The sequence below is a fragment of the Erpetoichthys calabaricus genome, chromosome 14 (genome assembly GCF_900747795.2).
Source record: "Erpetoichthys calabaricus chromosome 14, fErpCal1.3, whole genome shotgun sequence".
Lineage (NCBI taxonomy): Eukaryota > Metazoa > Chordata > Cladistia > Polypteriformes > Polypteridae > Erpetoichthys > Erpetoichthys calabaricus.
Genome location: NC_041407.2, coordinates 39,100,753 through 39,172,841, shown reverse-complemented (window position 1 = coordinate 39,172,841; position 72,089 = coordinate 39,100,753). Strand labels below are relative to the sequence as shown.

Below are 72,089 nucleotides of genomic sequence, written 5' to 3'. Positions count from 1 at the left end.
TAACTAGAGCTTATGTAAACAGAGCTTTGAGTTTATCAAACATATTTTAAGCTTCTGAACAGCAACACAACTTACAATTTGATTTATTCATTACAAAGGTAATTGGAGCTGTAACTGTACTAAAAGTCTTAATGAATTATCTGTTCAATAGCAAACTGTTTATCTGTATTAAGATCCTTTCAATTTATACCTGCATGAACCTTAATAGAATCTATACTTAATGCAGTGTGAAAGATTTGATAACCCCAAAAAATATCGAGGTTTATGAAGCTTGCAACTGCTGAGTTTTGCAAATAGATAGTGCAAAAACAAGATAAAACCTTTTTTACTTAATTGATGTGCTCATCCAAATTAAAAAAGAACCCTATATCATCAGTGAAGACCAGTGCATACTTTCTTAATTCATCCCTAAAAATATTATTAACATTTAACTAAAAAACAGCCAATGCATTAGCTAAACCGTATGGCATAACTGAATACTAATAATGTCCAGTAATTGTACTCTATTTGTCATCCTCTTTGATTCTTGTTAAGAGGTAGGGACTACTAAGATCTAATTTCATGAAGGCTGATCCAGGAATTTAATTCAACAAAGTTAAAATAAGTAGAAAAGGACAGCTGTTTTTAATGCAATGTTATTAAATTCATGGTAATCTAGATAGATAGATAGATAGATAGATAGATAGATAGATAGATAGATAGATAGATAGATAGATAGATAGAACAACAACATTTCATTTATTTATTTAGCACGTTTTCATACAAATTATGTGGGTTCAAAGTGCTTTACAAGATGAAGAAAGAAAAAAGAAAAATATAAAAATAAAATTAGGCAATACTAAGTAACAAAGAATAAAGTAAGTTCTAATGGCCAGGAGGACAGAAAAAAAAAACTCCAGATGGCTGGAGGTAAAAAAACAAAATTTGCAGGGGTTCCCAGGCCACGAAACCGCTCAGCCCCCACTGTGCAATCTACCTAACATAAATGATCTCAATCAGTCCTCATGGTTTTCATGCTTCATGTGAAAAAATTAAATAATGATGGTCAACTGGACATTTGGCCTTTGATCCATCAATGTAAGGACTGCATGGTGCCTTGATCAGGTGGTGGTGGTGCAGATCTCCACCAGACAGATAGATAGATAGATAGATAGATAGATAGATAGATAGATAGATAGATAGATAGATAGATAGATAGATAGATAGATAGATAGAACTTAATTTGTCCCCATCTTTAATGTTTTAAACAAAAAAAAGCCCACAAGGATACCAGAAGAGCAAGTACAAGCATTTTCAAGATTTTCTTTAATATATTAATCCATCTTGTTTGAGTCTAGTCAATAATAAATTATAATAAATTAGCTTCATTATCTCGCTGTTTTAAAGTTTATGTCTAAGAGTTTTTCTTTTTGTCTTATCATGGGTTTTGCTTTTTCCTTTTTATTCAGCTAGTACTAAATAATATTCAGAAGACAACAAAAAGGTCAAATGAAATAAAAACATAATTGTTTATCTTATACAAATAGTTCACAAAACAAAATGAGTTCCAATATTCAGTTTTCTAGTTCCAGTCAATGTGTGGGATGTGCTTTTTAATTGTTTTAATTGTTCAATCTATCACAAAAAAAAATTTCTTTATTGTGTAAATGTAATGATTCTGATATTTTCAACCTGCAAATTTGATAATATACATATATTACTAATAACGTTTCAATCTTGAGCGTTCAATATTTTTTAACTTTATTTTTATTTCAATATGCCTGTATTACCAAGGGGAAAACTGGCAAGGCAAGTGGACTATTCAAAGGAGCCAGGAGCAAAAACGGTAAGGGAAAACTTTCAAAGCCATGAGACCAAACTATAATAGGTCACAATCAGGAACCAAAATGTAAAAAGAGAGTATTAGGGATTAATAGAAGTTAGTCTGAGGTAATCAAAAGAAGCACAGAAGAGCAGAGTTTGCTTAGGATATCCACAATCTTTAACAGTTAAACATGCAGCACCAACTTCTAAAGTGTCTCACAGTGTGACTTTACCATGTGCAACTTCTGGAGCCATGCTGCTACCAATGAAATGTAGCCCCTTGACAATAAAACTACAAAATGGTGTCCACTGTGATAAACAGAATGATATCTTGTAAATTTTCAAAACAAAAAAGTTCTAATAAAAAATATAACAAAAGCAAAATTAAATTTAAAATTCTGTCTTCAACATTATATGGTGCAATTATATGTGGATACAAAAAAAACTTTTACTGAGTCTTGAACACATTTATTAAGATTAACTGTACTGTAACAATGCTACCATTTTGGCTCTCACAGGCACAGCCATTTACTGCATTTTTGGTTGTTAGCAACAAAGTCATTGCTAACACAAGGTAGCCGTTTGTATTGGTTTATTCAATTGTTTCTGTCAGTTTGTTTTTCTTTCACTGAACTGTGAATTATTCATTGTGTTAAAGCAAGCCATTGACCCATTGCAACCACTGAAAGTGAATGTGGGAAGACACATAATTGAAAGTTGCTGACTCTTTCAGGTGGGACTTCCATCCATCCATTTTCCAACCCGCTGAATCTGAACACAGGGTCACGGGGGTCTGCTGGAGCCAATCCCAACCAACACAGGGCACAAGGCAGGGAACCAATCCTGGGCAGGGTGCCAACCCACCGCAGGACACACACAAACACACCCACACACCAAGCACACACTAGGGCCAATTTAGAATCGCCAATCCACCTAACCTGCATGTCTTTGGACTGTGGGAGGAAACCGGAGCGCCCGGAGGAAACCCACGCAGACACGGGGAGAACATGCAAACTCCACGCAGGCAGGACCCGGGAAGCGAACCCGGGTCCCCAGGTCTCCCAACTGCGAGGCAGCAGCGCTACCCACTGCGCCACCGTGCCGCCCACGGGACTTCCTGTTTCTGGTAAAAAATATTTCCAGGTTACTTCTAGAAATAGAGGGCTTTTCACCACAGTTGGATCTCCATCTTAACTGCAGATGCTAAAACTGTTTTTGATGACTGCTACCAAGGCTGAGGAACTTACACTTACACGTTCTACTTCTCCAAAATTGGACAGAGGGTCTTTTTCTCTGGTTTTTAACTGGAAAATAATTAACATCCTCTGGGACTCATTTTTGGTAAGACTGTTCTGTTTATTTATCATATTTTTCTTTACTTTGGGGTACCACATTTATTATTATCAATTATTTTGCATCCATTTTACTACAAGAATATAGGCCGGCTTCACCATTCTCTGTCATGTTCTCAGTCGCTGTTACAATCTGGACTGTGTGTGTGTCTTTGTTTTATGGTAGTTGTCATATATATTATATGTAATCTTTATTTGGGTGGAATATTTTCTTTATGGATTATATGTAATGTTTATTATATTAGGGAATAAGGGAGGGCATTTTTTTCACGTACAGAATAATGTGGTTGTTTTATTTATATATTAACTCACTGTATATTTTGGGGTACTTACTATTATCTATGGATATACTGTATATTGAGCTTTCTTTTCAATTTGTCACCTTTCACATTTTTTTTTTGCTTTGTGATTTACTGTTTTTACACCATTCATTGGGAGAAAGGGAAGTGAGAAACTTGTAAGCAAAGAACCTGGTTGACTTGGCCTAGTCCAAGCTTTTTGTAGGCCTTGGCCCTGGAACTGTAGCCGCCAACCAAGGTATTTTAAGCTGGTTATTATAAAGTTGAATTGCTTGATGTCAGCAGGTCACTAGTATTGCATACTGTCTACATTGTCCAAGATTTTGTCAGTCAGTCAGTCATTTCCAACCCGCTATATCCTAACACGGGGTCACTGGAGCCAATCCCAGCCAACACAGGGCGCAAGACAGGGACAAATCCCGGGCAGGGCGCCAGCCCACCGCAGGACACACACACACACACCCACACACCAAGCACACACTAGGGGCAATTTAGGATCGCCAATGCACCTAACCTGCATGTCTTTGGAATGTGGGAGGAAACTGGAGCACCCGGTGGAAACCCATGCAGACACGGGGAGAACATGCAAACTCCACGCAGGGAGGACCTGAGAAGCGAACCCAGATCTCCTTACTGCGAGGCAGCAGCGCTCCCACTGTGCCACAGTACTGCCCCAAGATTTTGTATTATAAACAAAACTTCCATGGTATTGAAGAGGGTTTTAGGATTATAACCTTCTTTTGGCAAGAACATCTGACTTTGGTTAACTTACTATACTTTGGTACTTTGTTTCATTTGTCCTGGCTAACTTTCAGGCACTGACTGTGTAAAAATTTGTGAGTTTGTCTTTTCATCTCTTGATTCTTTTACTGTAAAAGTTCTTCCTTTTTCTTTCCAAGGCAGTATAGTAAATAATAGTAAACAACCAAATATTTTTACCTATACCACTCCCAATAGGACCTCCTTAAATAGCATAAATCTTGACTTTATATTTGAAAACAATTCTATGACAATTAAGCATTTTTCATTAGACCAGACAAGATAAAAGGTGAAAAATGGAATTGGTCTTAATTGGGACCTACTAACACTTAAGGGTTTATGATTGACAGCAAAAGCTTACTTTTATTTTTGTTTTGAGAAAGACTGTACACAATGATCCTGAGCCAGGACAATAAAAACACAGCCATTTCTCCAGATCAGTAGAACTTAAATCTACCTTTTAGGAGCTTTTCAATTTAGAGCTATATTTTTATCCATTTTTTTTCCCTAACGCTAGGGCAACATTCCACTCATAAATATTAAATGCAACCTGTTGGTCTATTCTGCTTGTATTTCTTCAATCACAGCTTCCATTTTAGGATCATAAAAGAAATGGTCTACTCCTTTCTAACGGATTGTGAAATGGAACTGAACAAAAGGAAAAAAACAAAAGAATAGTCACAAAATAGGGAAAGGTCAAAACTAGAAGGACCAAAAATTTGGTGTATAGTCAAAAAAACAAGAGCTAAATTTTCTGGTAGCATAAAGATCTTTTCATCATTTAAATAATGAACCACACAAATACCTTGTTTTAGAAAATATCCATAAGTTTGGACGTCAGGATTTTAAATACGAATTATATTACGTGGCATGATGCCAGCAGTCTCACAGCAGAAGCTGACTACATTGACAAACACAACATGGCTGTGGACACGAAAATCATGTGTGAAATCGTGTTGTTCATAATTATTCACAGCCCAAAATGACAATGCAGTGATGTCACCATCACAACAATAAAATAAATAAAGCATATGCAAAAGGTAACAATTTAAATGATTCAAAATGACAGAATGGATTAAAAAATACTAATAGAAAAATTATTACAATTACTGCTTTCAAGTGCTGTGGTCATCAGGGTTGCTGGCCTGGCTTGCATATGTTGCTATGTTCTTAATATCCCTTTGTACTATTATCTTCTTGGTTTTGAATATTACTTTTCTATTGGTTTCGCCACCATATAACAGATTTTCCCACCTGTGGTTTGACCTGGCTTCCCAATTTTCTGTTTCATATAGGTCAAATAGTATGCTCACAGGGTACTCTGTCCCTACTCTCTGTAACATTCAGATTTATATTTCATCATTATTATTAGAGCAGACACCTTTAAAACTAGATGCCCTTGTTAATATGTTGAGTACAGATTGAGGTAAAGGCGCAATGACAGCAAAGGTGAGAGGTATGTGAAAGAAATTCTTGGACTTGTCCACATTCTGACTTCTAAAGAAGGCCTCTCTGGCGTTGAATTGCAAAAGATTCCGAAAGTTGTGTGAGAAGTATTATGCTGTATGGAAGCAAGATGTGACTGATGAATGACAGAACATGCAGCAAAGATAAATACTGAGTTATGAGAATGGATATGGAGGTGGTAAGCATTGTGCTGAGGTGTATTAGACTAAGGTGGTTAGGCAGGACAAGTCCAGTAAAAAGGAGAGCAATGCTGAAGCTTTACATTGTATTTAATCTTCCGAAAAAGTAAAAATTGAGTATTCTTGTTTAAGTTTAGGTTTAGAGAGTGATTTAGTCAATTTCTACTTAAAATGTTGGGTTTAGCTTTTAAACATCACTGACCCTTTCTAGTTCCACTTTGGCACTTTTCTTTTTTTTGTTTGTTTCAAGGTTTAGCTTTGCCCCTCAGTTCTTCATTTCAGAAGAATATTTATTGCATTCACTTTGTCTTTGTTCTTATACTTTTATCTCTTAAGATTTAAGATTTTAAGGTTTTAGATTGCCACTGGCTCCTTTGTCTTTATTAGTTTGCCTCTGTAGCTGATTATGAAATAACCATTTTCAATATACTAAACAATCAATTATGTTAGGTCATTTTGTAATTTGATATTTAACTTGGATAATGTTTTTATAATTGTGCAGCTAGTATATCTATTCAAGGTTTGTCCTTAATTAAGCCATACCTTATCACGTATTTCAGGATTCCAAAATGGCAACACCTTTCTAGTTGTCATTTCATTCTTGATACCCCAATGTGTGACCTTTAAGTGGCAGTCATAAGCATACGTTGCATGCATACCTTTACATGCTGATCTCCCATGCCATTTATATTAGAACATTAGAACAACTGAAATACAGGCCATTCTGCCTATCAAGCTTGTCCACCTTATTCACCTAGATTGCCTAAACAATATCAAGTCAGGATAGGAAGGTCCCTGAAGTCTTCATTTCACTGCTTGATAATTTATTCCATGTGTCTAGGGTTGCATGAAGCAAAACTTTCTAACATTTTCATGATCTCCGCCCTTACTATTGTCATCAAGAGTACCCCTATGCTCTTGTTGTAGAATAAATTTTGAATAGGTTCAAGTCCTTCAATCTCTCCCCATAGCTCATACCCCTTAGTTCTGGAATCAGCCTAGTTGTTCTACTCTGGACTTTTTTTAGTGCTGTTATGTTGTTTTGTAATATAAAGACCAAAACTGAACACAGTACTACTGGTGAAAAATCACTAGTGCATTATATAACTGTTACTCTACACATTGTGAAATATAACATGACATTCAATTATCTTTTTTGATCGCTTCTGAGTACTGTTTTGATGTACTGTAGATAGTGATGAGTCCACTCTGACTCCTAGATCTGTTTCACTTTCAAACACTTTCAAGTTTAACATCTCTCATTGTGTATTCAAATCTAACACTGTCATTTCCTACATGTTATACTTTACATTTACCTACATTATATTTCATATACCACAACTCTTCCCAAGCCTGTACGCTGTCCAAGTCCCTCTGTAATAATTTAGCTGATTCTACATTATCTGCCCTTTCACCTAGTGTGGTTCATTACTGCTTTTATTGTTTCTTAGGGCAACAATTTATTTTTTGTTACATATTGAAAGAGATAGTTTAAGGCAGCGTTTCTCAACCTTTAAGTATTTGCGACCCGAGTTTTCATAACAGTTTTAATCGCGCCCCCCTAACGTTTTTTTGAAACCCTAATAAAATTTATTCCTATATCTTTTGCTGCCGATACACCGCTACAAGTTTAAAATTTCCCTACGAATAGCGAAATTACACCACATATGGCAACATTTGCGCCCCCTTTTTTGTTACGGGGGTGTGCCCCACAGTTTGAGAACCTCTGGTTTAAGGTGTCTGTCGGCATAACTGTAATTATTATACCCTTTTAAAGGAGCATCTTTAATGGAGCGGTCTTTAATACCGTAGGCACAGTAGGTCTAGGGCTGTGGTTGGAGTTGAAATGCAAACTGTGCAGTTCTGGATAATGGATGACAATTACTAATAATTTTAATTTGTGGATCGATTGAAAATGGTTTCATGCTCAGCTGTGATAGGGTTTCTCAATGAAAATATTAGGACAAAATTAAAAGGGATTGAAATTAAAAGGACAAACCTTTGGGAATGGTTACTTGACCTGCTCCACTCCTTGTCTAATCATTCTTGACTCAAATTCTTGAAACTATTAATGAGTTCTAGTTTACTTTCTTTTTCTCCCTCTGCTCTGGCCAATTCATTTCAATTCAATTTTGGAATTTTGGTTTATCGGCAGGTTTTACAGAGAGACCATAAAGTAACATTAAAAACACATCAACAAAGAACACAGCTATCAAACATAAACTTAGCACAAGTGACTGAATGTAGCAGTGAGCAAAATATGGATCTCATAACATTAGATCATACATACAGTAGGTTATTACATATAAAATATTAACCAACAATAAGACTTCACTAATGATTGATGCAAATGATAACTCTTCATCCCATAATGAAGTCTGTGGATGTAAAGTTCATCTTATTCAGGAAATTAATACCAGTTAGTATGAAGGAGTATTTGTACCAGTTGCTTTTTATCCTTAGGATCTTGAGCCTATGACCTGATGGCAACAAATGAAGCTAAAAAACCAGCATACCTAAAAAAAAAAAAAACTCGGGCTGACAAGGACAGAAGGTGCAGAGTTCACAAAGATGTTCACCAGGTGGAAATGAGCCTTGATCTTTGGAGTGTAAGGCTTCAGAGGTAACTGCTGCACCACCGTGAGATATGCTAGCTAGTATACCGTAGAAAAAATCACAAGTCAGCAAAGTTTAAAATGTCAGTAGATTGAGGAGATATTGCAAAGTCTAACAGGCACTGAATATGAGAACAGAATACACTATATTAGACTTAGCACCAGAGTAGCCATATCCATCCAGGAACATGACGTAAAATAAAACAATGATTATATTTCAGAAGTGCATCATAGCAAAGTGAATTTCTTTGAAAAAATATAAATAATAAATTAGAGCTGAAACAGAAAAGCATATGCATGACTGGTGGAGGAGACTTTTAAGTTTACTCTGTTAGAATTCAAGTTTTTATTGTATAAATATCACACATTTCTATTTTCTCTTTAAATCTTACCCTTATGGTTTCTGATGCATCCAGGGATGCACTTGGGCATTTTAGACACCCTGATCAGCTCCTAGCTTGTGTACATGGCTCACTCTTCTTGATCCACAGCTACCTCGATGCCTTCTCTGCTGCTGTTTGGTGTCCCTGATGGTTTTCCTCTTCTGCACACCTATTATATCTAGATATCTAGAGGACTGTAGGTCATGCACATGGATTGAGCCGCGAGGCCTCTGCAGCCCATCTCTACTGGGTCAGGACATGCTCTGCTCCACGTCAAGTCTCCATACTTGAATCATTACCTTTCATTTGCCTCTTCCTTCCTCTCCTCAAATAGAAATGTTAGCTTTAGCATGACTACCTGATTTGTTAATTCTGAAAAAAGCACTGCTTCTGTCCTATGGTAGTCTCTAAGAAGTTTTCTGGGAAGCAAAGCACCTTCCTCAAGTCCACCCATCTGTCAGTCATGTGCTGACCCAGGAATTTCTACTGTAGCTTTCAGCTGAGGTGCTGGCTTCTCCCATGTCCAGGCAGATGAGATGAATCATGTTGATGATTGAAGGTGTTTTGACTTATCTTTGGCATTCCTGATTGTTTCTGCCAGGGGAGGATATACCATCAGGGCCTGACTGTTTAAACAATAGAGGATCTGCACCCCTGAAATGATCAAAAGTGACCCCCCAACTCCTGCTTGATAAAACAATTGAGTATCTACAAGTCGCAATGATCAAGGGGGACCAAAGTCAAAAGCAAGAAATACTTTGCAGCATTAAATGACCCAATGTCCATGTGTAGCATTGATAAATGTATCACTATGATTCGGATGTCTGCAACACTGGAACACCACAAGGAACGGACCTGTCTCCTTTTCTCTTAACTCTGTACATCTCAGACTATAAATATAAAACCAGATCATGTCACTTGCAGAGGTTCTAAGTCGATTCTGCACTTATGATATTTATTGATAAAGTGGATGAGATAGAGGAGAGGAGTTGTCTGCATTTTAACATCAGCAAAACCATGGAACTAGTTATTGGCTTTCTCTGTACCAAAGAGCCTCTATGTCTGGTCACTAATCAGAGAGTGGATGTAGAGGTGGTGCACTGATACAAATACTTAAGTGGTCCACATTAATGAAAGGTTGGAATGGTTTCAGAACATAAAGGAACTATATAAGAAAGAGCAAAGTAAGCTCTTTTTCCCTAGAAGACTGTGTTCCTTTAATGTGAGAAGTGGCATCATTCACATCTACAACTCTCTGATGGCCAAATCGATTTTCTACACTGTAGAATCACTGTACATTGCTGGGCTGGTAACATCACTTCAGGAGAAGCCCACCAATTCAACAAGCTAACTAAAAGGGCAGGCTCGGTTATAGGATGCACTCCGGATCCCTTGGAGATTGTAGTGAAGGAGAGAATTAAAACAAAACTGAGTGTCGTTATGAGCAATGCTGCACATCCTCTCTCAGACACATTAACACTGAGGACTTTCAGGCAATGAAGTATTTAGCAGAAGTGTGTCAGGGTGCTTTTATACCAACAGCAATATGTTTCTATAATGCCTTACTGGGACTCTGACAACCATGTCAGAACTTTCTTTTGAATTTTCTTTCTTTACAGTCATTCACGTTTGTGTTCAAACCAAATTGTGTGCATTTTATTTATTTAAAGAGATTCTTTAAGAAGCCATATTTCTCCCTGGGGTCAAATAAATTTCTCTCTGTGTCACCCTGGGGCCTGTGGGGATCTTTATCTGGCATTGGTTTCTGTAGTGTTTTATGGCAACAACTTAGCATGCACTCTTAAGTTCCTCTTCTGAGGCACAAGAGACATGCTGGTGTTAACCTTGCCCCAATCAAAAGAGGTTAGTTGGACTTGGGAGCATGCCATACAATCTAATATGGAAATGCTGAACCTGCCACCTTTCAGACCAAGAGATCTTTCAGCCTAGTGCACGCTCCACCTCCTGACTAGTGCTTTTCAATCACCTTTTCACAGAATTGCTTGGAGTATTCTTTGTCTGCACTGTGTAGGTTAGGCCACCATACTGACTCATCACAAGTTGGACCTTCTGCACAATGGTGCATCTATAACACAATCAATTGAAATTCTTTGACTGCATACAAATGATCTCTATTGAACTAATTACAGTTTATGAGTTCTTAAAATATTTGGCTACACCAGTGATGAATTAGGCAATTTCAACCCCAAAAAGGGGTGAATATTTATTTCAATTATTTTGGTTTTATATTTGTAAATAATTTAAACCACTTTGCAGACATCTCTTTTCACTTTGATATTAAAGAGTGTTTTTCTGTTAATCAGTGACGGAAATGCTAAATTAAATTCACTGAGATTCAATGTTGCATAATAATAAAACATAAAAACTTCCAATGCCTTTTATAGGCCCTGTACTTTTTAAAGTCTATCGAAGCGTCTGATCCAACTGCCTGACTTGGGTTTGTTCAAGACTATCTACTATTTGTGTGAAGAAGTACTTTCTGACTTCAGTCTTAAATACACTTCTATTAATTTCCATTGGTGTTCATGAGTATATGACTTGGTGTTTAATTGAAAGAATTCTACTCGAACCTTTAAGAAATTTGAAGACCCTGATTAGGTTCCAATGATGCCTTCTGTGCGCAAGTTTAAGAAGGTTTGATTCACTTAGCTGGTCTGAGGATGCATTTGTGTTTATAATAAATTCATATTAATCAGACACTGGAGCTGTTCTATTATTTTAATAATAATATAAAGTTATATAAACTCCAAATCTGTCCTATAATTTGAAAAATAGACTAAAGATTTGTGGACTCTGACTTTGTCCAGTTATTAATTTAAAATAACATTATGTTAGTTGGCCTGTAACTCTGTAATAAAAAAACATTTATTGGACTTCAACTCTGTCATAGAATTATCTTTAAAATAAAATCAAATTAATTGAACTCTGATCCTGGCATTATTGTTTTAATAATACAGTCATGTTCATTGGCCTCTTACTCAGTCTTATTTTTGTTGAGAAAATGTTACCTACATCAGATTCTGATTGGTTTATTGTTTTTATTTTATTACTTAATTTTTGATCTCATGTGTCCAATCTGAGGTAAACCTGAGGTAGATCTAAAAGTCAAATGTGCAAATTAGTCCTGACTACCTCACTTGTTTAAAATTCAGCAGTAGTGCTCTACACAAAGAACAAGAGGGTGAATATTCTCATTATTTTCATTTATTTTTATTATAACATGAAACCTGTCAAAAAAAGCAATGCCATGCCGACAAGAAAATAGTCCATTCCGCGTTTTACAACCTTTTTTTTTGCGTGCTAGTAACTTTAAAGATTCCTAAAAGAAAGGAGAGCCTGGGGCCAAAAGGGACTGGAAGGTGAGGTAAGAGGAACAAGCGGCGCATTCATGGGAAGGTGATTCAAAGCGCTGACACTCATTCTTACGGCTTCACATGCCTCATTCACACCATTAAAGGGACGCGTTACGGAGCCAAAGTCATAAACTCTCAGCCTTGTCGTGACAAAAAGAAAACGGGCTAGCATTAGTCACTGAAACAGTGTGATCAAAATGAAAGTCGCACAGAGAGTGGACGTGCGTGGGCAGGTGTACGCGACCTGGGTGAACAGGGCTTGTCCGCTATAGCCCATGACCAGAGGGAGCGCCGCTACAATAACTGTATGCGAGCGTTGACATTTTACTTGCGGTTTATAGAAATTTCATCTGGTCCCAGGGCAATTAAAGAAAGGAAGTGCTGTTTCACAACTGAATCCCCTGAACCTTTGCCAGCATTTTATAGCTGCCTTCTTATGGACTTTTCCTTTAATTTATTTTGAGTGTGTAATGCTGAGACAGTTCACTTATTCCTTGGTTTGTAAAATTATATTTTTACAAAAGAAAAAAGAAATATTGACTACACTTCAATGTGCTTAGTTAAAATGTGTTTGTAATAAGCTCTTAAATTAGCAAATATGCACTGAACAAGTGCTACAACTAAAATTTAATATTACTACTACTACTACTAATAATAAAATCTTTTTATTGTAATCTTAACATTGCAGTAATGCAATATTTTTTTCTAAATAATAATGCAACCCTTATTTCATTCTGTATTATTAAACGGAAATTATATATTTTAAACAATTTTACAGGGCGATTTCGTTACTTAGGATGTCGCTTATAAGGTTATCATTCATTATGTTAATATCCGACATTGTTTTTTTAACTTTTCTTTGAACTATCTCCGTAGCAAAACTATTTGTCATTTTAGGAAAAAGACAAGGTTAAGAGGAAGCATGGTTAATGCTTTGTTTGTGCTGGTTCGTAAGTTGTTTGTTTCCTACATAATTATTAATGTGGCAATATTCTTTGTGAAAAGACAACTGAACACACTGTACTGTACGTGTATGCGTAAGCCCAACTCCATGCAGCCAGTAAAACTCCAATTCCCGTGAAGCCTCACGCCCACGTGTCAGGTGAGCCCCCGCTGCGCTCTAGTGCTGTATTTAAACTGAGAATGGCACGCTCTTCAGTAGTGCGCAGTCTTGCGGTGAATATGGAGAGGCGAGGGAGTTTCGTCGTAGAAGCGGGACAAATTGCAATTTCTGAGCTGTATCTTGTGGATATCCTTTATAGTTTTGGGCGCAGTCTTCGTTTTCTTCTCTTTGCGGATGTTTATTTTTTTTTAAAGAAGCCTTACTTTTGGATCAAATATCTTTGTTTTTCTTCACTTTTAAGGATGCAACTCTTCATTGATTTACTCCATCACTGGTATTTATGTCACTACCACAGTTACCAGCTCGGCATCCACGGGGTTTATAAACAGTATGTGATTTGTTGTGGATCTAACCAAACATGGATGATTGTATGTGCTCTTCGCAATTTTTCAGCCCTTCAGCGGTATATAGCATTGACCGGGCGGCGTTCTATTCTGAATTCTTCCACCAACTGGTTGTTGATAGTTGCTTGGAGGTGTGCTTCTCAGGGATACTGTATATACCCTCTGAATGGCCGGGTTTCGTTGGAATGCCTGGAATTCTCCTCTCTCCACCTGCCCTTCTTTATGGAATATGCACGGGCTTTGCTTTCACAATTACGGTCTGTGTTCTTTCTGTTTACATCCACTGGAGTAACACCTTTTTGGGATTTAATTATTTGATTCGGAGCGCTGCAGGATCATTCAAAGTGAGTATTGTGAGCCAGACGTTTAAACGTCAGTTTGATGACTGTCATGTTTGTGTGCTTATTACAGTATTAAGATCACAATCTAAAATAATATACAATTCCTGACTACTGGTGTTGCCAGTGTAGTGCAGGCGTGTACGCTGGAGAAATAATAGTTGTTCAGAATACTGGTTCTAATTAAAACAAATAAAGTGAATGATTTAAGATATTGGAACAGTGAACTCCAAAAGTGCCTAAATTCTCAATAGTACAACGTAAATCAAGTCAGTTCTTTTGCGCTTTATGATTGAACTTCATCTAATCATTTAGATGAGTTCAGAACCCGTCCTTCCACCCTATCCCAAAATTGGATTCCTTGTTTGTTTTTAAGCAATTGTAGTACATATGCTGGCAATGAATTGCCCTGGGCATATTTCTTGATCCGTTTTTCTTTTTTATTAATATTTTGTTATAAAAAAGACACGGTGACATAATAAAGAGGTAATCATTTTGAGAATACTGTTCTTCTAGCTGTTGACATGTATAACCCTTTCCTTTTTATGTATATTTTTTTCAGGTAATACAGATGTATAGTTTAAACAGGAGTTGATATTTTCTTTGAGAAATGCACTTGTTTCACTGACTTGGTTTCTGAAGCAAATCCGTTACTTTTTACAGGGGTATAGTTGTGAAACAGCGCCTACTTGTAGCGCTGGGAAACTTTGAAAGTACATTTAGTTTTTTATGTCTCTGATTTTTAGGCAGAGATCGGCTTCATTATTTTAAGACTGACCAGGGATGTACTACTAATCTCTGTATTTACAAAGTCGTGTAGGTACAAATCACATTTGTTAGTTATGTGGAATTAAACTACACACTCGACAAAGCCTGCACCATAAGGTAACTTTATTTTCCTTCAATTAGGAACTCTCATATGAAACTTTCTCAGTGATTAGTTTGTTTTACTAGGTTGGCAAATGCTGTGTTTAACTGTTTTGAAATGCGGTGAAATGTTATGGAGGGTTGAAGGTTTGTGTTACTTATGAATTAATTTGCTTTGATACATACCAACACTGGTGTTAAATGTGCTTTAAGTATTGGTGGGTGGTTTATAGGCCTGTTTTAGTTTTACTGTTTATCAAAACTGTCCTCCCCTGCAGATGGTAGCATACCAGTTTTAGAACTATAGTTGACCTAGCTGAAGGAGAGCATCCTATCTGGAAAATCTAGTCTGCAGATTTAATGCAAGTTTCATTAGAGATGGATGAGATCTTGTGATTATCATGAATACACTGTTTACAGTAATGAGCATTGCCTCTTTACTGTTTTAACCAATGCAATCAACTGACAAATTTTAAGTTGGTACAATCTGCACTTTATGTTATGATTATTCATAAATTCACTTGCTACTCTTTACAGTCCAGTCTTAAGCGAATATATTGTATACTTGTATAATTTCTTATTACAATAAGTAAAATACATGGCCCTGAATGTACATGTATGTGTGTTTGTTTTTACAATGGTCTTCAGTTTTACATTTAATAGCTCATGTTGCCACATTCTTTCAAAAACATCTCAGAAATTGACATTTAAGAACATTATACATTGTAGCTGCTTCTACGTTTTTTAATAATTCAGAGTTTGACTTAGTTTGAAGATTGTAGCAAATGTCATATAAGACCATTTTGCCTTTCCCTGGTAGTCTTTATTTCAAAGCACAAGCTTATTGTGCACATTTCACTGCTGGCAGGCATATGTCAGCATACAGCAGCTTGAATGATTTGAAAGCATCTGCCCTGCTGCAGGGAAATTAAAGGTGTGTGTACAGGGAAAATAACTGGTCTGAAATGAAATTGCTAATGGGATGCATGGTGCAGAACATTTTAAGAAGACATCACCCTTAAAATCAGTGTTTTGTTACATTTTATTATGTTAAGAAATATTTATTGTGGAGAGATTTTCTTATGGGATACTGACAGTGTCATAAAGAACGAAGTGCATTTTACACTTTTTAAAAACCCAGAATATTTTTCATTTTTATTTAGATGGAAACTATATACTATAAAGTTTAAAATATTAAAGAATATGTCATATGTTATCTGCTACCTTGTGGGTAATGTGTAATGAATATACCCAATGTACCCAAAATCTATATGTCTGCCAGTGTATTTCTTGTAACACTGTAGAACAGAGGCTTTATCTAATGCATCTACTAGTACATTACTACTATGTAACACAAAAAAATCTTTGTTAAGGTTTAATTACAGTGACCAATAGATACCCTTTAGGTAAGCCCTATTTTAAATTGTTGTCATTGATGATGTACAAGTCTTATTAATCCCAAACATAGCATTTGTTAAGGTCTTGTTATACAGCAGTAAAATGAGTAATTGAAGCATCTTTATACAAAGCATTTCCCAATGCCATTGAACCTTTTTCCTTTGTTAGTTTTTTCAAATGCTTAGATGCTTCCAAGGTTTGTTACCTGTCCCAAATTAAATGTTATTCAGGTGCGCTTAGTTCATCAGCAAGTCCATCAGTATAGACTTACTTTACAGTCAAGGCTGCAGAATATTGGCCAGCTCTTCTTGCTTTTTAAGAGAATCAAAGAAACATAATATAACCCCATTTTAAATACACTAATGTGCAACATTATTCAAGTATCTAAAATGAGCATGCAATTTTTTTCATTTTTGTAACTTCTTCAACACTTTTTTTAATAGTAATGGATGGGTCAATGATCACACTTCATAGGAGTTAATGAAGTATAAAAATAAACCTATATTAACATATGTGCAATGTGTCTTTACAATACTCTAGGGAAGATCTACCTTTTGCATGTCAATAATGAACCTATGTGAACAAGGTGACCAACATATGAAAAATGCTTGTGCTTTTGAGAACAAAATCTGGTATAAGATATCATCTGTAACATTGTGAATTTCTGTTATAATAACTACATAATACTGTACTATACTTTCAAAACTTTTAATATTTGAATGATATGTAACCATTATATTTAAGAACACTGAATTATTTTTTTATGATTTGATCAGTCTTCTTTGTCTTACAAGGGGCATATACTGTATCTACTGTATACCTCATTCATGTACAGTAGTTACCAGACCTGTCCCACCTGTGGCTGCATTTTACCCCTTTGTTCATAAGATAAGTCATACTTTGAGGAAAGGACATTCTGATAAGCCAAAGGGCTATGTGGGCCTTGGTGGGTGGCTGACAGCAATGATTATAGGTCAGTGTGATTTGGTAAGTTTTACAGCTACTGGATGACTAGCTTTTGCCAAATAGCAGACACCAAGTTAACATCAGTGAATTGAGATCTCCAAATAAGTATAAAGGATAAAACATAATTAAGTGACAAATAGTAGGTCAAAAACTGTAGAAACTGCAGGATTCAAGGTACAATATTAGATGTAAGGTTGTTGAATTTTTAAACTTATGCCCTTACCCCACCATCACGTTACAAATCATTGGAGACATGAAGGACAGAGCTGGACTTTGACTGTATAGACAGTGTCTACCCTTTGTGTAACTAAAAGAGAAGCAGTGTGCTGTAAAGATCAAAAACTAACAGGTGGAGACAGTGTTTGCTAGACACTTGGATGTGCTGCATAACTCCCCAAATCGCTATAGAAACATACTATATGGCTGTGATGGGTAAATCTTGGGGGTCAAAGTAGGCGAGAGCAGTGACCTGTGTCGAGTTTAATTTAGGAATCTTACCACCCGAGTAGAGGGCATGTACTTTTACACAATGACGCTTTGAGTCTGGCTCAGCCATCCTCATAGAAAGGAGTCTCTGTAGTGGCCTTGCGGGGGGATCAAATCTGTAACAGCCTTCTCTTAGAGTTTATATGGGAGCCAGCTGTGAATAGAAAACAAGAACATGATCACATGGTGTCTTCCTAATAACACTTTTGCACCGTCTGTGAGAAATCCGGTGTGAAGCAATATGGGCTGCCAAAATCACAGAATCCCAGATCGTGAAGTAGCCGAAGGAAACAGGTGTCCTGGCTGGCACTGCTTTCCTGCTACTCAAGAAAAATATGCCTTTTCATATTTTTTTTAACAAAGGTATCTCTAATTTCATTTGTTAATAAAACAGACTATGAATCACAGAGATTGTTTTCCTTATTTCATGGTAACTTAGTATTGAGGTGCTGGGTTTTATTGTACAGATAAGGGCAATGTTCTACCTGAATCATTAATAAGTATGTCTAAAGAGAAGGTGAAATCTTTATCCCTGTACAGCTCTCTCAGATGGGGATTTGATGTACTGTATGTTGCAGTACAGTTCTGTCCAGAGTAAAGCAGCTATAGAACTATTTGGTTTGATTTGAAGTGCCCCTTTCTGTTTCTGTCTTGTCTCTCAAAAGAAGATTTATTTTCTGCAGCAAGCTTATTGAGTATTTCATCTTGGGGAGTTATTACCTGTGTCTGCAGTATTAGACACAAGGCAGAAACCTGCACTGAATGTGACTTCAGTTCCATTGTGGAACACATTTGCATATATCATGGTGTTTAGTTTTCATAGTTCATAATCAAGCTAACATTAATGTCTTTGCAATATGTTACTGTAAGATACTAGAGATTACTGAGTAATGCTAAGTGAATATGTGACACTGACAAAAATTGTGATCAGGCTTTAAAATTAAAACCAGTCAATTTAGCTCTGAGTCAGCAGCAATAACCACTGACCAACATAATACTGTCCACAAAATTCTATTTTAGTTATTAGACCTGGAATAAAGGATGGTAGTGTTGCAGTCCTTGCTCTTCCTTTTTTCTCATCTTTTGTCAAGAAAAATAATTAATTGCACTACAAAGAAAGAATTGAGCCTTTTTCTCTAATGCATCAAATAAAAAAAAACAGAGCCAGCATCTTCTTTTGTTCAGCATTAAGGTGGCTCTTTTAGCAGTATCCTTTTAAGAATGTTTGCCTTCTGCATCAGAGAATGCTACAAGTCTGTCCCTACAAATAGACCTGGAAGAACATCACTCTGGTTCATTCCGGGATCTTATCCACATTATATATTAGTATTGTATATAGTGTTTCAAAGTGTTGGTAAAAGTTGTCAACTAACTGCCTGCCAAAACTTACTTAATTTATTTTAAAATGCAAGAAATGTACATTTTATGTATTTTTGCTTGTCGTATTTTAAAGGTACTGTATTGACTATAGCAACTGACTGATAATGATATACCTGTATAGTGCCAATCCTCATTATACCCAATCATAAAACACATGCTTATTAAAATGTTTTGAAAATGTATTCCGATTGATCTGCATTTTTCAAAAGTATTTGTTATAAAGGCTGTCCTGTAATCCGATAGAAAGCAGTGTGTAACTACTGGTGTTTGTAGATGGAGCAGAGGTGCTAGAATTCTGCCAAAGGTTTATTAGGGTATCCTAAGTAGGCTTAACAAAGTATCACCTTATTTTTAGTGAATGCCATTATAGTGCTAATACTTAGGACAAATAAGTAAATGAAAGTTCTGAACTGCCTCTCATCATGGACAAAATTTAGCTAAATAGGCAGTTTTCATGGACACACATTTACATAGGCTAATTTAGCAGCTCTAGCTAACCCAATGTAAAGTCCACCCTTACTGATAGTGTATAAACTCCTCATTTGCCATAACTTGTCTGGCATTTGAAATCAGTTTCCTAAATTTGTGAGATAGAAGGGCTTACCATTTTACTACCTTACTTCTGTGTTTCCTGCAATAACTTGATTTAAATCAAAGCTGCCTTTTTCACTTATAAACATCAAGAATTTAAAGGGAAACCATGTCATTGATCTGCAAAAATTAACCGCTTTAAAAAAACACCATTGTTTATAATGAATTTGAAGGAATCAAAAATCAAACTGAATCAGAACAGACCAGGGGCCTCATGTATAACGCCGTGCGTAGAACTCACACTATAACATGGCGTAAGCACAAAAGCGGGATTGTGCGTACGCACAGAAAAATCCAGATGCAGGAATCTGTGCGCACGCATACTTTCACGTTCTTCCACTACATAAATCCCGATTTGCGTGAAAAGTAACGCACGTGCACGCGCCTTCTGTCCCGCCCCAACTCCTCCCAGAATTACGCCTCTTTGAATATGCAAATCAATATAAATAGCCTTCTGAGAAAAGACAATGTGAAAAGCACAGGGGAAAATATAAGAATTTCAGCGAATACCAAGTGGAGGCAAAGGAAAAACGTACTATTTGTTGGTTTAAACAGTGGTATAATCAACAAAAGAAAGTTGATCGAGTGACAGAGTGTCGGAAAAACTCGAAAGATCAAATTCACAAAGTCGCACAGTGCCCGAAATAAAAAAGAAATCACATATCAAAGTTGCTGTGAAAAGGCGAGTTGTAGCCCACCGTCTGAGTGTCATATGAAAGCGTATTAGGGTACAAACAAAAAACATAGGCACACAGTGGGAAAAAAGCACGAAATGTCAACTTTAATCTCGAAATTTCTTAAAATCGTTTATTTTACTACCGTAGTTTCTCAAGTAGCATGTTAAATGCTTTTTTCTGTGTTTGATCTTCTATGTGCTCTATGTGTGTGAATCACTACGTGCTTCCGTTCTTTCTCTTTCTCCGACAGGACACAGAATGCATTACATTCGAGATATTACAGCTCTCTGAATAATTAAAATACTGAGATGTATACGTGATATCATTTTCATGATGATAGGAATGAAAGCATGTTATTAAACATGGGAACACGGTGGCGCAGTGATTGTTCATATCTCACGCAAGAGGCTTGTTGCACCATGTGTGACCTTCGATGAAATAATTTATTACAGAAGTACTGTCTCTTTCAAACGTACTAACCTCCAATTCCTGTCCATACTTTTCTTTCTCCAATCGCCACACAATCAGCTCTGTAATAGACGTGAAGCCATTTGTAAGCTTAGAACGCCGATTCTTCAAAACTTTTAAGGAACATTGAAATATCTTCGTAGTACATGTTTAATTATTCTATTCGTCTATCCTTCCAGTGTCGCGTCAGCACCAGCAAGAATACAGCGAAAGGCAGGAGCTATCCGTGAACTAGCTAGCGCTGCGGCACCGTGTCCTCACATGTTTAATTATTAGCAATACAGATTATTTAAATGAAGTTAAAGTTTTATCTGTATACTATAAGCAACATATTTTGCTGCATTTCATCTTAAAAATGATATTGTCATCATACGTGCTTTATAAAGTAGCGCAGGTTGTGCAATATTATAACTGTAGTGCAAGTTTACAGTGAGGTGATTGAGTGCGTTTATAGTTCTTGGGATGAAACTGTTTCTGAAACGCGAGGTCCGTACAGGAAAGGGTTTGACGCTTTTTGCAGTGGTTGAGGTAGTGTGTACTTGAAACTGTATACCGATAATTCTCTTTCCGATCATCTGCTGCTGTGATTCACACTCAGATACAGTGATATAAATACTCCGAGTGGTGCAGTGAGAGTAATATGGAAAAAAATGATCCGCAGTGGCAACCCTTAACGGGAACAGCAAAAAGAAGAACAAGATGCAGTGAGCGTAACAACGCTAAAGCAGTTCTGGTATTTGGAATACTATGGCTATTCCCTGGCCCATTATATTGCAGCAGGTTAATTACAATCAGATGTATTACACTAATAAACAATATGCAGTTAATTTCAGTATATTTATAAAGCCGCGTCAGGAATGTGGAGCTAAGAAAGAAAGGATGAGCACACAGGAACAGTAGTTTGACCATTCTGTGGACCATTATATTGTTACAGGTTAATTACAATCAGATGCATTAAATTTATGAACGATATGCGGTTAATTTCAGTGTATTTGATAAAGCCGCCGCCGTGGATGTGGATCTAAGAAAGGGTAACCACACAGGAACAGTAGCACTGCTTTGACACTGGGTGCCGCCAGTCTGCAAAACCGGGCGGATAAATTGCGTACGCCAAGGAATGAGTTACCGTGGAAATGTGCGTGGCTTTACGCCAAGTTTAGGTTTTATACATCGCGATTTGAGCGTGGAAAGGTTCGTACGCAACATTTCTGTGCGTACGCACCGTTTATACATGAGGCCCCAGTTGTGGAACGAAATCAATATTAACAATTTGGGGGGGAAAAAAAATTGTGAAGCACCCGGGTAACACCCTTCTTCATGTTTTTTTTTGCGCTGTTAATCTAAATTAATTTTATTGTTGGAAAATGTAACTGTAGCCTAACATTCTCAAACCAGCTCAATTCAAATCGGGGCTGAAGCTCATCTCTGTACCATTGGGTGCAAGGCTGTGACCAAGCCTGGTCATTCTTGCACTCTTCCACATCAGAGCAATTGAAATCACCAATTAAGCCAATAATCGTCTTTTTGGGTGTCAAAAACCAGATACCTGGAGAAAAATCCACACAAACACAGAAAACATGCAAACACAATATAGAATTTAGCCAGATGCAGGATTTAAGTCAAACATGTTGTAACTGTTAGACAGCAGTGCTGGCCACTCAACCCCCATGCCCTTCCAAAAAAGCAAACAAATTTAATATCTTTCAAACACAGTCATTTTTTTTTTCTTCACTTATTCCATGGATAGTTTTTATTACTAATTCATTGACATTTTTCTCTAGTTATTTAGGTAAATAGCTGAATCTAATAGGGAAAAAAAACTTATTATTTAAATTTAGTAAGGATTAGATCAAATATAACCTGCTGTCTTGTGTGGATACCTCAGTGTCATATTGCTGGAAGTTGACTTATCCAGAAGTCTATTAACTTCATTAGAAGAAATAGCTCAACTTGACTTTAACATTTGAAACTGAACCATCTAGCCACTAAAGCAGCTTGGATGTTTCATCGAATCCAGAATGACTGTACAGAATGTAGTTTAGCATGTGCTGATGGGACTAATAGGAATGTCAAGTTTCAAGTGCAAACCAAATATGAAGATACAAAAATGCTCCAGCACAGTGGTGGTGACACTATTCTATAAACTTGCCACTGAGATTTTGACTCTCTGTGATCATTAAAGATCCCCAGGCATCTTTCATAAGGAGTATGGTGTTTTCTGATCTCCTGGCTAAATCGCCCACCATGGTCTTGTTCATTCTGGCCCCTATTCCTCCCTTGTCTCTAATTGGATAGCTATTTCTCTCAGGTACCTTCACTACTTAGTACCTAATGTGTGATGAGAATACTGAAACAAAAATGGCTGCCATCACATCCTTTAGGTGATTGCTGCACATTAGTTATAGTTGAAATAACTCTCCACTGTCTATGTAAACCGCTTTGAGTAGGTTAGAAAAGCAGTGCATAAATGTGATTAATTAAGAGAGTATGAATGATTTATCTTTCTGTATGGGAGATAGGTATGGAAATCAATATTTCAATATATTACTATGCATACAGTACATATAATATTGTCCATTAAACAAAACAAATGTTCAATAAGTACAGAGGTCAAGTCAGATAATCATCCTCTACCTGCACACATCTTTTATGCTTGTTTTATATTGGATATGGATGGGAGCCAGAAGTCACATTGGAGAGGACCCTTATCAAGCAATCTAACAGGGAGGTCAGAGAACAATGCATTCACTCCATCTTAATTAGCTGCTATTATTAATAGCCAAAGCAAATTTTGTTAAAAGAATTGGATAAAGTGCAGTGCCCTCTATTTGTGAAACTGGTAGCAAAAGAAAGCAAGAGATTTCAAACAGGGTAAAATGTGAATAAACAGATAATGGTGAGGTTGTGATTAGCATTTTTCTCTCACAGACCCAGCCTCCTGGTTCCCATATGTAGCTGTTGCCTATGTGGAATTTACACAGTCCTTCAAGTCCTTCAGTGGGTTTTTCCTCCAGATATTCTTCTTTTCCTCCTGTATTCCAAAAGATTTGCATGTTAGGTTTATTGGCTGATCTCAACTGGCTCTGTGTGTGAGTGGGGATGTTTGTTACTAGGTTCTGTGATGATTTCACACTCATTCACAGTTTCCTGCTTTGTGCCCCGTGTGGTTGAGAGAGGCTCTACGCACCCATGACTCATAATTACATTAAGTAGCTTTGAGAATGATATGTGTTTTCGGTGGTGTTATGATTGCTAAATTTCCATTGGCTGACAGTTGCTCATATATCTAACTTTCCTCTGCCAGTAGTAGTTCATTAGACTTCACTAAGAAAATGTATAATATTTTTGTGAAATGTAATTTTTTATCCTTAATTTGGCTTTAGACAAATGTTGCTACACTAACTAATAGGTTGCCTCCAAATGAATGTGGATATTTGTTTTTAAAATGAAGGAAGGCATAATGGTTAAAAAAAAATATACATGCCAACCAAATTGGTAAGTCTTCTCTTTCAGATAAAATGATTTCCTAGTTCTGTATGCTCCCCTGCCTCTTCATAACCTCATCATGTTATGTTTAATAGAAATGTAAATGTATGGTTAAAGCATTGATTTAATAAGTTATGCTTTATTTGGAAAAGCATTGCAGGGTGATTCTTAGTCTTTCATTTGACCTTTGGTCAGTTAAACTCATACATGTAAACATATACTCCTGCTGAGCAGTCAGAATGCTCACAGGACTGAGAATCGAATGGCAGAATGCAGCTCAGGTTTATCTCCCACTGCTAAAAACCTTGCAGAGGACAACAAAAACAATTTCATGAAGGCAACACAAGAGACAGAACTTAATCCTCTCCACCAGTGCGGCCTTGGACAACAATGAGAGCCTCTCTTTTGAGAAGGAACAGCTGTTCATCAGAGGAGTAGGGTAGCAGAGATGCCTGGGCCAGCTTCGGTATTCTGGAATAAAAATCCGTTGTAACCGAACATCAGAGGTAGCCATTCAGACAGAGAGCAATTGAAATAATAGAGCATGGCCATTCTTTAGCAGTCCCCACTGGAGGGCCAAGGAAAGAACTCTTCTCCTCTGCTGCGCTCCATTCAGAACGTCCCCTCTGTGTGTGAAACTCTTAAGAATGTGCTTAGGATTCAGAGATGTCTTGCAATGAATAGGGCAGACGTTTAAAGGAATGGAGAATGGAATTGTAAGACTGAAGGAGCTATGAGGGTGATGGGCTTGAGATACTGCTAGAGAAGCAAACGGGATTTGAAACGCACAAAGTGGGGGTGGGGGGTTTGGTAAGGACAAAAACCAGGCAGGCTGTATTCAGACACACATACGTAAGCATGCAGATAGATATAAAATGTGTGCATAGAGCAGCAAAGCTTTTCATCTTGGATTTTAACATTAACCTTGTGTCAAAACATTAATTTAAGGGCTAATTTAAGAGGTAAAAACATGACAAAACAGTGTATGTTGTGTGGTGCTGAAGTCTGCTTAGTGAATGCAAAAATTAGTCATTAAGCTGTCAAACTACCAAGTGCATTGTATGATAAAAATGACCAGAATCCAGATGTGGCATTGACTAATGGATAGAAGGTATAAATGAAGCCACCATAGGAATTGTACAACTTAATATCCCTGCTCCTTGAATGCTGGCTCAAGTCTCTTGACTAAATAAAGTTGTACTTCTTCTGCCCTGCCTTGTTCATCTTTAAATCAGTTGGTATCAAGACCTGTAAGCTATACAGTATATCCACAAGTCTGCTTAGGGCATGTGTTCTTTGTAGGAACACATACATATGAAATCTTTGCCCGCCTAGGCAGCATATTGTGTACCATGCACAAGAAAGCCATATCTTTTTTTAAATTACTTCTGTTAAATAAGTTGGAAATAGTAATTAATAATGATAACTAAACGGACACCTTATCCTCACCTGTCCCCTTATAATATGCTAGCCAGAGTGGAAAATGCAGCATTATTTACATTAGTAAATATATCAAGCAAATAACAAGCCTTAGAATGCAAGGGGAGAAGATATATTCCAGGGTCAACAAGATAACATTGTCAATGGAGGAATGTATGATTATTTATACAGTGTGGATATGTTTACTATAATGGGCATAATTCCATATATACAAAGTTTGACTGGATCAAGGTAAATGTTCATCTGCTAAAGGAGACATAAATTGGTGTCATAATGTTTTCAAATTAGAAAGCTTTTAGTTGTTCCAAGTCTGAATCTATGTTTAATGTAATAAAATAGTATTGCGGCGGGGATGTTTCACTGATATCTTTCCACATAACTGGGTACACTCACTGATGCAATTTCTCAGATTGGTATATTATTTTGCTGCTGTCTTTATTGCTTAACCAAAACAGTTGAGAAAATTTGCCAGAATGTTCTTGAAAAGTGATTATTGTGTAAGATATGAGACATATGTGTGTTATCTTTTGGGATTATGCAGTAGTGCTGTATACATTTAACAAGCAGCGTTGCTAAACACACAGAGTGAAGGTATCTTTCAAGGACCCTCAATAGCTCTTCATTGCATTCTTAAAACATAAGGCATCTGTTTCTTTTCTCTGGTTTTTCTTCCTCCTTGCAGTTTCTTAGCCTTAAAGAATTCTCCCTATTGTTGAGTCCGGGGACAGAGCCTCTTCTATACTGCTATGCTGTGCCGCTAACTGGCTCCCTCGTTTGACACCCGCCCCCCCCCTCCCCATCATTAAAATTGTCTTGGAACAAGTCTTCCTTTCTCCTCTGAAGAGGGACCCTCTGTCTAACGCCAAGTGACTCTCAGGGGTAGCATTGACGGTCGGACACTTGGTTTACAAAGGGAGCTGAAGTGTCAAATAAACTCGGTCAGAGCCCCTGGGACACAAAAATTCTTTTATTTGGTGCCCCCACTTGGAGACAAAGACACACTTTGTGTCAGTGAGGAGGCCCTAACAAAACAGTTGATTTTTTTCCCCCATTTATCAGGGAGAGGGTATAAGGCTGTAAATCATAGTCTCTCATTACTGCCACCCCTTAGTCCACATCTGTCCAGTATGGGAGGTTTTCACAAATGAGCAGGGTATAGCATTAAGTGATTTACTAGACACATTTGCAGAAATAATTAGTATTATCAATGAATACAAGAGTATATAAGCAACACATTCAAACTGCAAGATTTGAGATATTTTAAGGATAGTTTTTGAGCCCTGAGTGGAGTCAGTGTCCAGAGTAGATTTACACCAGTCCTTGCCTTTTAAAAGCCCCACTCTGCAATGCCTAACCTGAATAAACTTGTGCAATATCCACAATCCTTATGCAGCATGACCTAGTGCCTAAAGGCATAGCTTAGAAAGTGCACCACATGACCCTGAGCAATTGGTTTGACTTGCTAAATGAGGTGTGTGATGCTGCTTTGAGTAGATGATCCCTGAGGAAAGTGCTAAACAACTTGAAGCATTCAGAAAGTTAGATGCACTGTCCTGAGGCAAGACGTAAATCAGACTTGTGGCATGTTGTCTCTCCATTTATCTTTTCTTGGCTTTTGAGCAGTGCTGAATATATTTTTATTCTAATTTAATTCAATTGTATGTGTATACACACAGTGGGCAGAATGATGGAAAAATGGTTAATACTGCTGTGTCACAGCCCTAGGAGACTAAGCCTAATTCCCAGTCTAGGGACTGTCTTGTGGAGTTTTCATGTCCTCCCCATTTCTGTGTGGGTTTTTCCCTGGGTTTTGTTTTTCTCCCAGGTCTCAGTTATGCATGTTTGGTTAATGATGAGCTCTACATAAAGGCGACCAGTAAATGCAGCATAATCTAGACTTGAAGCAGTAGCATATCATCTGCAATTCAAGAATTCCCGTTGACTAGGTATTCTTGTTGGCATTTTGTTGATTCATCTTTAATCATCTGCACTTTTTAATTATAATCAGAATTGTTTTGTTTTGCTGGTTTAATTGATAGATCCATTGTCAGCATTATAGGGTGCCCATGCATGCCAGCTTTCAAATAGAGGCACACAGTGGGTCAGTTTTGTGGCAGTAGTGTACTAGCAGAAGGTAAAAAGATATCATGGTCAGCAACTAGCAGAGCAATGTGGTAGGAACAATATTTTGTGAAATAAAGGCAGAGACTTGTTCATGATTTTTATTTTCTGGTTATGGGTGCTATTTTAAGTTTTTTTGCTCTTTTAATCTGGAGCTAAGTAAACAATCAATGAAATCCCCATTCCTAGAGGAGATCAGGAGATTATTCCTTTTGTGGACACTTTTGTAATACCCCTTAATCCAATACTGTTTCTTTGCAGAACAAGACTTCATTAAAAAGGTGCTTTTATACACTGTAGAGACTATATTAAACGTAGAAAAAAAGCAGCTTCTATAGCCACCCTGTGTATGTCTGTATGTGTTTTTTATCGCTTTCATAATAGAAAGGGAAGACTATCCACTTATTCCTTGGACCTCTTCATCTCGCCAGTTCAGCACGTTCCCAAACTCAACCTCCTGAAATCACATTGAATGGGTAAGTGGTAAGGAGTGTCCTTTAAACCCCACCCCAGGGTTACTTCTGGAACAATATTTAGAAATACTTGCATGGTAAGAAAATTATTCTGTTGGTATCATGTATGTGTTCACTTCTGAGCCCTGAATTGTCATTCAGGGAACAACTTGCCCACTATAATAAACAACAGGGCCAACATGTTCCTAATAGGGACCCCTTTCTGTAAACCATTGCTTTCCCTTCCTTGTCTTTTTAAATGTAGCACTCTTATCCACCTGACTCACTCGGATGTATTGTGTTGGACAATACATGGCAATATAGAAAAGGAAAATCCAATTTTTCTTTTTTTTTTTCTTTTTAAATCATATGCATGAGGCATATAAATCAATTAATAAGTTTTTTTTTGTATTAATAATTTAATCAAACTTTATTTTATATTACGTTTTTCAGGGTCAGTACTAACATAATGTACCTTAAAACTCAAATAAGATAATATCCATCCATTTTCCATAATGTCTTTTTCTATGATGGTGTTGTTGGCATGTTTTTTTAACCATTTGTTGTTTCATGTCTCACTTACTTAATCTTGAGTTTCGATTGTATTTATTGCATTCAAAATCTTGACTGCTTTGCTGGCATCAGTGTATGTGAATTAGTTAACATTACTCTCTCGTTCTCTATCTGTTTTATAGATAGATAGATAGATGGATACATATAGATAGATACATATGTACATATGAGGTATACATCATTTGAAATGGTTCTAAAGTATGTATTTGCATATACATGCCTTTTCTGGCTCTGGTCAGAAACCTGCAGACGTTTCTGGCAGTATATCTAATCATTTTTATTTCTTGTTTTGTAAACATAAAAAATCAGTTGACAAAAAATGAAATGACATTCATTTATATGAGTGGTTTGCTTTTTGGTCAAATTAAAAAAAAATTACAAAACAAGTCTAACAATTAACTGAACCTGTAGTAAAATAAAACAATTCGCATTTACCTGCAAAGGCACACAAAGAAATGCAAGTGCATCATCCGGATTACAAAAACAGGCACATGCTGTGCTTAAAGATATGAATGAACCCTTGCTAGAAAGGCAATATATAATTAAAGATAAACATGATGAACATTGAATAGACATTAGCTAATCTTTTTGAACAGTTGTGTTTTTAACTCCATATATACTAACGTTTGATCATTGATGCACACAACTTGGGAAATGTTTTAAATTAAACATTGGAAACTGTTTCTTAAACTGGTAAGACACAAAGTATGGTGAGTACACAAGAACAAAACAAAATACTAAATATGAGATACCACAATCCACTTAACTGTAATCACTTAGTACAGACTTCCACATAGTCATTAAGAAGCTACATACACCTAGTAAACAAAAATGCAAACTTAACATGAAGATAACATTTCCAGTAATGCAGTTTAACCCATAACTAATACATGAACGTTGCAGAAAGGAGAATAAAAACAGTACAGGATGCTGTTTTTATTCCTGCTTATAAAGTTTCAGTAGCGGAGAGCTCCTGAAATGAGCAGACAAGGGCTTACATTCTGCATATGTGAATTACAGGCAGTCCCTGGGTTCCGAACAAGATCCATTTCTAAGTTGAATTTGTTGGTAAATTGGAACAGGTATGGATGATTCTTGTTTACCATTAATTGCTCAAATGTTTGTCTTGGTATACTGTATAGCATATATTTTATCATTCTATGCGTATGAAACATTTAAGAAACACTTCCAAATAACACTAAAAAATCTTAAACATAATAATGTATGACATGATAATAATAATAATACAGTAATAATAAGCTTCATACAGTACTATACTGAAGAGAGAGAGAGAGAGAATCTTTTTTCTATTTTAACTTATCTGTTAAAATGGATCTGATTTTTGATTGTGTGTAGCCTAATGCTTTTTTGATCAGTGGTACCTGTTTCTGATCACTTTATTATTTCTACTTTACTTTCAGTCATGATTATTTTCCTTTTCTTTGATCTTGCATCAGATTTATTAATTGGAGGCATGATTACAAGGGGTAAGACAAAAATTTAATCCAAAACTGCAATGTGATCCAACTTCCTTCCTTGAGCCAATGAACCACTGAAGCAAAAAGCAGCACAATGCTTTCTTGAATGTCAGAAAGTACTACAGTGAGAGTGTTTTGTCATTACAAACCATTGTATGCGACTTAAATTATTTAATATACTGGGCCAAATGGCAGTGTGTTCTAAAGTACGGGTAGTCCAATAGGTTGGACTTTGTTAACCTGGGGACCGTCTGTACAGTGAAATACTGGCCATGTAGTTATTTGACACTGACAAAGTACAAGTATTTTATGGGTACAGGTTAAATAAAGAAAAGTGTGCTTTTAAATATGGTACTGCAGTTATTAAACCCCCACCCCCCTACTCCTTGACCGCTTATAGCATATTCATCAACACAGCAATCTTATGGAACTTTGCGTTTCAGTGATCCATTTTGCTAAGGAGGCAGAAGAGCACATTGCAGATGCTGCATATTCCAGGATTTCCTTTTCCTATATGGTAACACGTTTTATATTTAGATGCTGTACTGTTTGAACTGCCACCCATTTGCAAACAGCAGCGCTATCCCTGCTTGTTTTCATGCACAGCATTTCTAGGCTACATGGGAGAAGATGACACACACACACTTGGTAAGAGCATTTGAGATTGTGTTGATTTTATTTAAAGTTTTAGAATTTGTAGAAAATGAAAGTGTGGGACATTGTGATACTTGGTTTTGCATACTGATTTTTTTTTATTAAATATTGAATTGTATCGAAAATTCAATATATTGCCCAGCCCTATATAAGAATTTATTTAAGTGGAATACAGTGCACCCAGATTGTGTACTGCGTTACCACTCTCCCCTAGTGTACTTTGTCCCTTTCTCTGATTGGGAATGGAGCCCAAATCCATGGACTTTTGAGACAAAAATGCAAGGGCTGCCAAACAGTATTGTATTCCTCCATTTTCCATTTTATTTTCTTAACCTGCTTAATCTATGTGTAGGTTTTTAGGACAAGGCTGAGAATCATGCAAGGTAAGCATTTAATTTGTTCATCCACCCATCCATTATTTTAATCCTTGCCAGTCCAGTTCAGTGTGACAGGAGCCAAAGCCCACAATTCCATGCAATGTATGTAAGGCACGGACCAGTTGTGAACAGGGTGGCAGTTTATAGCAGGGCCCTCCATGTAGTCAATTAACGTAAAATTAAGTCTTTTGATGATTAATAAATCTTCAATGAAGAGAAGAGTAATTATGGCCAATACTAGATCATGCCATTTGAAAAGTTATAAATGAAGCATTCCAAATTAATGTGGGATTTTCAGCTTCTGTAACTCAAGATGAGAAAAAGGTTTGCAGTCAGACTTGCACAGCACTGATAGTACTGTGAACTGAGCTTCGGCATATGGTGGAGGGAAGCATCAGGTCTTGAATGTCTCTCCGCACAGCATAGTTGGATTTTCTTGTTGTTGAGTGGTTCAGTTTCTGAAATGTCTCCTTGAGATGGGAAGTCTGTGTAGTTAAAACAGTGCTGTGTCCATGGACTTTATCTGCAGCAATGCTTTGAAGAAGTTTTTGTTTTAATGGGACTTGTGCCCTTCTGGGTGTGAAATGTCATCTCTAGAAGCTAACTGCTTATGGCAGCCTGTTACCAAATTAGGAAGACAGCCATTAAGCAGGAATATTAGCTGGACCTTAGTTAAACAGCTTATTTGGACAAAAGCCTAAAATTCATATAAAGGTGATCTAGCTTTAAATAGAAGGTGACATTCATCATACCACTGAGTTAAGTATGTGATGCCAGAGCTCTGCCCTAGAAAGACTATCTGCCATGTGCTTGCACTAATTTTACTAAAGATAGCCATTTCGAAGTCTCCCACATGTTATGCCTTTTTTTACAGATCTTTTTTTTTTCTTCTTAACCAAATTGTAAAAGACAGGAAAAGTGAGTAAGATAGAGACATGTAAAGAAATTGCCTCTCTGTCCTGACAAACTAAACCTACTGGGTGCATCTTGGTAGAATTAGATAGAAAGGATGCGAAGTGTACTGATCAGGTGAGAAACTGGAGGGGCATGCTTGATCACCACATGCCTGACTTTAGCACCTTTACTTTTTAATTGCAGGAAACCTAATGAGAGTGCAGACAGCTACACAAAGCTGTCTGCCTTTGAAAGTGACACAGAAACCCTCTTCTGTTTAATGTAGTAATGAAAATAAATGGCCAGTCTGAACCCCCAGGTGGAACAAAGCCTTTCTTCAGCTTTATTAGTAAAGTGACAGAATAGAAGCAAGTGTTTTTTTTTTTCTTGCCCTTTCTTTTATCAAGCACAACCTAAAAGTTTGTCAGAACAGGAGAGTTGTCATTTATTAGCCTGAAAAGAAACAATGACCAGCTTGTCTCCTGGGAGGCTGGCACCCAGGGTGCCTGGGGAGGTTTAGTTTGACATTGGGCAATGGCCGAGCAAGAACAAGTAGCCATCTAATCGGAAAAACTGCTGAACCCTTCGAAGGAAAATAGCACCTTTGTTTAGAGGTGTGTGTGTGTTTGGAGGAGGGAGGGGGACAGCAACAAGACAAACTTTCTTTTTTAAATCAAAGGAGTTAGTCAGTGTTTGATAATAAAGCTATAAAAAAACTCCACTTAAACAGTAGCTGTACTTTGTGCCTTGCGTGGTTGAAATAAGGTCCTAAAGCAGATTTTATAATACAGTTGAATACTGATATTCCTTGGCTCTACTTATTTTAATAATCTGCTTGCATGACTTTCACCCTGTTCCACTCATTTTTTATCTCTGAAAATTGTTCAATAAAATCCACAAGAATTGGAAGATTGACCTGAATTTGCTGCATACATGTGTGGATGAGGGAAGAGGGCATGAAATAAGCAAAAAAGTAATAAATAAATAAATATCCAGTCATCCTTTTTTCCAAACTTTCTTTTTCCAATAAATGGCTAATGAGAGGTGAAGTCCATCATAGGATTGTGGTGCACAAGGTAGGATCCAACCCTGACTAGCTAACACACCCACCTTATTTACAGCATGCCAATTAATCTGACCTAGACATGGAATATAGGACAAATGTTACAAAGACATGGGGTACATGTGGACACTACACTGGGATAGGACCAAGAATCAAACTTGACCTATGGCACCATGCCTCTCTGTATATTATAATAATAAAGGCAGAGAACAGTGGCTGCAAAAACGGCTTTTTATTTTCAAGAACCTGGGTTTGATTCCTACTATGATTATTCTCTCCACGCACATGTGACAGCTCTCAGTGTTTCAGTTTTATTTCACATCCCAAGAATAGACATATTTTGCAGACTGACATCTTCATGTTGGACTGTTGTGATTGTGCCCAGTGATGGACTTGACATCTAATGTTCGTTTCCAACAGCACCCCATGTTGCTCAGGATAAGCTTTGGCCACTTTTATCCCAACAGATTAGAAAATCTACAAGTTATAGTTTGGCGTGGTAGCACAGTCACTAGTTATCTTCCTTCACAGGTGCCTGGGACTGGGTTCAGATCTTCATCTAGTCACTATCAGTTTTTTCTGGGCATTTGTTTAGCTTATTTGGTAACTGTAAACTGTAGTTGTTGTCATATACAGTACATAGAATACAGTGAAATGCATGTGTGTCCTGATCAACATTCAACAATTCCAGGCATTAGTATGACTGTGTACAGTGAATTTACCTTGGTGCTAAGAAATGGTAATGGTTACTATAATATTATATTAAAAAAAGCACCACCATAATGGCTAGCATTGCTGCCATGCAACAACAAGCACTTGGATTTATTCCAGGCTAAGTCACTACTTGCTGTGTTTACATGTGTTTTCTTCATGTCCTGTGGTTTCATCATACATAAAAAATTCCACGTGTTAAGGTAAATGGCATGTTTTGGTTGTCTATAACCAAGTGCTAGAATGTGCAAATGTCAGGTCTTTAATGAATTGCCACTTTTAGGTTTGGTTCTTATTCTGGTGTCCAGTGTTGACAGTAGACAATCTGATTATTCATAATTCTATATTAGTTAAAAGAAGTAAGAAAATGAATTGTTAAAACCCTGTGATTTGTGTCATAAATCATGCATTTGGATACAGCTACATAAGATTTCAATGAAGTTTAGATGCTCTCTATGGTGGCATTGGTTTCCTGCCAATGATTAATTTATTCAGTTGGTATAAACAAATAAAATCTATTCAGTTTGATAACACATTTTTTTAACCAGGGTCACAGTGAGGCCTAGCATATGCTGGCAGGTATGCCTTCTAGGTTGAAATTGCCCCTTCAAGCAGGGCTACCCACTCTCTCTAGGGGAGTTAAGAGAGCCCATTCAATATGATTATACAGCCTTGTCACCAGGAAGAAACCAACCCAAGCATTTAATAGAATATAGTAAGGATTCTTGAATTATCAAATGCAGACTGAATAAACTGTTCAAACTATATCCCAAAATATGTTAATATCAGTTCTGTGACATCACAAAGTGCTATTTCTTTCCTACATCTGTGTCTTTCAATTCCCCCCATAGTGTTTCACATTTATTCTGTGGTTTTCAGGACTGAAACTGCAAGCCAAGGTTAACATGTCAATTAGGGATGGGAATTGATAAGATTTTCACGATTCCGATTCCATTTTCGATTCTGTTTAACAATTCGATTCTTTATCGATTCTTATTTTTAAAAAAGGAGAACACACAGGTCGATTAGCTTAGAACTTTGTTTTATATCTTATCTTTGAACAAGACAGAAATTTAGGAGTAGCATGACCTTACAAACCCAACAGTGAGATCTTAAGAGATTCACAGCCTACGGCTCCTCGATGGGGTGCCACGGGGTCCCCAGAAAAAAATTTGTAAATGTAAAATAATAATAAAATAAATATTCTTCTGTAACAACAACAAAGTATAACATAAATAATTCTGTGGCAATTACACAAGAATGTCCAGTAACATTTACACTCTTCTTTTTAAAAGTATATATGAGCTGAGCACTCAAAAATAAAACTACATCAGCCAGCAACAAATACAATCAACTCAAGTCCAATGGAACTGTGCAGTGTGCAATTCTACAACCATCAACTATGGAGAATTAACAATTCTTTTGCAGAAATATAAGCATATCTGCTTTTTCAGGAAGGAATTTTTACTTTTCCCCGCCTCTGTGAAAGGAGAAGCTACCGGTAGACTGCAGCGAGAACTGCCAGCATCTAAGCCAGCCAGACTCTGTCTGTCTCTCTCGTCATGGTCATCTAAATGCAATGCACAGTAATAGCAGGTTTTGCAATAAGGCAAATCGCGCTAACATAATATGCAATGTTAGTTGATTAGTTACCTGCCGTATTAACGGGAGAGGACGTGCAAACGTTACCGCTGCTGCTGGGTTGAGATTCACTAGTCCGGAGCGGATCAAAAACACGACATTCATTTAAGGTTATCGCGTGAGCAAATATTCGTAGTGTTTCCTCCCTTTGATGAAACATCTACTTTGCAAGTATTGCAAGTTGCCCTGTTGTCATCCTTTCTCGTAAAGTATAACCAAACTTTTGAGTGTTTGTGCCGCTTAGGCGCCGTGTTTCCTGCTGGGTAAATGACGCTACGCAACGTGGTGACGTCATTCGAGGCGACTGGAATCGATAGGGGAATCGTTTGCAAAAATGGCAAACATCTATCCATCCATCCATTTTCCAACCCGCTGAATCCGAACACAGGGTCACGGGGGTCTGCTGGAGCCAATCCCAGCCAACACAGGGCACAAGGCAGGGAACCAATCCTGGGCAGGGTGCCAACAATTCCATGGAATTGAAACAGTGGGAACCGGTTCTCAACAAGAACCGGTTTTCGATTCCCATCCCTATGTCAATGCCTTAGAAGCTGTGAGGAGGCATCAATGTCCATGTTACATTATTCATTCTGTTTAAGGTTAGATTTTAGTTGAACATGTAAATGTTTAAATGACAGTGAAAACTGAATTAATTTTGTCTGATGTATGAGTGGCTTTGTACTATATTTTGAGTAAAAATGAACAACAGTCTTGTTTCCTGTATTTCTGTATTCAATATAGAAATTAATCAGCTTCACACAAATGCAAATCAGTTAAACAAATATTAGCTAAACATTTCAATGCCTCATCCTTGACCTTGCTATAGCATCAGTGATAATTTGCTTCTAGATGAGGTAGCCTCTTTGAACTGTAGAAAGTCCTCAAAAAAGCATGGCAAGGTTTGTGAAATGTGCAGTTTTTTTCCATTCTTTACAATAAAAGGCTTTTTCTTGGATGCCTGCCAGACTTTTCTGAAATGGTTACCTGCTGAACAATTCTCTTAATAGTGAAAGTAAAAGAAAAAAATGGGAGGGGAGCCTTGGCAGAAATAATCGTGAACCTTTCTTTGCTACCCCACCAGTTAATTAAAAAAAAATATATACAGTATATAATAATATATGTGTGTGTGTACCTGTATACTGTATATATACGTACCTGTTGGAGCCATGTGGGAGAATAACTAACAAATGCCCAATATCACAAAATGGGTATAAAAGAAGTGAAAAATAAAATGCTTCCCTGATTCGTATCCTCTAACTCTCCTTATTAGTAAGCTGGTAACTTAATGCCTTAGTCAGGAGGTCATCAGAAGCCTAGCCTATTACAAAATGCAGGAATTAGATTTGTAATTTAGTGGTCTCACCAGGATATGAGAAGACTCCTCAGTTCATGCATAAAGTGAACTGCAATGTTACGTAATGACAGTGAGCTAAACAGAAGAAAACTAATTATGCACCATTGACAGTCATAGTTTGGATGCATGGCTTCCCATAAAGCAGTGTTTAGTAAGTGGTTAACAGAAGCCAGTTTAGCAGGGTTTTAGTTAACAATGGTTGTTTAAGTGATTGTAGTCTGTTGAAGATTTACAAATACAGTTAAATTTAAGGAAATCCTAGGAACAATAATGAGCTGGCCACTGTTCTATACTTTGCTTCTTTTCTGCCATGTTGGATATATCGCTTATTGTTCTAACAGTCATAGGTGGTAGTAAGTAGATCTAAGGAGGTGGATGGTAGTATTTAGCAGAACACTTTTTAGTTCAGCTGATTTCAAAAGAATGGTTTCAGTGACTGTAAATGCACTTAAGTCACAAACAGCATGAAAATTAGCAAATAAAGACAAAGCATCATTTACTGAAAAAGAGCCTACTGAGTTGCTCTTAGTGCTACTGAATTTTTCACATAGCTCAACTGGCTAATGCACTAGTGACCTAGAGAAAGTGAAGGGATACAGGAAACAAAATCCAAAGACAACACTGGCTTGATATACACTCTTAGGGTTGCACTAATCAGCATCTTTTTCTTGGACCCGACGGCATCATGGGCTACTGCTATTTGCCACTATGACAAGATCTATTTTATAGAACTTTATCATAATAAACACCGTATATATAAATAAAATGTTGGCTTGTTATTCTTAATGTATTCTGTATTGAATTATTTTCCAATAAAAATAAAACAACTCTTAATGTTCAAAATAATAAGAATATGACAAAACAAGATTGCTTTAGTGCTAAGATTAGGGATGCTTTAGTCAGATCAATTGAAATTCATTTCAAAGCCTTTACTGTGTGTTCCCTTTATCTAGACTTACACATAATAGGGAAAACAGTTGCTTCATATAATTTGAGCGGAAATGGCTATTGGACATAACGGCATAAACCCATAGCTGGGTGCTGGGTTTCTGCACCCCTTTGCTTTTGAAGTGTAATTGTGAGAGAAAGAGAAAATACACTTGAGAAAGTGTAAATATTTTTCTTTGTAGATCTGCTTTTTACCACTTGCATATGGGTTTCCCTGAAATATAATTAATAGATAATTAATAACCTGCTGATCTTCACTTCCTTGTGTTAACAGCTGCACTGTGTTGCACTTAACCACACCAAATGTCAGATTAAGAAACCATCAAATAACAGCAGTAAATGGAGTGCTGAGGGTCTTACTCCTCTTTAGAGTATGGATACTGTGACGGAACGTTCTCAATTCATACTTCCATTTTTGTGCATAAAAGTATAGATGGAAATGTAGGAAACTGACCTATCCCATCCCTCATGTGTCAATGTCGGGCAAAAATCGTCTCCTCACATGTCAGAAATCAAAACCTATGTTAATTTTATCATTTGTAAAACATAGTTGCCCTTGCCATATCTTCAAATATCAGTACTGATATGAAAAGATTAGTTATATATATATATATATATATATATATATATATATATATACAATATAAATAATATTTTTCCTGTGACATAAAATGATTGAAGTAGATAATCTATCTACTGGTGTTCTCCATTAAATGGAATTTGTTGAATTGATAGCATGCTATGGTTTCCTCTTTCATAGAACCTTTTACAAAACATCAGACATGGAAAGCTGAAGAAGGTTAGCTACACTAACATTTTGAATGAGCCTCAGAGTTTTTGTTTTGCTGAGACTAAATTAGACAACATGTCTAAGTTTTCCAGAGGGTGATGCTCTTCCATATGGATCATATAAAACATCAAAACTGTGCTTTTAAGTTCAGCTAGACACATTAGCTCTGTAGCATCTTACTTGAAGAAATAGGGAGAATATGCATAAAAAAATTAAGCTGCTTTTTGGAAAGGCTAAAGATAAGATGATACTTTTAGACTCGTCTATGTGGGGGTTTGGATGCGAATTGTCACTCTGAATATCTGTTGGATTTATTTTTAATGTTTACCTTCAAATAAATAGTTTTAGAGTAAGAATTATTATGAAAACAGTACATCGGAACATCAGAAATCTCAGAAAAGGAAAAGTTGGAACACCATGCACTTTACACTGAGGCTTTATAAGTCAATTTTGGAAACAGCAGCTCCCAGAATAAAGTCAGGTTTTCCAACTGAGCTGACTGGACTTTACCTGTATATAAACCTTAAAAGACTATTGAGACATGTTTTCTCCACATTTCTCAGAAGGAATAAAGGCTCCTTTGATCAGCAAGTCCATGATGAGGGAAAAAGAGTGCTGCTGATCCAGGTGGCTAGCAGTCCATGACCAGTGGAGGAGACATTATTAAATTTGCTTTGTGTGTTTTACGTGCTCCAATCCTTAGCAGCAGCATTTATTTTTGGATGGAACTTTTCAGTTCTGTTTTTTCTTTTAGGAAACATGGTGTCTACTTATTTTGGGAAGATGGAGGTGTGTTGGTTTTGATTGAACATGCCATGTCAAGTGCATACATTTTCCTAAAGTGTGAATGGATTTTGACTGTTTTGGGACAACACAGCATTGTGCATATCACCATATGAAATAACAGAAGGATAAAAAGCTATATATTTTGTAATCTATCATCCAACTAATCATTCAAGCTAATTAATAGTGTTTTGTATGATTTACAATTACATTTTCACACAATTCATCCATCAAAAGTAAATTTTGTTTGATTCCTTTCAAGGTTACAAAAGTCAATGTATGTTATTGGCAGCATTAACCACAAAGTAGAAACTAATCCTAGATGGGAATTTTGGTTAAACCAAAAAAGTTTGTAACAGAAACACCATTAGTTAATTTAGGCTGCCCTCTGCTGGATCTGCTTTGAGTCAAGTGTACATCTGTGCTGCAGGTTGGACTGGTTAATGCTTTAACAAAGACTCTTTTGGCACAGTATGATTTTGGAGAATATTGTGGTTTTCACAATAAAGCACATCTTCACAGTATTTTATTTCTGATTTGATGTTTGTGGTGCTTTTTATATATCTGTAGTTTTCTCTGTCTGGCAAATATATCTTGAAATAGCTAAAAAGATAAGCCATGAAATGGTCCTGTAATGCGAAGGGCATAATGAAAGAAGTTAAACATGCTGTATGGAGACAAGAGAACATAAGTTTAATAACATATTGAACACTGATTTTCATGAAGCTAAAATAACAGAAAGTGTTCATTTATCAAAGCTGTCTTGTTCATTTTAGTATCATGATTTTTATTCTCTGCAATGCTTTAATATTAAAAGTTTTAATGCTTTTCATTTTATTGAGATATATGCAAAATTTTAAACTTCAAAATAATTTATTCCTATTTGGTAACCTTCAATGTGGGTATGCATAGCAGTCATGAATAGTACTGATTTAGAACTTTTATATTACTAAATTTGAACTATAACTATAACTTGCTATTGATGAGTTTGAAATGTACAGTGTCTGCTTCAGTGGTAGCATGTCAGAATTTCAAAGATATGACCATTTGTAAACAGAGGAGGAACAAAAAAACAACAATTCCAGTTAACAATAGTCACTGAGAAATTAAACCTCTGTGTTACATTACTCAAAAGTGTAAATGTTGTAAGTCACAAATTGCTGTCAGAATGCATTTGGTGAAGAGGCAGTGAGATGAAAGCGTGAACTAGAGACTGTAAGGACCACCAACTCAACAAACCCCGCTGTGAAGTATTGGGAGGTAAAAGAAAGGCTAAACAAATCACAAACTCCCTAAACACAAAGGTGATTTATTTTAATTACATTATCCCAGTTGTATATATTTTTTTCAGTTCTGATCTCTGAATTTTTTAGGTTAGTTCAAAGAAAAACCTATTAAGCCAAGCACAAAGATGCCTTAATTCACCATCAAAAAACACACATACATTCCTGTGGTCCAATAAAGGAAATCTGATCTACCATTCACATACTGTAAGCTCCATGTCACCAAGTATATTCAGAAAATGAGTTCATGGACAGACATGTACTCAAGCAGTATTATGGATCCAGGAGTGTTATGGATTCCTGTTTGTTATAGCACCTCTCAGTTGTAGCTCTTTTCTTTTGCAGGCTGAGAGAGTCCCTTTTGCTCCATTGCATCATTCCCATTAGCAGGAATTTCTTCACTGCTGCTCTGTTCAGTTCTCTACAACCCTGAACTTTCAAGTCATTGGTAGCTTCTCTGTTTGACCCACCCACTTGATGCTTTATTTCTAGAACTGCAGTTTTAATCTTCAAACTGCTTTTTTTGCTGTGGATTATACAGTTAAAACTTTTAAGCAATACTTCCTGTCCTGAAATATTTTGTTCTGACTAGCTACAGGAAAAGCAACAGATGCATTTTGTTCCTAATTTCTCTCATTATAGTTTGGTCTCTTGTTGTTCAAATATCACAGAAATTAAATGAAAATGTAGGTGTAACCATTACTGTATATACTGTATTTATCACATCTCACCCGTGACAGTCAAGTAGTCCTCATACAAAAGCTGTTTACTTCTTTAGAAACTGTTCAGACAGTGCTGAATTCAGTAAGTTACTGTAGATGGTTTTTTATGTCATCGTCTCAACCTGTCATTTTGTCCTCTTTCTAAAAGTCATATCCGTTGGGTAAGGCTGGAATTCCTTTACTATACTGTATCTTACCGTTCTATGATGTTATGGCTGTCTGCCAACATCAGATAATACTTTATGGATTTCGCCCTCCCTGGAGTTCAAAATCATGTAAATACTCCTTCTTTTGAGTTGCTGACATCCATCTTACTTTAATCATAAGATCATTTGGTATATGTAGTAAGTCCTTACAAATCACTGGGAGCCTCAAAAATCACATAAAACAATTATTTTGTAGTTCCTAAAATGTCATTGCTGTGTTACAGGTTAGTTGTCAATGTAAATTTGTATAGTTTTTGAAGTTAATTTGTGCAGTTTTTCAATGAGTACATATGTTGGAAATATGTTATTGTGGTGCTGGTACCAAAAACTAAGGTGAGACAGAATGGTACAAGATTAGCAAACTCATCAGAACTAGAAATGGAATCTACACAAGGCGGGAAAACAGTCAAAAAGCAGAGCTAAGATAATAAAACTGGAAGCTGTGTGATCAAATTTGCACATATCAGTCCAGTTTAAATATCAAAAAATCTGACTTGGTGTAAGCCTCTGTTGGCAGAGTTGGTGTAGTTGGTGTTGACTGGTAAAGGTGAGTGTCTCCAGTTTCCTCACTCATTCATTTATTTTTCTTAACCCTCCCATTACTGTATGTTAACTAGTGAATCTAAATTTCTCAGTGTGTGCACGTAGCTAGTCTACTCCTATCTATTTGTGTTGGGTTTTTGAAGGCGACCAGAGAATGATGATCACTCTTGTCTTTACGTTGTACATCTGTTACACATTTGTCTTCAGTTTTACATATGTGCTGGATTGTTTTTTCCTACTTATTTGAGGTTATTCTGTGATATTTTTTTTACCTATGCCATGAACAGCATTCGATTGCAACAAATATAATTGTTTTTTTTTTTTTTTCACCCACCCATCCATTCCCACCCATTTGCAAACCTACCATCTCCTGTTCAGCATTGTCTCAGTCCAGATTACATTCTTCTTTGTACAACTTAAAAATTATTTTCTTATGCAGGTTAAAATTAATTTAGTTCTAAGAGTTGTTATTTTTTTCTTTTGAGGGGTCAACATTAAACAAGAGCTAAATTAAAACTTTCCTGTTGCCAAATAAATGAGTTGTCAGCATGTATTGTATCACCCTTTATTTTCCTGGTCAATGGAGACCTCTGCTGGAATATTTTTGAAAGCATGCATTCTGTGTGCTGTGATTTAAATTGCAATACTTTCTTTTGGCACTAGAGGGTACAAAGAAACTATTTGCCAACTGGCACTACTTTTCAAATATTTACACTTTAAAAGAAGTTTACATGCTGTAAAATTCTGTAGTAAACATTATACTAACATCAATTTGTATGTTATATAGTATATAAAAATTAAACCAACATTGAGACTCAACTAATGATTGACAAGAATGGTAACAGTATATCTCACTATATGAGCCTGTGGATGTTTATTTTTTTTAACTTTTTAACTTATTTTAACTTTTTAACTTATTAATAGCATGTGGAATGAAGGAGTAATTGAACTTACTGTATTACTTTTTATCCTTGAACTTGTGTCCTGATGGCAATAACTATAATTATTAATGCAGTGAATGAGTCCTGTCCGAGAGAATGCACTCTACTTGCCTGCTTATTAAACAGGTGTGACTGCTAGGACCTTGTTGTTTTATTGCTCCATCATACAATTTTATTTATCCTGTATTTGTTGCTAACATTAAGATTTGCAAACCAAGCCAGCAAAATATGAGACTCATTGCAAGATTTATATATAAAAAAAAAAGAAAAAAGATATAATGTTAGACGTAGCACAAAAAATATTCAGATTCCTTAGGCATTAGAGGTATTGACACCTTTTGCGGACTGCTGCTGTGTTTTTATTAACACTCAGTTTTAAGCCTGATTATCCCAAGATAAAAATATTGTACATTTAAATTCTGCTAGTTACTTAGCATTACCATAAATAACTGCAGGTATGGTCGCTAAAATGAATAGAGTATATCTAAGAAAATAGGAGTCTGAGCCTGCTATTTGCAGCTACAGATTACAAGAGATTTAATAGGAGACTATTACTGAGATGCGAGTTTAGGGTTTTGAAAGAGATAATAACCATAAGGAGATTTTTGTAGAATTGGTTCCTAAATGTTGAATATGATATCACTAAAATTATTATATGGAGGATATAGAATACAGTAAACGGGAGGTTTACTTCAGAAAATCTTGGATATGTGGTTGTGACACCCCGTGTAGTGGGAATCAAAACACCAGTCTACACTCTGGATGTCTAGTAAATGGGACCGAGCGTGACCAGGATGATAATGGATGACAGGGAGACACGGACATAAAAAAGGTTGGGTTTTTAAAAATAAAGTGAAGTTTTATTTACAGGTGCACTTAACAAAAATAATGTCCTGCGGAATTTATATATTAACACACAGTTCAACACCGCAAAAGACACACAAAAACAGTAAATAAATGATGTTCAAAAATAGCGACTATATACAAAAATAAACAGTGCACCAAAACCCATAACCCAAATAAATACCTCCACCAAAAAGTATTCCAGAGATATTTTTACAAAAACAAATATTTACAAAAACAATGCACAAGCCGTAATGTTTGGTTAATTCGAACTGTCCTACCGAGTACCTTTCTCCTAGAGGGTCTAATCAGAAAAGCCCCATGCTCTGGGGCAATGCGTTCCTTTTATATTCGGCGCCCTTGTACCGACCAATTAAACTGGCCATGGTCATCCCTCTACAACCGCGCGATGACGAGAAGTCGTCGGCGAGAAGTGGCGTCTCTTGCCCTGCAAAAATACTATATTAAATCTAGCAGCCGGCGCGCGCGCGCATAGCTGTGCCGGCTTTTGAGACGCAACTGCGCTCCTGCCTTAAGTTACAGTAAGCACTTTTAACTTTTTACGTCCTTCCCCTGAGCTACTGCCCAGACAACTACACACATGGGATCCCCTTTCTAAACCGCGGTAAAATATTATGACGCTTCACCCTTTCTTTTACACTTTTAGAGTTATGGGGTCGCAGGAAGCACCCGCAAGAGTGGAAAACCGTTAATGCCATCCCGGCCGGTTAATGGCAAGGCTGTCTCTCCATGTTACACGAAACCTACCGCGACACTCTCCAAAAGGCGCTAATAAGGTCAGAAAAGACGTCCACCTGCATTCTATACAAAAGGAAAAGGCAAGTTTCCTTTCTCTAAACTTTAACTTTTTATTACAAACAAATACCTCTCAACACTGCAGAGGACACTTGACAAATTTTAATTCTAGGTAATGCCAGTAAGGCACATTATCACAGTGGCATGTGTTTGTAAAAGGAAAGCTACACAGAGATATTGCTGAGTGTTAAATTTGAAGGGGTTATAAGGATGAGCTAGGAAAGTAATGTTGACAAGTCAGTTAAACAGAAACTTGCCTTTTTTTAGTCATTCCCATTTTGAGTTGATTCATGTCTAGAAATAGTTTTTTAGGGAATTAGTTTGTTCAAGAATTTGACAAATCAATTTAGAGTATGTCCTGCGGTGGGTTGGCACCCTGCCCGGGATTGGTTCCTGCCTTGTGCCCTGTGTTGGCTGGGATTGGCTCCAGCAGACCCCCGTGACCCTGTGTTCGGATTCAGCGGGTTGGATAATGGATGGATGGATTTAGAGTATTGAAGACTGATGGGAAGATACTTCTGTATCTGAGACAAAAGATTCGGTCCTGAAATTTTTAATAGAAAGTTTGCTTGAATTCATAAATATAACAAAATTGCCAGAATCCAAATTCAGTACCCTGTTAAGGGAGAGTCAAGTAGCTATACAAACAGGCAGAACTATTGCTTTGTTGGTGTTCCTTTGTGCTGCATCAACTCAGTACTAAAGAAATTGATGCAGGCATCAAACTCTTTTTGATTGATTTTTTTTTTTTAAGAGAGGTATCATATTGTTATATTGTGACAGAACATAATAACGTTAATTGTGTATATATTAAATGTTTACCAACTTCTCATTGTGAATGCAGTTGAGGCAGAAGTATCAGTTCTGTCTGTTTTAATTATTTATTACATAGCTAATTCATCAGTCTGCTCAATCAACACAATCATCTTTGCCTCAGTAGAAGCTCGCCCATGAGGTTCCATTTTAGCTTCGTCATCAGTGCTGAATATGACACCCAAGCTAGCTTAGTATCTGGGGCAAAAAAAATCACTTGTAGCATAGTTACAGATAAATTATTGATACTAGTTAGAAGGTACAATTTTAATATTTTTCTTTCCTTAACTACTTGAATTAAAATACCAGGCTTCCTCAAACTTGACCCTAGAAGCCCAGGCCAATTGTGGGTAAATCTTCAACAAATGTTTAGTCATTTTCTCTCTTGTGTAAAAATATTTTCTACTCTAGCAGAAATAGTTTAATGTCAGGTACATTTAAACTGTTGCTTCTGAACTTTACTATTTAGTGGATAACCTGCTCTGTTATTACCTGTTGAACCTTTGTTTGTGCAGGTTGTTTAATTCTTTAAGAATTTAGAAGCTGTTTTCCTTATTTTGGACAGTTCATGCTTAACCACACTAAGAAAACATTCTGTTTCAACATTTACTGGTACTGATGCTGTGTTAAGTGACCATCAAGATTCTTTGATTATCCAGTTTCCTGTACCTACTATGTCTTTACTATTTGGTTTAAAGGCAGTTTACTCACCACAAAACAAAAAAATATTGTAATGCAGAGGTATAAAGGTAGAGGTTAAGAAGCTTGTGCCACTTTTCAGTCAGGAAAGAGATGAAAAGTCTTTGAACATTGTCATCAATACGTAATATGACATGGAAAGTTTCACCTGTAATGTGAAATTGTATAGGAAAATATCAAAGAAGCTGGAATACCTGAGCATTGTGTGCAGCAGAAATAGGTGCACACAATTCTAAAATAAGACTATGAAAAACACAATGCAAAGTTAACATCATAATCATTTCCTTCAGATATATGATGCTACTTGTTCAGGGGCAACTGGGCAAAAAGACAACTCAGTGAAAATACATCCTTTACCAGTTAGGTAATAGTTAGGTTCAAAGAGATTTTTTAATGATATTTAAATGACAACTTAGGGCGCCAGGAAAATCCACAGAATCACCTGCTTTATGAGAGTTTGAATACGTTGAGAGTAAAGATATTCCTTAAGTCGTACTCGCAGGTCACCTTTTGTATTCTAAATAACGTTATCATATGATTACAGTCAATACAATTTATATAAAGGATTAGCAGCTTTGGTTGCAGAAGATAATGTAAGATAGAGTTTGTTCCATCTGCAGAATAAAGTTTGTTTGTCAATTATATACATTTATTTTTCAACATTTTAAATCATGTCATTTAAATATAATTAAAAAATCTCTTTGAACCTAACTGGTAAAGGGTGTCGCCGAGTTGTTTCTTCGCTGAATAGTCTTTTTGCTGGGTTGTTTTTTTGCCGGGTTGACTTTTCACTGAGTTGACTGTCACCCAGTTGCCACTGAACCAATGCTACTATCCATTTTTGATTTAATGAATGTACAAAATTGTGCCTTCTTGTAAGTGCTTCTGCTTGCAACAGAAAAACATCTGAAACCAGGCCTTTATCCTTGTTGTTTTCTTGTTGTTCATGATGTTCTTGAAAATTGAACATTTGTTGGTGGAGACCCACACCTATAAACCATCTGAAAGAGGTTCAGAATGCTGATAAAACATTTTACATTTTTGGTTTGTGATTGGTATCTGTCTAAAGAAAGTTAGATACAACTTTAGGAATCCATTGATCTGTCTCCATGGATTTTCTTAAGTTGCTTTATGCAGATATATTTTTTTAAATACATTCTTTTTAATCTCATGTCACACATGTTCCTCATTAAACTGAGTTTTGATGTGGTCATTATGGCTACAAAGTGAAGAATTGAGCATTGCTTACTCAAACTATAATGTACTGCATATCCATGAACAAGATAAATGATACTGATTGTACTCAACTTAAGAAAAAAAATGTGCCTATTGAAGAAGATGAATAAGCATTAACCCTTATATTGCCCTGCAAGTGTTTTCTTTATCAAGTAGTCATTTCAGTTTTGTGCAGTTCTGATATATGAAATATTCAGGTTTTTATGAATTCTCCAGCATATTAGGTATTTAAATAACAGCATTCAAATAAAGTGACATTATTTACATTTCATAAATCTTATAAATGTTTAAAAAGAAATAGTCCTGCTTTGTTTGCATCATTATCTTCATTTTCTGGATAATTCAAAATTGGTCTTTCTTCGAAATTTGCATTTACATTTATTTGCTTAGCAGATGCTTTTTTCCAGGAATGTCAGCATAATCGAGTAAACATCACTCTGGGGATCTGTTTGGGAATAAGTGTTACAGTACAACATTACAAAATTAATTTGTCACAGTGTAGCTAGTCACAATTCCTAGATTACAAAACCAATTAGACAAAAATTAATCAAGCAAAAGAGCCCTCAAACATGTCTTAAAGACATTGAGGAAGTCAGAATTCCAAATTTTGATTTTTTTTTTCCTGTTTGTTTATTCACACTATATGTATTTTAAATTAATCCCAATAATAGTGCATTGAGATCTTGCATTCAAACTCTCTGGGTAGCTAAACCAAGTGTTAACTATTCAGACCTCAAAAGTGGTTAGGTTTACACTCTGTACCAATCAGAATTTTTCACACTGAAAATTCATATCCCATCACCAAAGACGGTCCAGTCTACAGTGATGTAGAGATGTCCAATGCATCCATGTACACTTGTTATTTTTCATTGTCTTATCTGTGGGGATATATCAGACTTTAATTTCTTAAGCATTATTGAAGACATTTGAACATGCAGGTATTTGGAAAGCTAATAGGATGTTAGGGTATATAGCATGATGTGTAGTGGAGTACTGTGAGCAGTTTTGGTCTCTATGCTACATAAAAGTCCTAGTATCTCTGGACAAAGTCTAGGCTGATTCCTGGACTGAGAGATATGAGTTATGAGGAAAATTGAAGGAGATAAACCTTTTCAGTTTAAGAGAATAGAGATTAGGAAGTAACCTGATTGAAGTATCTAAAATTCTGAAGGGAGATAGTATAGTGTATCCCAGCTGTTACATAAACTTGAATTCTTCAACAAAATCACAGTCACAGTGACAAACTTTCTGTAGTCAGTTTTTTTTTTCTACACATACAGAACCATAGGCACATGGGATATTTACCAATGAATGTGGTAGGGAGTGGTGATTTAGAGACCTTCAAAACTTTTTCATTTTGGAAAAAATTAGACAAATAAGACTGTGATGCTTATTGTGCCTTTTCTAGTCACAAGTGTGTGACAAAGTGTTTGAATAATATAATTATTTGTTATGGAGCATAGTGGGGATTCACTGCTCCTTGGCTATCTTTCACATTAGTGAAAAATCTGCAGAAATCTTGCCAGAAAGAGAGAGAGAGAGAGCAAAAAAGAGATTATATTATATTAAACTATTCTTGACAGGTGGAATGGGCTTTTTAAATATTTGAACAGAGGAGTAAAGTTTACAGTTTCAGACAGTCAGTTAGTTAATTGCTTGAAGCAAAAAGTAGAAAAAAATCAGGCAACTCTTTAAACTAGATCTTTAGGGGCGAATCTTGTACTAGTTGGTCAATATACTTTCAAGTAACCTGTGAGGTTTTAGCATTGTATTTTAAGTGTTAGCCAGGCATCATTCATTTTCATGCCTGCTTAATCCAATTGTGGCTGGCAGAGAGCTAAACTTTATGCGAGCACTGTTGGGTGCAAGTAACCCTGGATAAGGATCCAGTGTATTGGAAGGGTACACTCATTCAAGTCGTTCAAGCATTCACACTCACTTTTGGAGAGCCAGTTCAGAGCTGCCAATCAACCTACTTCCACACATCATCATACTATGTTGGACTAAACAGCATATCAAAAAGGGTGACCGTTGCAATTGTGGGGGGTTTGGAGTTGGATGTAGGGACATTCTCCATGTCTGGATTTTAACCTGGCCTTCTGCAGTTGTGAGGCAGCAGTGCCAATTGGTGCTGGTCTGCTAACCTATATATATTTTTTTTTATTCTGATCAAATTTTAGCCATGTGTAAATATGTGTGTGATTCATTCACAGGGAGCAGATCACGTGTAAAACTTCAGTAGGTTTCCAATGCTTTATAAGTCACATATATGCAACACGTATAGCCTCATATCATTTAACTCCGCATTATAACTGTCCATTAGAAAGATGAAACTGGAGACATTGGTGAAAACTATGACAAAATGGGGAACAATCTCCAAATTTATGTCCTTAATTTAAAAATGACAGTATGCATTTTTAAAAAACAAAATCGGCATTAAAATTTTAAAGTAGAGGGCTGTTTAATTTTAAATAAGTAAATTATTGTCCATTCACAGCTATGTCTTCATAAGTGGTGAACATTTCAGGTTTTCCTATTTCTTTTGTTGGCTACAAAGGGTAGTAATCCTCCAAATCTGAGAATATTTCATTTTAATATTATTAGGATTGTTCACTTATGCAATTGCTGAACAACAAGTTTTATGTTATTAAAAGAAATCATAATAATGATGATAACAATTGAAAGTTGACAATTTTGGTAATACCTAAGTTTGAATTGCCATTTACCATGCAGTCATTCAGTTTTAGGGTACAATAGTCCAAAGATGATCATTGATTCTTTAGATACTTAAGTTTATAGATTCATAGGGTTATTATTGTCTACTGTACAGTGTACAGTGAAAGTTTTCCTTGCATGTGCTAATGAATGTGCAACATGTTGCCACTCTCTGACTCCATGAGTACTTGACCTCAAAACTTCTCCCTTACTTACTTCAGAAATCTCAAGACATATTTGTCATTAAATCTGTAATGTCCACCTGTAAACTCTATACAATATGATAAGGATCACTATATCTTTTATCCATCTGTTCATCTTCTATCTGCTTTACTTTGAGTAGGGCCACAGGGAAGCTAGAGCTTTACCTAGCTTAACATAGCAATTTAACAAATCCTTGGATAGGATACCAGTCCATTGCTGCATGAATATCTCCATATCTATAAAACATAATCTCTGTTTTGTTCTTTATGAGCAGATCTTTATTTTTCCCAAGCCACATGCTTAAGAGTTGGCACATAGTAGAGTAATTAATATAAATAAAAACAACCAAGTGCATCCCTCAGCCAAAGTGCATATTCTACTATCAGAGACTATTTAAGAGTGACAGCTATATGGCTTATCTTCAGATTTATCCCAAAATCAATCCATATACTCTGTGGTCACTCAAAAGTAATTGTTTTTGTTTAAATGCTAGCTGACCATTTAATTTTCCTTGACTAGCGTTACCAAACCAGTTCTAAGTGTATATGTTCTTGATATCTGACCACTGTTTTCTTTTCTAAAACGCACATTCCTCTCAATAAACCAATTGCATTTGTGTAAGCTGAAGTTGTAGTTCCAGGTACTCATTACATAAATACTGTATATGGTACAGCATGTTGGCACAGTGGTTGGCATTGCTGCCTCAGTGATCCAGTATCCTGGGTTTGAATTCCATGCCCGGTCATTGTTTGTGAAATGTGCACATCCTTCACCTGTTCCTCCATTGTCCCCAAAAAATTTCATGTTCTATTAAATGGCAGTTCCTAAATGACTGCAGTGTTAGTGTGTGCAAGAGTGGTGCCTGTAATGGATTGATCTCCAACAAAAGTCGGTTCTTCTCGTTTTGCCAAGATTTATGGTCGGGATCTTCACAATTCTGAATTGGATTAAATACCTTTGAGAATAGTACCATGTGTTGCTGTTTTTTTTTTCTAAAAAGTTTAAAATACTTTTATTTGTATTTAATAGGGAATTTTATAATTTCTCAAATCTTGGGACTACCCACAGAAGGCTAAAAATGGATTTTGCCTGTGTGATTTGAGCATGTAGAGCTGTTGCTAGGCAGTGCTTGAGAGATGATTAGCACACTCCTGACAAACCGTAACCATTTTTCTGTGTTATAATTTATGAACACGAAAATAATACCCATTATCATTCCTGAACTTTCATTACAGTTTTACATTTGCATAATTAAAATCTAACATGCAATTTAGAGTTCTTTGTAAATGAAGGAATAAACATTCTGTGACAGATGTCCAACACAGAAATAAATTACAAAGGCAGTAATAAAAAGAACTTTGGTAGTAGTTTTCACAAAGCCACTGGGTGGCAGTATTGCTCCATGCCTGACCGAAGTGCTCATGCAGGCGCATGAGTTTTAAAAGGAGCTGCTCTGCTCCTAGCATCTAATATAGTGCCCCTTGAATGAACCTACTGAAAAGAAAGACTTCTTATATGGGGCTTAAACTTCAGAAAAATTCCAGGAGTTATTGAGCTTCTGTCATTATTTCTTATATATCACTTAGGTGTAATAGACCATGACTAAAATTTAATTTAGCTGCATCCACTGTCTGGCCTTGCATATTTTATTTATTTTCCTATTAGTGGGGGGTTCTGCTTTTTTGGGCCTGAAATATACAAAAGCCAGTTGGCAAGTACATTACAGGACTTGTTCAAAAGAAGACTTGTTAGATATACTGTATGTATCTCCTAACTGGGGGAAAAATCCATTTGAAACAGTTCAGTAAATAAGAATACTATATTTTTGTAAAATGGGGAAACATACAGGGTCCATTTTTTTGTAGTTGTCAAATGTGGTGTTTTTAATAGGAATTATGAAATGGCAGATCACACACCAAAAAGGTGTCGTCACAAAAAGAAAATATAGTAGGGTTACCACAAGGTAATCCTCAAGCAAAGGAAGGGCAGACTTTGCCAGAAAATATTAAAAAAAAAAAAAGTCAAATTGTTTAGCAGTTATCCTTGGATAAATGAAATAAAGATCAATATGAACCAGAATGACGGATAGAGAAGAATATGGAGAAGAGAAGGAACAGCTCATGATCTGTAGCTTACCACAACATCATCTGTGAAAAATGGTGGAGGTGGCAGTATTATGACATGGGCTTGCATGTCTGCCAATGGAAATGGGTCATTGGTGTTTATTGATGATATGACTACTGACCAAAGTTGCATGATGATTTCTGAAGTATGTAGGACTATATTGTCTGCTCAGATTCAGCCAAATGCTGCAAAACTGATAGGATAGTGTTTCATAGTACAGATGGACAACGAACCAAAACATATTGTGACAGCAAACCAAGTGCTTTTCAAGGCAAAAAAGTGGAACTTAAAGAATATGCTGAAGACAAAACTGAATGCAGAAAGTCCAATGAACAAGCAGCAACCGAAGACAGCTGCATTAAATGCCTAGTAAAGCATTTGAAGGATGGAAACCCAGCACTTGGAGATGGCCAAGGGTTCCAGACTTCAGGCAGTCATTGGCTTTTTTTTTTTTGACTTCAGACTTTTTTCAACGCTGGGCAACACCATAGAAAAACTGTAAGGACAATATAAGATCAGTAAACTTAAGGATAATAAAATGCCATCCATTAATCCATCTAATTAATTTTGAAACACGTTTAAGTCCAGAGTTATGGTAGGGTGAAGTTTATCCCTGCAGTATTATACCAGAAGCAGAAACTAGCTGTAGGTCTTGTATGTCTTAGAGTATTCCAATTGCTTTGCACACGTTCACATTAAATTACTTGATAACTTTATATTGGCCCTCTGTGTGTGTCGTTATGAGTAGACATTTCATTTCAGGCTTCATACTTGCCTAGCACCTTCTTCTGCCAGGGTAGGCCCCAGCTCCACGTACCTTCATGAACTGAATGGAGAGAAACAACAACCTATGGTGGCCTGATAAATGTGCATCGTTGTCAGGGAAGGACTTCAGCCTTCAGTATACATGAACTCTGCTGAATCTGCCTTGAATTGATGCAGCGAGTTCATTTAGCTGCTTTTTGTCTTGTTCAGTTCCTTATATACAACATTTATAAGAAACCTGGCAGGATGAGCTCTGGCCTTCAGTCAAATGTTAGTGCACATATGTTTTGTTTTCGAGATTTGTATTTACTCTACTCAGTTTCAGCCAGATCATGTATTTCCTAAAAGGAAGCTCATATCTCAAGAACAGACCCCGGTGGGAGTATTAGTTACTAATTAATTCTTTTATCACTGGTGTCTGTTCATCAGAAATAGGAACCTTCTAGAAAGAAGTTGCCTGCATCACTCTGAAAACATTAAAGCAGACCAGTAGTGTTAACATAGTTAATCTGTGTAAAATTAACAGCAACAAAGTAAAATATGCTAAACAAGGATCCAAGTCAACAAAGGGTTAGTATGAAGGTTTAATCGGCCTGAAAGAAGACCCTGCAGCCACAAGGGTCTTGCCAGATTTATCAGATATCCACCAGGAGGCAGTGTTGCTCCACTTGCGATTAACAGCAAGTTCAGCCTCTGCTCACCAAGCAAACTTTGAGTTTTGAACATTTCATATAATTCATTTTATTTTTATATGGCACTTTAAGTTCAATTCATTTTATTTTTATATTGAGCTTATCATAACAGTTTGGCTCATTGCCTTATGTACATATTCCAGGTAGAAAAGTAGCAAATTACAGCAAAATTCAGTGCTTTTGGCCAGCAGACAAACATTGCAAGTGAATGTAAATTTGAAGAATATGAACTTTAAAAAAACCTAGTTTTAGTTTAATTGATACTGATATAACATACTTCCCAAAATCCTTACAAATGTCCTACACGTAAAATAAAGGCAATAATGCTGCTCAGCAATTGCATACAGAAGTAACTGCATGTGGACATGGCTTGTAATAGCAGTAATGTAATTTAAATGGTAACAAAGTAGATTAGCCTAAAGCAACATCAAACAAACATCAAATCAAACATAATGCTAGGTAAGTGAGTTTTGGAGAAAACAAAGTGAAGCCTGAATTGATTGCAGCTGTGTATTGTATTTTGGTAAGCTGTAATTAGTGAATGTCTGCTAAACTTTTTCTTTAAACAAGTATGTGAGGCAGTATTTCTTTATATTTCTGCCTACAAACTCGGACCTGAGGTCCCACTGTGGCTGCAGGTTTTTGTTCCAGCCGTGTCTATAACTGATAACACTGATCTCATTTAATTAGCTGGTAATTTTTTCCTCTTCTCTTATTCTACATTCAGAAAAGCACAGCAGTATGATTTTTACATTTATAAGACATTTAGAAATATTTCTATTTTTGCTATAGATTTAAATGCTTAACTCTCTTTAGTTGATGTCATATTTTGGTCTTTCTCTGTGCAGTTTCACTCCCTTCATTGTATGTTAACAATGATAATTAAAAACTAATAGAGCAGACACCCCGGCAAACAACATTGAATTGAGAAAGGCTGTTACTACTTTAGCGTCAGACCCACAAATTAGTAAATAGTGGATTAATTAAACAATTAGAACACTTGGAAAAGTAGAATGAAAATCAAAAATATATATAATATTTTAACCAAACTTAGTTTTTTTTAACTTCTATATTGTTCCCAAAACACAATCTGGGAAATAACAGTTCACTTAATTAGCCCAGGAATCCAATTAAAAACAGAAGCTTGCTGGAACAAAAACCTGCAGCCACAGTGGGTCCCCAAGACTGATTCTGAAAACCTCTGGCTTACATGACCATGAACTTCAACCAGCTTTTCTTTCATTATTATAAGTTGGTTGTTAAAGTATTGAAATTTCAAAATGTTTTGATCAATCAGCAGCTTAACTCTACATCGAGCAGCTAGCCAGTGTGTCCACTGTTTTTTTTTTCTTTTTTCAGTACTGGTCCTTTGGAGACCCCTGTGGCTGATTAATTTTGTGATACCCAATGCTTCAATCATTCATGCTGTCAGACTGCAGTTGGTGGGACAGTGGTTAGTGCTGTAGCTTCACAGTTCTAAACAACTGGGCTCAAATTCCAACCTTGTCATAATCTTAGAGCAGATTACATCTTTTCTCCTACGTTCCCATTTTTTCCCCTCAGGATATTTTGGTTTCCTTTCTTGTTCATGAGATGTATGTTTAAAGATGACCAGCAAATCTAAATTTGCTCACTGTGAGTATGTATTGCCATGAACTATTGTCCTGTCCAGGTATGGTTGCAGTCATGCTGAGATAGACTTAACACCCTGTGGCCCTGAGTGGAACTGAGTGTATTTGAGAAGTGAATGGAAGTTTAGAGACTTGGATATATAATTGTGTCTGTAACTGACATTTTGTTTTCATTGTCATTCTAACTCATTTTCACGTTTGCTGTTGTGCCCAGTACAAATAATCAGACATGAGAGCGGCCTAAGGGTAGAGCTCATTTGTTGTTCGTCCCAAATATTTTTGTGAATGGGGGGCAGAAAGCTTTAAAAATGTTAGGGGAAACAAAACAAGAACAAACCTACATTGTAGAGAACCTAACCCTAATTTTGCACTTATCTTTACAAGGTACAGCTCAGAGGAGAGCAGAATTAAGTCAATGAATCATATTCAGTCAAATTATAGAATCTCTGTCAGATTACAATAGAAAATTAACCATTAAGGGTTCCCAGACATGGTAGTGAGAAGTAAGTGCAAACATAGAAGTTGGATAAATGAACTTTTGCTGTTTCTCTGAATCTGTATTCAAAAGATTTTATGTGCAATAGTATTAATTAACATGCAAAATGTAGACATGGTAGCTCAGTGACTTCTGAAGCCACTTTCCAGCTCCACTGTCTTGGATTTAGTTTTTGTCTGTGTAAAGAATCATGCATAAATAAAGAGACAGAAATCCACAAAGGTACATTCATTAGTGTAATTTAGTTTGTAACTAAGTTCAATATGTTTTGCAATGTATTAGTATCCCATTTAGCACCCTGCACTTTTAACAGAAGGCATTTTTTAATACAGAGGGAATGGAGTAGCTAGCCCTCTTTTTTTTTTTTTTTAACTTATGGCCATAACTTCCCTTCCTGCAGTTTCTCTCATCTCAAACAGAAGTTCTAGGCCCTAGGCTTCAAGAGGGCTTGAAAGTTAGCCTAAGCTGCATTGATTCAGTTGGTGTCAGCTTTCTCCTTGACTCTGGTAAGAGACTCAGTAAATCTCTTTTTGTCACAGGCTGTTTCTAGGAATCTGTCATTAGAAGTCATTTTGTATGGAATAATAAGGGTTGAAGCGCACACCCATTATTCTACACTGTGGTCTCTAGGACAGCTCCAGACATGATATCAGTATCATAGTTCTTTGCTTTTATGACAGGAGAGAAAGAAAAACATTATCTATTAATCTCATACTGTTTTATCTCTTAAAAAAATTAGACAAATTCCTATGGTCAGTTTCGACAGAGTTTCTAGACATCTCCGAAAAAAGTCAAACAATTCAGCAGGTGTTCTTAGCCATATTAAATCATAAAACTATCTGGCAGAAAAGCCAGCAAGTCTTTTGAGCTGTTAAATCCAGAAGAAAGCTTTACAGCCTAACAGATTTTAAAGGGACACTTTCTATCCCATAATATTAATTTTTTTATTTATTGCTTTTTCTGTCTGGGAGTTTTCAGCTCAAAGGCCATAAGTTAGGCTTTCTATCCATGCCAGATTAGTGCAGTTCACACAGTTTGAGGTGGCGTGACTGATAAGGCCTGATACGCTATCACAGGCGACCTAAATAGCTGCAGTATAAATGCAGAAGGCTGCTTTCAGAAGGGGAGAAAAGCAGGACACATTTTAAAAGTTATTCCTGAGTTTTACTAACATTTAAAATGTGACCAAAGATAAAGAAATGCAATTATGTTTCTCAAAAGCACTTAATGTACACGTTGAAGGTGTTTCATTGTTGCCTTACAGTGTCTGGACCCCAGGTTTTTTTTTTTGTTTTTTTTTTCTTGACTGGTATGTATCACATAATAATGCCATTGTGATTAAAAACAGCGTTAATATCATTATCATATCAAATGCTTAGAAATGATGCAATATGAAATGCCTGATTTATTGACTGAGTAATGTTATAGGCAATGTTAATATTTGGATTTGATATTTGAAACTTATTGAGTATTAATAATGAAATAAGCGTCTATAGTAAGCAAAGGTATAATCCTTTTTTTCATTATTTTTAAATAGCTGAAGCAATGTCTAAAATGAAATGTTGAGTACTATATAAGTTTTGAGCATGCATCCATTTTTTTAACCCATCTAATCCAGTTATGGGTCCAGAGAAGCTGCAGACTGTCCCAGCAGTACTAGGCACTGAAACATCTCCTGTATATTACAAGGTAAACTTGTGTGCACACACCTTTAAATTCATGTCATATGTAGCCAATTTTGAGCTAACCAACCCAAAACTTGCATGTCTTTTGGTTGTAGGAGCACCCAGACAACTTCTGTTCAGTCTTACCTATGAAGGGCATCCTGACAAAACTAGCTTCATTAGAAAGGTTTATTTTATCATGGAACAGCAAAGTTGTGCAGATTTTAACCCTGCCATTTTATGGATTTTGCATTTAGGATTGAATTTTTACACCTAATTGTTCTGCACAATCACCCCAAGTCTGTTTGAGCTTCGCCTTGGATGTTTACATTATTTGTATGAAAATGTGCTATATAAATAAATGTTGTTGTTCCAGTTTTCCTTCCACATCCTCAAAGACTTTCAGGTAAAGATAATTGGTAATTCCAAAATGGGGACTGTGTGAGTGTGAGTATGTGTTTGTGCCCTGAGATGGACTGGTGTCCAGTTGAGGACTGCTTTTCTTAACTTGTGCAAAGGTGCTACTGGCATTGGTCACCATCCATTTAATTAAGCGACTTAGACAATGTTATATTATCATGCACACAGCAGCCAACAAGCAAAAAAAAAAATGTCAGTAAATGTATGAGCAATTTAAATATCTCTCTATGGATAGTACTAGGGTGTTGTACCGTGTTAGCCATTATGAATGTAGAGAAAAGCCAAGCAAAATGACACCTTTTATTGGCTAACTAGAAAGATTACAATATGCAAGCTTTCGAGGCAACTCAGGCCCCTTCTTCTTCATCTTGCCTGAAGAAGGGGCCTGAGTTGCCTCAAAAGCTTGCATATTGTAATCTTTCTAGTTAGCCAATAAAAGGTGTCATTTTGCTTGGCTTTTCTCTCTATGGATAAAAATATTACTAGATTTACAGAAAACATTTGGTCCAGGTGTTGTCCAGTTGGTGTCTTCTGGTTTACTAGTAAAGGTTTGCTAGCAGGGTAGTACTGTAATTTCAATTTGCAGAATCAGAAATTATTCGTAATTAAGCTGCTGTGAGAGTGAATTGTATACGCATGGCTCTCGCTAGGCACCAAGGGCCTTATCATGGGCAGTTCAAGTTACTCAAATATTATCGCTTTTCACCATTCAATCTAGTTAAAATCAAATCTAAATGTTCTTGTGCTTTTGTCTAACTTTGCCTTATCTTTGTTTTTCTTTCTCTAAAGTCTATCCGTCCGGAACTTCCGTAGCTCTTTGGTATATATTTTTATCTTGATTTATTTACTTATTCGTATTAAAATTGTTTATTAAACAGGTGAGGAATGCAGAAGTTGTGCACCCTAAGTTCCCGTGAATGTTGTTACAGCTATCTTTTGTGGATGCCTGAAGATGAGAGGTCTTAAATTAAATTGTTGTATGTGTCTGAGTGTGTTGTAACCCCACTGTGGTTCAAACACCCCAGTCCATAAAACCCATCTATAAATATACTGGGCAGCTGTTGTGCTTTCCATATCAAGTGCCTCAATATGTTCTTAAACTGTGAAAGGCAAATAGGAAGAAAAATATTGTGATGGGCTTAAGTAAATGACCATAGGCTGAAGCAATTTGTGGATATCTTTGTTTTAATATAACTAAAAAAAACAAATCTGTGTGGGGTCCATAGTTATAACATGCAGCATCACAGTCCTGTTGATTCCTAAGTCACCTGGCAAGCAACTCCCGTTTTATAACCACTTGTACTTGGAATCTCATTCTTATAATCAGTTCTTGTTTCCATAGGTGAAGATGGGCATATAGACTTCCACAGATTTAGCTTCTACTTCACAATCATGATCAAGTATAAATTTCATAACACTGCTTCTGTGCTCTGATAAACTTGTCAAAATTTTTTGAATACACTTATTAATAAGACCCCATCAGTTAGGGCCATTGTTTACCCCATCAATGCAAGGAGCAAGCTGCTCTTATTCAGGAGAGGACATTGACCTCAGATTTTGAGGTGCTAATTCTCATTCCAACCACATCACATTGTCTACTGCACATTGTTCCAGTGTGCACCAGAAATATCTTGGCCTTCTCAAACTGTTGACATAGACTTATTCAGACTAAACTGTTAAGGTCTGCAGCTTAATATCCTCCAAACATTGGCTGAAAATGATGAACAGCAGAAGAGAAAGATTCCAGTGGCCACACTGAATGATCCTGACTTAGTACTGAGTATGCTAACACAACTCTTAATCACGCAAACACTGGGTCTAAATGTCACGTGACAGGAGCCCCAGAATTCCAAACTTATAACAGTTATACCTACAAGTCATAAGGATTTGCAAAGCACTTAAAAAAAACAAAAAACAAAAACACATCTATGTTTTGAAAAAGGGAGAAAACAGAATTGCCACATTATTATTGACATTTAAGAACTACATTTTATGGCTGTATTTGTTAGTTTTGTGTATAATCTTTACTTCTTTGTTTATATGGATATGCATCTCACTTGTATTTTAAAAATAAGTTATGCATATTTATTTATTGTAAGGCTAGCTAGCAGTTGACGTGCTTATGAACCTTTCATTTTAATTTCATTTTTTAATATTGTTTCACAATGATGATAGTTTACTTGATCATACTTGATATTAATTTATTATTGTCTGAAATTTACAACCATATTACTTGCCTTCTGTTTTGGATCTTCTTCAGATCACACAGTAGGCAGCTTTTATTCTCCCTACAATTCAATTTTAAGTGCTGGCCATTGAAGCTCAAAGGTGTGTTTATAACTGAAGTCTGTTAGCTTAGTCCAACTGTAGAAACATTGCAGTTTGCTTTTATAGAGTTACTTCATTGTTGAAAATGGTTGAATTTGAATAGTAAGTGATCTAGAAGATGGGATAGATGAAGGGCAACAAATAAAGTAGAATTGAGTGTAATAGTGTTTATGCAGTTACAAAGTGGCCAAGAACGCCTTTCTTAGTCTGTATATTTTGTACCAAGTACAACTCTGTCTCTGTCTCTGCTAGGTGTGGGGAATTATGTAGGGTGAAGTGCTTCGCCAACATGGATTGTCATTTGGAAGTTTTGTGGTAGGCTTTGCTGAGAGATGGGGGATTTTTTTTGTATTTGTTTACTGCAGTGTTGTTTGTGCTGATATTTTAGTTTGTGAAAATTATTATAGGCTTCATTCTAATACTATTCCTTTTAGTATAAATTAGACCCATTTATGACAATAAAAGCAAATGCACCTGTCAACATCTGAAAACGTTGTTCACCATACTGAATTGTAGATTAAGAGGAAGTAAAATAGTGGCAGGCATCAGACTCAACTTAATTCTTCGGGTTTAAGCATTTATAAAGGTTCAGAAATATAGGATAAGAGGAAATAGATTACAAAAAAGAAGTTTTCTCTGCCCCAAAATGTGATTGCTCACTTTTACATGTTAAAGTCAAACACCATCATTAAATAATCACCATAGTCCTTCATTTCATATATTACTAGTTAATAAACAAACATGTTTAAACTTGAACACATGGATTTTTTGCTCATGCTTTTCACACTTAATGATGGTGTTATTTATTATAATAAAATCTGAATTGGTGGTGTGACAGCAACGTAAAAATTGAAAAGATACCTTAACTTAATGAAGCATAGCCTGATGTATACATCTTGTTTCCTTATTATACTGCTGATCATGCATAAAAAGTGAATGTTTGTGTAAAAAATTCTATTCTTTGCAATCTGATACAAGTAACTAAGCTATTGCTTATGGCTGTTAAAACAGCTACTCAAAACATTTCCTTAATTAGTGCTGTGCTGATGAGCAGTTTTAAAAATATATCTAGATGGATCTCTTCTTCACAATCATGAGCCATTCCTAGCCATATAGAATGTAAGACAGCACCTAGTGCTAGAGGAGCTGCCAGTCTCTTGTAGACCACTCTCCCACATTTGCTCCCAATGGGTTAATTCAGAATCTTCATTTAATCAAACAATGTTTGCACTGTAGAGGTGAACTGTTGTCTTTGAATTCTATCCACATAGATGACATTACAGTTGGCGACTGTACCAGGGTTTAAGCTTTTAGCCTGCTCTACCATCGTGCCCAACAGCACACAATGACATACATGAAATAAAAGGTGCTGAATAAACATTATTAAAATCATATAAAATGGTATATGGGAAAAATATCATCTTTAAAATGTTTAATTTTTAGATGCTATTCTTTTAAGTGGTCAGCATTGCTGAATTTTAGATATGAATTCACCATATGATCTTAGCAACTGAAACACTGGATGGAACAAAAAAAAATTGCTTTTGTAGCAGTCATTGGCGCATTAAGAATCCAAAGATTTTTTTTCTTTATTACTCTGAGAGTGTTCTCCATGTAACTTTGCAAACTTAATTGACAGTCTTCTGGAACTGTCCTACAGTTTTACTGCCGTTTATTGCGATATTAACTTTCTTCAGCCTGTTTCATGTTTGCCGATGAGGATATATATAGTACAAAGTCTACAGCTTGACTGAAGTGAACAGGTGTGTATGTGTGTATATGTATATATTTATGTATATAAGTATGTATGTATGTATGTACTGTATGTATATGTAAGCATATATGTATCTATATTACATACATAGATACATCGGGGATCGAACCTCAGACGTCAGCGTCAGAAGTGAAGCCTCTTTACACTGCACCACGGTGTGTGGTTCGTTTATTTTGACACCGAGAGGGGTGCAGTGGAGTGTGTACGCCTGATGAGCCCAAATAAGGGTCAAAACACGTGTCGCGTACTCTTTTCTTTATTTGACAGTAAATTATGTAACAGTATATAACGTATATATGTGTGTGTGCGTGTGTGTGTGTGTGTGTGTATATATATATATATATATATATAATGTACAGAGAGAGAGAGAGCATTGTTTCCTTGGCATACACGAGGTCAGACTGTCCAGGGGCCTCATGTATAAACGGTGCATGCGCACAGAAATGTTGCATACGAACGTTTCCACACTCAAATCGCGATGTATAAAACCTAAACTTGGCGTAAAGCCACGCACATTTCCACGGTACCTCATACCTTGGCGTACGCAATTTCTCTGCTCGGTTTTGCAGACTGGCGGCATCCAGTGTCAAAGCAGTGCTACTGTTCCTGTGTGGTCATACTTTCTTTCTTAGCTCCACATTCCTGACGCGGCTTTATAAATACACTGAAACTAACTGCATATTGTTTATTAGTGTAATGCATCTGATTGTAATTAACCTGTAACAATATAATGGTCCAGGGCATAGCCATAGTATTCCAAATACCATAACTGCTTTAGTGTCGTTATGCTCACTTCATCATCTTCTTCTTTCAGCTGCTCCCATTAAGGGTTGCCACAGCGGATCATCTTTTTCCATATTACTGTCACTGCACCACTCGGAGTATTTATATCACTGTATCTGAGTGGGGAATCACAGCAGCAGCTGATCGGAAAGAGAATGATCGGTATACAGTTTCAAGCACACACTACCTCAACCACTGCAAAACGCGTCAAAGCCATTCCTGTACGGACCTCGCGTTTCAGAAACAGTTTCATCCCAAGAACTATAAACGCACTCAATCAGTCCATCAAGTGCTCCTTGTAGAACTGTTTGTACTTATAAGTACAATTACCGGTACCCCACTGTAAACTTGCACTACATTTATAATATTGCACAACCTGCGCCACTTTATAAAGCGCGTATGATGACAATATAATGTTTAAGATGAAATGCAACAAAATATGTTGCTTATAGTATACAGATAAAACTTTAACTTTATTTAAATAATCTGTATTGTTAATAATTAAACATGTGAGGACACGGTGCCGCAGCGCTAGCGAGCCGCTGGTGCTCTGTTCACGGATAGCTCCTGCCTTGCACTGTATTATTGCTGGTGCTGACGCGACACTGGACGGATAGAATAATTAAACATGTACTACGAAGATATTTCAATGTTCTTTAAAAGTTTTGAAGAATCGGCGTTCTAAGCTTACAGATGGCTTAACGTCTATTACAGAGCTGATTGTGTGGCGATTGGGTATTTGGAGAAAGAAAAGTAAGGACAGGAATTGGAGGCTAGTACGTTTGAAAGAGACAGTACTTCTGTAATAAATTATTTCATTGAAGGTCGCACATGGCGCAGCAAGCCTCTTGCGTGAGATATGAACAATCACTGCGCCACCATATTCCCATGTTTAATAACATGCTTTCATTCCTATCATCATGAAAAAGATATCACGTATACATCTCAGTATTTTAATTATTCAGAGAGCTGTAATATCACGAATGCAATGGATTCTGTGTCCTGTCGGAGAAATAGAAATAACGGAAGCACGTAGTGATTCACACACATAGAGCACATAGAAGATCAAATACAGAACAAAGCATTTAACATGCTACTTGAGAAACTAGTAAAATAAACGATTTTAAGATGAAGTTTATGATGTTCTACTTTAATGACAAAATAAACTACGTGATTAAAGTGGAAATTTCGAGATTAAAGTTGACATTTCATGCTTTTTTCCCCACTGTGTGCCTATTTTTGTTTCTCTGTACCCTAATAAGCTTTCATATGACACTCAGACGGTGGGCTTCGAGTCCCCTTTTCACGCCGACTTTGATATGTGACTTCTTTTTTATTTCGGGCACTGTGCGACTTTGTGATCTTGAGTTTTCGAGTTTCTCCGACACTATGTCACTTGATCAACTTCCTTTTGTTGATTATAGCACTGTTTAAACCACCAAATAGTAAGTTTTTCCTTTGCCTCCACTTGGTATTTGCTGAAATTCTTATATTTTCCCCCGTGCTTTTCCCATTGTCTTTTCACAGAATAATAATAATAATTCATTACAGAAGGCTATTTATATCGATTTGCATATTCAAAGAGGCATAATTCTGGGAGGAGTTGGGGCAGGACAGAAGGCGCGTGCACGTGCGTTACTTTTCACGCTGATCGGGATTTATGTAGTGGAAGAACATGAAAGTTTGCGTGCGCACAGATTCCTGCATCTGGATTTTTCTGTGCGTACGCACATTCCCTCTTTTGTGCTTACGCCATGTTATAGTGTGAGTTCTGCGCATGGCGTTATACATGAGGCCCCAGGTGACTGTGAAAGGAAAAGTTCAGGAGGAGTGAGCCAGTTGATTGTAACCACACCCAAAGGGGCTGTTTAGAGTTGGCAATTAATGTAACAAGTGTATCTTTGGGATGTGTCAAGAAGGCTAGAACAACCAGAGGATTAAACATGTGGACTAGGGGAGTACAGTACACCCCCAAAATTCGCGAGGGTTACGTTCTTAGAGCACCTGCGAATTATGAAAAACCACAAATTATGGATGTGGTTAAAAAAATGCCTATTTTTATAGTTTAAATCCTTAATATGCCCCCAAAAACAGTTTAATTTCATTTCAACCTCAGCTTAAAACATTACCTAAAAAAACAATATAAAGGTAAACCAGTATACTGTACTGATATGTCACCCGCAGTGCTAGAATGTAAAATAACGATGTTACCGCTATATGTACTGTAATTCATGCAAGTGCATTTTCATTGCCAGAAGCCTTAGAAGGTGCAGGGCATTTTGGCGGCATCTTGGGGCTTTAACCCTTAAACTGCCACATACTTTGGGGTTAATGCATCCCTGGACGGCAAATACTTTTTTGATGCACTTTTTAAGTAAACGTCACAATTCACAAAGAAAAAGTGAAATTTTAATGGAACACATTTTTTTTCATGCAAAGAGCATCACAATTACTGCAACGCTGATCATTTTAGACACTGCTAATAAACTGTAAAAACTATTTAAAAAAAACTGCTGGATCAATATGTACAAGGTGCAACTGATGCCATTGATGAAATTCAGTAAATCACCGAGCCAACTGTGCTTGAACTGGCTGCACGCAAGCACATAGAGGTCAACGCTGATGCCTGCAGGATAGTCTAGCGCAGCGGCTGAATCCCAGAGACAGTGACGCTGCAATGCTGCAGGGGCCGGCAGTGGTCATGAGCTGGCAGTTCAACGAATGTATGGCACTGACTGATCAGCTCCAGCGTACTGGTTAATTGCACTGGGAACCGACAATAGCTGGTTGTGACGTTCAATGAATGTACGTTGCCGAATATACTCCGCTCCTACGTGCTGGCAAATGTCACTGGGAAACGACTATAGCCGGTTGCGACAGTTTAAGGATTAAGAAGAACAAAACGGAAAACAAGAGAACACTCGGCTGGAGATGCGTCACAAAGCAGCAGTCAATCGGCAGCAAAGAGAAATGAATAACGCTGTAGCGGTCCAGTGCCGCTAAGATTCACACCGTCAAAGACGGTGATTTATTTATTTTTATGGTGGAGATTCCAGGGACGCACCCAGCCTTGACCCGACCCGCACGCACTCACAGAGACAAAAACAAAGCAAACCGGTAATCAAACAGTAAATAAAGAATGTAATGAAAACAAATGAAAACAACGATACCACCCCTGTTCCCCTTACGGTGATTATACATTAAATACATACAAAGCACCAACAAAACACACACAGTAAAGTCCATGAAAAATGGCAACGGATGAAATGTAATGATGAAATGATGAAAATAGTCCAGAGATCCGCACGTTGAATGGGAATCTAAAGATAGTCCTACCGCTAGTTCCCAAATGAAGACGGGTGGATGGATTCAGGAGCTCATGTACACAGGCAGACGGCAGACAATCCAGACCCCAACCACGAAACGATCCAGGACAAAACGAATAAGTACAGGTAACCCAACAGAAGACAGGCAGAGAGACAGGAACCTGAAACATAATTTACAAAAACTTTTTTTTTTTCTTTTGGTCACCGGCCCCCTTTTTAAAAGCCGCGCTGATATCCTTTGACCCCAACAGCCCCTGCCCACTGAGCAGAAGACCAATCAGAGCCACTGCAGGGACTGCAGGTAGTTAGTTTCAAATTCTAGTAGAGTACAACGCTCTCGGATTGGCTACTTTCACTGTCCCAAGCCACGTTTTCCTCTACGGTTGCTTCCTGTTCTCTCTACAGTGCAGTATTGCCACGAAAAAGCCATAAAAAATTGCGGAGGATATTTGCGGTTTCTGCTAACAATTATTAGTTAGGTTCTAAGGAAAAATCCGTGAATGACTGAGGCTGCGAACCCTGAACCGCATCTTTGCGGGGGTCTATATGTAGACCTGACACAAGCAGACAGAGATCAGGCTAGCATGTGAACCTAGCGTTCTGGGAAGCAGACACTAATTTGATTATATTTAGAAAACAAATGTCTTTGCAAGAGTAGCACATTTCCTTTGATGTTTCTTTAACTACTTCTCACTTTTAGCAAGCAGTTGTATTAGTTTTAACCTGACAAGAATGAAGACAAAACTGATGGCCTTTATAAACAATTTTGCACATCCTGTCTGACAAACTAGCATTTGAGTACTTTTAGTTAACAAAGTAATCAACACAAATATTATATTGAGATATACTATGGGGGCTCCTTCATACCTATGGCAATACAACTTTGTAATGCCTGACAGTAACAGCACTTTTATTAAGTAGAGTCAGAACCTTTATTTTTGTCCCATCCATCCATCCATTATCCAACCCGCTATATCCTAACTACAGGGTCACGGGGGGTCTACTGGAGCCAATCCCAGCCAACACAGGGCACTAGGCAGGAAACAAACCCCGGGCAGGGCGCTAGCCCACCACAGGGCGCACACACACACCAAGCACACACTAGGGACAATTTAGAATCGCCAATGCACCTAACCTGCATGTCTTTGGACTGTGGGAGGAAACCCACGCAGACATGGGGAGAACATGCAAACTATATCTACATCTTCTGTAGAATTCACACCAACTCCCTTGGCTGTGATTGAGCTTGAGCAGAGCAGACTGCTCCAACACACACACTTAATTTTTCCTTGGGACAATTAAATGTCTGTCTGTCTGTCTGTCTAAGTTGTTGTTGAAAGCAGTATTTGACAATCTCAATTTCATAGTAGTTTGCTTATGTGGTTCTTATCACATATGTAATAGTGATGGCCATAAAAATAACAAAAATAGTTTGAAAAGGCTAAATATATGAATAATTTTTTTTTCCAAATGTAAGGAGCAGGGGCGGTCCTAGCCTGTTTGTTTGGTGCCCTGGGCGAACACCCCCCGTCCCCCCATACCCTCCCCCCCACACAGACCCATAAAACATATTAAGGATTGTACATTAACATATTTTATTGTAAAAACTGTTGTCAGAACCATGCTGAATTTAACCAAATAAACATATATATATATATATACACAAACATAATAATTTACATATATATTGGAAGAAATAGAACTTTAAATATAAAACAAGCACACACAGAAGTCTAAATAAGACATACATATAACAATTATTATATTAAATAAAAGGCAGATACAATTAAAAGAAGACATTCCTAAATTGCACAATTAACATGATTGCACTTCGCACAACACACACTGATATGAAATAATTGTCATCTAAATCAGGACCTTTCTTGCCTTCCTTGATGCAAAGTCATCAATAATGTCATCATATGAAATCTGGTCAGCAATTGCATGATTGATGCTGATGATGGCAAGGCCAGTGAGGCGTTCCTGAGACATAGTGGACCTCAGATATGTCTTCACAAGTTTCAGCTTTGAAAAGCTCATCTCTGCTGAAGCCACAGTTACAGGAAGAGTAACTGCAATTCTCAGTGCAGTCCACAAATTTGGGTATATTTCTGAGAGTTCACTGTCATGCACAAAGTTCAGCAGCTCAAGAGAGGTCATAGATTTTGATGGTAAGTCAGGCAAATTCTTAATCTCCTGTGCAAGCTCTCTGGCATCCAAGTCTGATTGGTCCTGAAAAAGCAAAGTAGCACTGAGGGCCTTACACTGTTCAGTGAGGTCATCATTTGAGAGATTTGGAAAATGTGTCAGTACTCCAAATTTCTCTCCCACATTTTCCAGTGTGGTGAATCTCTCTTGGATGGAAGACACTGCAGCATCAACAACATTAAAAAAGGTCACCTCCAGCTTCTTTAGGGCATCACTCAGTGGCTCATCAAATGATTCGTAAGAGAAGTGCCACTTTGTAGATTTCAGTCTTTTCTGTTGCAGAACAGCCTCTACGTTCTTGTCCTCACACATATCCTTGGCTGACATTTGTGCAGATGCAAAGCCTGTTGCCCTGTAGTTGCGGAGACCTATCTCTGTCTTTTTGAGGAGATTGACCGCTACATCCACATGCATGTTGGGAGACTGCATGAGCTTGCTCACATGGTGGGTTTGGTTCAGGATATCATACCACACCACTGTACAAATGCTGAATCTGTATGATCCCACCTCCTCAGACAAAACCTGGGCCTCAATCTTTATGACTGAGTCTTTGGTGTGGTCTCTCACCTCAATCAAAACCTCTCTCACTGCAGATGCTTGGTACCTCAGGGGCTCAACGCTGTTGATCTTACTTTCCCACCTTGTTTCAGACCACATCTTCAGTGTAATGTTATCATGTTTTTTCAGGATGGCCCATCTCTGAGTGGAGGCTGAAAACAAATTGTAAAGTTTTTTTTGCAAAATCCCAAAGTAACTTGTGGCATCAATAGATCCCTTTGCAGTATCAGCCACAACCAAATTCAGTGCATGAGCTCCACAGGGAACAAAGAGAGCTCTAGGATTCAGTTCCAGGAGCCTGGCTTGAATGCCCTTGTTTTTTTCCCCTCATGTTGGCCCCATTGTCATATGACTGACCTCTGCAGTCCTCAAGGGGAATTTTCAGCTCTTCCAGCCTGTTTAAAATCATGGAATGCGAAATGTTTCCCTGTGGATTCGTCAGCTTCCAAAAAAACCCATAAAATACTCCTTAATATGGGGCTTCTCTTGTAATGACACAATACGAATCACAACTGACAGCTGTTCAGTGTGGCTAATATCTGGAGTGCAATCTAGAATTGTGGAGAGAAACTTTGCCAGCTTGATATCATCATCAAGTGATCTTGCTACTCAACAAATCAATGAGTTTGTTTTGTACATGGTGACCGAGATAGCTGGTGTGACTGCAAGTGCCTTTCTGGACACGGTTAATGTGCTCTTGCATTATGGGATCAAACCTTGCCATGAGTTCAACTTCTTTTAGGAAATTGCCATTTGATGGAGAAAACAATGTTTCTGTGTGTCCCCTTAGTGCTAAATTTCTGATTGCGAGAGACTGAATGATAGCAGTGAGACGAGTCAGCACTGCTCTCCATCTTATTTTCTCAGCCTGCAGAAGTGCCATCTCTTGTTTGTCGATTGTTTCACCTTTTTTAATCCTCACTACCAGTTCTTTCCATGCTTTCATGGAGTTATGGTGTTCAGGACTATTGTCATGTGAGGTGAGAAGAGAACTGGCATGCTTCCAGTCTGTCACTCCAGAACTTGTTAAATTGATGTGTCTTTTAGAAAACAGCTTGCAGCATAAGCAAAAAAGGCTGTTGTTTTTCTCAGAATATACTAGCCAGCTTCTAGGTATCTTTTCACCGCTAACTAGTGTTTTCTTAAAATGCTGGTGGTGGCAACTTCTTCCATTACCCTCATTTCTAGGGAAAACAAAGTCAGGTGCTACCTTACTTGGTCCTTTGCAAACCAGCTGTATTTGAATGCTGTCAGTGTTATCTGAAGGCCAGTTTGCAGGGTCCGTAGGCAGGGGCTCATCCTCGGGGGTTCAACTCCAGGCATTTTTATGAGCACACATTTGCATTAGCATACACAAGTTATTTGGAATACACAGCACTCATAGTGGTGGAACAGTCTTTGCAAAATATTATGCAACACACACTCAGGCTACACACAATCACACCTGAAGTGGCCGCAATTGGGTCTTCATTCTCAGGATCAGACATTTGTGGAGACACATATGTGGCTGAGGAGGTGGACGGCTCCTCATCTTGGGCAGTGGCAGTGGCATAGGGTGCTCCAAAATATTTCAGAAGTGCCCCTGAATAGAAACCCAATATAAAACTCTGATACGTGCATGCATCATTTTCATAATTAAAACAAACATATAATTTTGCCCAATTTATCAAATATTCAGAATTATATGTATAACAAGCATTTTATAGAATAGGCTATCATAACATCAGTGTTTGTAAGTAATGAATTACTCTGTAATTACAGTAAGATAACTTTCCTAAATAATGTAGCCTAATAGTGTAAGGGATTTTTTTTATTGCTAAGTCAGCTAGACTACAAAAGAATACTATCGTCCGGTTTTAGTATGCAAACGGCTAACAAACAGCCATTATAATTCGTCATACATTGAGAATAGGAGACAAATCAACAATACACCTCTTCCAATTAATGGCTAATTAATATTATGCTGAACACGGTCCAAAAGATTCAATAAGCCACATTAGTGTCTACTGTCTGTCTACTGTTTACTATCATAGCCAAGTGGCTAACAAACGTAAACAGAAGTTTTCCCTATCCCTACTAATTAATGTTATCTTGTTTCAGGATACATGTCATGCATAATACCTGCCATTATCCAATGATACATCTGCTTACCTTTATCTTTTGCTCGTTTCTCCTCCTCTTCTTTTCTCTTTTTTCTAAACTGAGCACCTGATGGCTTTGACCTTTTCTTGTCCATCTTCCATTGGTGTTAATTTTGCACTCCAATATCAACACCCATCCCCCAACCCGAGAATCACCACAACGTAAACTAATAGACCTACACCTTAGTGCGCAGATTCGGTTTGTATAGGGTTTTTTTTTTTGCGATTTCGCACAACCCAGGAAAAATTAATTGTGACATAATGGGCTTGGATTGACAATATTATGAATGAAATGTGCTTTATTTGGAAGCACCCACCCCCCCTTCCCTTTCAACAGGTTGTGTGTGAGACTTCAGCACAGCAGCAGCAGCAAGCAGGCACACCGAGGGCCCTCGCGCTCACTTACAATACAATACAATACAATACAATACAATACAATACAATACAGTTTATTTTTGTATAGCCCAAAATCACACAGGAAGTGCCGCAATGGGCTTTAACAGGCCCTACCTCTTGACAGCCCC

The 72,089-nt window shown here is 37.0% G+C and overlaps 1 long non-coding RNA gene across 1 annotated transcript; it reads left to right on the top strand.

The window, feature by feature from the left end:
• Positions 1-13,150: 13,150 nt before the first annotated feature.
• LOC127525889 (uncharacterized) lies at positions 13,151-58,347 on the top strand. Its single transcript, XR_007933500.1, has 3 exons — positions 13,151-14,042; positions 57,982-58,052; positions 58,144-58,347. It is a non-coding gene; the product is annotated as an uncharacterized LOC127525889 (long non-coding RNA).
• The last annotated feature ends 13,742 nt before the right edge of the window (positions 58,348-72,089 follow it).